Source organism: Acipenser ruthenus, chromosome 2 (genome assembly GCF_902713425.1).
Source record: "Acipenser ruthenus chromosome 2, fAciRut3.2 maternal haplotype, whole genome shotgun sequence".
Lineage (NCBI taxonomy): Eukaryota > Metazoa > Chordata > Actinopteri > Acipenseriformes > Acipenseridae > Acipenser > Acipenser ruthenus.
Window position 1 is genome coordinate 65,666,836 of NC_081190.1, and position 72,089 is coordinate 65,738,924.

Sequence of the window (72,089 nt, forward strand, 5' to 3'; positions counted from 1 at the left end):
GGAGTAAGTTAGTTACAAAGGGAGGAAGGAGGATTGAATAATATGACAACGCATTAACCAACAAACATAAACATCGAATTAAACTGATTATATTTATTCTTATTTTTTAAAATAAATGTGAAAATTGTTGGCACAATGTACAACCGTTTAAGAATGACTAGAATTTTTTTTTTTTATTTTAAACCCGGAGATTTACCTTTCACTCCCGAGTCCTTGTGCACTTTCGCACTTCAATGAAAACAACACACTCTGCTGGTCCCTGACGTCAGCCACGCACTGAGTCCGTGTTACAGTGATGCAGTATGGAAGGGCCAAAGCCAATCAAATTAGCGTTTTTTTTTTGTTTTGTTTTTTTTGGAGGAGGGAGGACTAACGAGGGGGAGGGGCGGGGGGCTTGAGAGAGTTAACCCTTTGTGGAGCAAGATAAAATGACTTGACAAAAGACGTTTAAGATTTATCAAAATTATTGGTAGGGACAATTCAACGGTCCCTTGACATTGGTAGGGACATGTCCCCTACCGTCCCTAGCTAAATCTACGCCGGTGCGTGAAATAGTAGACTTTGTAATGTCTCCTGTTGTGAAAAAGTCGTCACTTTCACATTTGCAGATTTTAATTTGAGAATTTCTCAGCGAATTTAATAGACTGTATCCTGGTAATTTTATACCAAAATTGCATTACTTGGTACACTACCCCAGATTGCTAGCTGAATTTGGACCACTTTGATCACTTTGGTGCTTACGTTTTGAAGGAAAGCACCAGTACTTTTAAGCGGCTTGCCAAGAAATGTGTGGAACTTCCGGAACATCTGCTTTACTTTAGCAAAAAGACATCAACAAAGACAGTGTTGGGATTTTTGTTGTGCAGATGCTTTGCATCAGTCATATGAGCAAGAAGGGTCTTGTGTTGTTCAGCTATCATCTACATCTTTGAAAGACATTATTCTTGAAAAAATGCAATATTCAAGCCAGTGAACTTGAAGCTGATGAAACCATACTGAAAGTAAGAAACTAACTGTGGATCACATGAAATACGAAGTCAAGGATTACTTCATTGTCGATGTAGGTCCATGAGGATTTACCCATTTTTTTCAAAATCTTGCATATCATTCAGTTTAGGTGTACATGGATTTTGTGTGGGAAACTGTATTTTGCTCTGGAATTTAATTCTCACCTTCATGCCTTCAAAATAGAGGCTTTGCATGAGTGGTGTACATTAACACCTGGCAATGAAGTTGACTACCATGCACTAGATGCTTATGAAGACAGTGATGGATGTTTTATATATTGCACCTCATCATACTGTGTATAAGGTACTGCTTGCATTTAAAACTGTGATATTAATTACAATGGCAGGTTAACATTGGTGCTTATTTTTCTGATTAATTTTATGTTTTTTTGTTCATTAGGTGAAGAAATAGATGGTGAGACTCTTTTAGGTCTGACAGAACATATGATTGGAAAGATCTTCCGAACTATGAAGGACCAAGTCAAATTTTTTAAAGGCTCTCGAGAACCTTAAAAGGTATGTAATGACAAATATATTATACATTATGTTAGTCTATTGTTGTGTTTTAGTATTTACATTTAAATACCACATACTATACAGGAATCACTTTGAAAAGTATAAATTACTACTACCAGTACGCTTTTTGTATTGTAATGTTGTATTGTAAGAAAGATGTATATTATGGGAGTACATTTCTTTATGGAAACACACAGAGAGAGAGAGAGAGAGAGAGAGAGAGAGAGAGAGAGAGTGAGAGAGAGAGAGAGAGAGAGAGAGAGAGAGAGAGAGGTATTTTCACTAGTTTAATTCCTGAAAATGAGGACTGGGAATGTATGGTTTTAAACTTCTGTGTAGAAAATTAATATGGCTGTTATATTATAAGGCTCTGTTTAAATATCAAGTCTTTAGATATTTTCAGGTGATTAAAAATTATGAAATATTGTTTTTTTTTGTTGTTTTTTGTATTTTCATAGAACAAAAGCAAATGAGCATATTGTTTCAGAGAAGGTGCTACCAGTAGAATGCAGAGAAGTGCCACAAACCTCAACAAGTGTTCATGTTTGGACCCGCATGTTATACATTGCCTATTTTCCCCCAGTTGTACAAGATGGCCCTTGATAGAAAGGACATTGGTTTCAAATCAAAAGACAAATCTGCCCTTCGTGCAGCTCTAATACAGACTCTGTTTGATGACCTCAGCAAATATACGCTGTAAGAACTGAGATTTCGGTGTTTGTTTTAGATACATAGGCAACCAATTTTAGAATAATTACATAACATAAAATAGCATATTCATTTTTAAATGATTACTATTTTTTTTTTTAAATCTATCATAACAGCAATATTTTATTCAAGAGAAAAAGTTTTATTAAATTCATTTTGATAATGCTTTTCAGCATGTTTTTTTTTGTAAATTAAAGCAATTGTAAAATGCAACTGTATTTCATGACATTATTTCTCAAATATATATTTTTCTTACAATTCACTTACAATTCATATGCCTATATTATTTTCTAATCTGTATATTTAGGTATCCAGACCACATAATGTACAGTACTGTGCTAAGTACCTTTGTGCTGTAAGTACAGATTTCTAAGGGATGACAGCCAAACTGGATATGTGAGTATACATTTGGTAGTTATATTCATAAAAGAAATAGTCGAATAAACATTAATTTTTCAAAATTATGCAGCGTTAAATATATTTTTACTAGTTGATATGTATTTTTTATAGCCAGATAATGACATAGGTTTAACTTCTATCATTGTTTCAGGCTACTCTACTTGAAATACTGAGAAATAAATTCAAAAAAGAGAGAAAGACACTTATTTCAGTGGAGACTGTATAAGACATGAAAAAAAGTTTGGTGCTGTGGGGTCGAGGAAGGAAGCGTGCACCAGAGCAACAGCAACCGCTCATGAAAAAGAGAAGAGAATCTGTAAGCCTAACTCTTGGATCTGCATTGACAGAAATAGATTGAAATAGAATTACATACTTTATATATGTACATACATGCGATTGTGTAGTTTATTAGCTAATTGGCTTTCATGGAGAGTACTTGATCTTTAGCATTTTTCCAGAGTAAAGAAAAGCACAGAGAATACATGCAGTAAATGCCTGATCATAAGTATTGAATTACTTAACGTTATGATACATATTGCAGATGCAAAGTGAGGAGTTCCCAGGAGAAGACGAGCATAGTATTGCCAAACACTTGGACTCCATAAGAAAAGAAATAACGAAATTGAGGCCGAACATTGAAGCCATATGTGACAGCATGAATAGAACTGTACACACTCGGGAAAGAATGATGGAGAAGAAGTCCACTGAAGAAGTCCTTGGTCTGTTTCCATTCCTAAAGCATCCTAAACTGGTAGGTACTAGTTTTTATTCTACTATGGTGATTGATGAGAAATTAATATTTTTAGTTATAAGCATGTATAATCACTTTAATTAGTCCTCCTAGGTGACCTTTCTGCATCAGCAATCCACCTGCTCCAGCTTTTACAAAACTCCACTGCTCCTGGTTTTTCCCATGCAACTTCTTTCTGCTCGCATTCAGTTTAGTTTGATTTTGTTTTATTTATTGATTTTTTTAACTACTACATTATTTGTAAGTATTCAACTCTTTTTTACAGCTGTGTATATCGCCTTGGATAAAGGCATATGATAAATAAATAAATATAATAATAACTTTAGCATCTGTATTTTAGCTGTTGCACGAAGTAGAACTACGTTTTGAAGTAAACTTGGAACGGAACCTAATGAGTGGCCTATCCAGAATGGTAGATGCTATTTTCAGACTTTCTAGTGGGCATCTTCTAACTACTGTGATGTCCTACATTGAAGATGCTTCAGATAAGACACAGGGAAATGGTAATGTATAAGAAATATTTATTGTACATCAAATTGTTTTGACCTATCTCAGAATAGGATCTATAAATAACTATTAAACAGAAAATGATGCAACTTCATTTCATACACTTGGAGCATAATATTTCATGGGGAAGATAGCTGGTATTTAACTCTCACAGGGGCATAAAAACCAATGCGAAAAACCTGCATGAACAGATTTTTAGAAACTTTGTTGATACTGTTCTTAACATTTTTTTGCTCCAATCCACAATAACGTTTGTATCAGTGGTGGTCAGTCCTGGTCCTGGAGAGCTACAGTCGTGTGTGTGTTTTTTTTAGGTACCTTTAAATCATTTAAACTATTCTTTATCTGTGCAGTTTAGCAAATAATGAATTCATGAATGTAACTGAGAGCACTGGTGGAATGCAAAGCCAAAGATCCTGTACCTCTCAGACCAGGGTTGCTCAACATTCTTCCGTTTGCTTTGTACTTTGTATATGATCTGATACCCTATTTGTAGGACTGAGAATGAATGCTGCATTGTTGCTGTTGCCAGCTTTGTTTCGAGAGAGGGAAAATCTGTTTGTTGTTGACCAAGTAAGTTAATTGAGCTCTACTTTTTAAATGTAGCTTAACTGAATTGATGTTTTCAATGTTAAATACAAAGTCAAATTATCATTTAGAGATATCTCAAAATGAGTTTGAGATATCTCCAAATTAATTCCTGATATCTGTAAACCATTTTGAGATATCTTAAAATATGTTAAGATATCTCTAATTATTTCAAAATATTTTAAGATATATTCAACTGATTTAAGGATATTTTGAAATATTTAAAGATATCTGTTAAATATTTAAAGGTATCTCTTAATTTGGCTTGCCATAAATGTGTACTTAATGAATTATGAGGGAGACTTGTAGGCAATTAACAGGAGTTTAAGCAGTTCCTCGCTGTTTTAAGTGAGATCCGACAGTTAAAATGTTTTTAAAGGGAGGAATATTACGAAATCCCTTTAAAGTAGCCGCAGCCCCACCACACGAGCCGCCACTGCTTGTAGGTATGGTGAGATGCTGCTGAAGTACAATTTCACATAATTTATTGTTGAATAAAGTTATTAATTATTATTTTAAAATCTATACAGGTACCACCATCACCTACGCCAACTATCGTTTTCAAGGGAACAACAAGCCCATTGGCAGCAGATGACATCTCTGTTTGTGTTGATGGAATTGAGATACTCAGTGATTATCCAGGAATGGATATCACCCTTGCTGTTGAATGTATTTTTTCTCTTTATTTTTCCTTGGGCATTGAGTATCCTAAAGCTCTAAAAAATTGTCTGACTTTCATGGAAAGGTACTTCATGAAGCTGAGTATCTCTGACAAAGTACCTTTGCCAGTGTTAAAGATGTACAGTCAAATAACTGCACTTTTACTTGGGGAATAATTATATTGATCTGATGGAATGCCATTTTAACATTTAATCTGAAATTAAATGAATTTATTGTGAAAACTATTTAATTTGATTACAAAAACAAAATATTTGATATAAAAATGTAATTGTACATATAAAAAAAGTATTTATTTTAAATGTAAATGGCTGATTAGAAAATTAATTGTTTATAACAAATGTAAATTGTTTTTAATAGAAGTTTTGATCTAAAAAAACTAATAAACATTCAGTCTTAATTTATAGATATCATAAACTCATAATAAGCTCTGATCTAAATACTGTACTGTAACTCTTCTAATTTGTGCCACCAAAAAATGAATAAGAAAAAAGAAACCCACGTTCATCAGTTTCAATATACATTTTATCTCAGCTTTTTCAAGGTCTATTACATGTTCTTGAAAATGTATTTTGTGTAAGTTTCAGGAAAATCTGTGGGATGCATAGATTTATTTTCCAGTTTGCTGCGAGACCCTTTTTTTCACTGTGTAAATAATATGGTTTAATTATTAAAAACACACAGGTTGAATAAAACGGTGTAAAACTGTATATAACTAAACCTGAAACTACTCTAATGGTTTAACCTGTAAAAACAATAAATTGTTATATAAATGTTTAATAAATAAATTGTTGGCATCCTGAATTGAGTGATTTATCAAAGCACTTACACTTCTGATGTTGGGGGATTCTAAAGGATGTGAAGAGCTCTTAACGGTATACATTTGTTTTTTCTCAGATGAACCAAACAACCCTCCATAGAATGTTAATTGTAAGGTTCATTAGTGTAACTCTTATGGTTCTCTATTAAACCTCAATAGAAGGTTCTTCAGAGGAACCAATATGGTTCTGTATTATACCATTAATATAAGAACCATGGTGGTTCTTTATTAAACCTCTAATGCAGGGTTCTTCCAAAGAACCATTTTAAAAGGTTCCATATAGCACTTCAAAATGGTTCCAAATCTATACCAGCAGATAGAACCTTTTAGGGTTCTATATTGTACCATTTTTTCTAAGAGTGTACTGCATAAAAAAACGAGTGTGTTGTCGTGGCAGTTGGTGATCAAAGAAATAAAACAAAATAAAATCAATAAATAATAATGTCATAGACTTAAAGTCATACCTTTGAAGTCATAATGCATTGCAAGTGTTATTAGGGAATGTTGTGCTGTGTTTTCAAGCGCTTCAATGTGACAGCGGGTGCGTTCACGGAGATCAAGAGCAGCCGGAGATCAAGAGCAGCCGCCGCAGGGGAGGGATACCATGGTAAATAGGTTACCTATTTGAGTAAATAGGTTACCTATTTACCATGGTATCTCTCCCCTGGGTGCGTTGTGTTTTGGTGAGCAGGAAAGCAGCGGGCGGGATGGCGAGCTTGTCCTGCTGCTCCAACACAAGCTACCTTAAGAGCCGGTATGATGCGGTCAATGGGTGAAGTTCGTCAGGAGTACTGCATAAAAAAAAAAAACGAGTGTGTTGTCGTGGCAGTTGGTGATCAAAGAAATAAAACAAAATAAAATCAATAAATAATAATGTCATAGACTTAAAGTCATACCTTTGAAGTCATAATGCATTGCAAGTGTTATTAGGGAATGTTGTGCTGTGTTTTCAAGCGCTTCAATGTGACAGCGGGTGCGTTCACGGAGATCAAGAGCAGCCGCCGCAGGGGAGGGATACCATGGTAAATAGGTTACCTATTTACCATGGTATCTCTCCCCTGGGTGCGTTGTGTTTTGGTGAGCAGGAAAGCAGCGGGCGGGATGGCGAGCTTGTCCTGCTGCTCCAACACAAGCTACCTTAATTCACGTTTTAAATAATACAGTGTCCCCTTCAGACTTGTTAAAGGAGAGTTTCAGAAATAACATTCAAAACTATGCGCGAGTAAATACCATCCTAACTCCTAACATCCAAAAAAAAAAAAAGGAAAAAAAATAACATTTTATGCCCCGGTAGCAGCGATATGGAGTCTTGCATGCCCCTGTAGTTGTGATATGGAGTCTTTCCATCCACCTCCGTTTGCTTCAACCGGAGGCGCATGCAATTTATATATATATATATATATATATATATATATATATATATATATATATATATATATATATATATATATTTGCATGCCCCGGTAGCTAAATGCTTAGTTACGGCTCTGGGCAAAACCAAAGCCCATGGCTTGTATACAATATTTTTTCTGTATGCATTCTTTTCTGTTGAGGACTACTGACACCGTTGAAACGGTGAGTCTTAGGTCGCCTGCGGATACATTAGTCCAATCAATGCGTCTGAACCTGGGGTGTAATCCCAAGGTAACTGCTCACTGTTAACAGGTTTGAAGACGTTAATTCACGTTTTAAATAATACAGTGTCCCCTTCAGACTTGTTAAAGGAGAGTTTCAGAAATAACATTCAAAACTATGCGCGAGAAAAATACCATCCTAACTCCTAACATCCAAAAAAAAAAAGGAAAAAAAATAACATTTTATGCCCCGGTAGCTGCGATATGGAGTCTTGCATGCCCCTGTAGTTGTGATATGGAGTCTTTCCATCCACCTCCGTTTGCTTCAACCGGAGGCGCATGCAATTTATATATATATATATATATATATATATATATATATATATATATATATATATATTTGCATGCCCCGGTAGCTAAATGCTTAGTTACGGCTCTGGGCAAATCAAAGCCCATGGCCAGTATACAATATTTTTCTGTATGCATTCTTTTCTGTTGAGCACTTCTGACACCGTTGAAAATACCATCCTAACTACTAACATCCAAAAATAAAAAAGAAAAAAAGAAAAAAAATAACATTTTATGCCCCTGTAGCTGCGATGTGTAGTCTTGCATGCCCCTGTAGCTGTGATATGGAGTCTTTCCATCCACCTCCGTTTGCTTCAACCGGAGGCGCATGCAATTTATATATATATATATATATATATATATATATATATATATATATATATATATATATATATATATATTTGCATGCCCCGGTAGCTAAATGCTTAGTTACGGCTCTGGGCAAAACCAAAGCCCATGGCCAGTATACAATATTTTTCTGTATGCATTCTTTTCTGTTGAGGACTTCTGACACCGTTGAAACGGTGAGTCTTAGGTCGCCTGCGGATACATTAGTCCAATCAATGCGTCTGAACCTGGGGTGTAATCCCAAGGTAACTGCTCACTGTTAACAGGTTTGAAGACGTTAATTCACGTTTTAAATAATACAGTGTCCCCTTCAGACTTGTTAAAGGAGAGTTTCAGAAATAACATTCAAAACTATGCGCGAGTAAATACCATCCTAACTCCTAACATCCAAAAAAAAAAAAGAAAAAAAAGAAAAGAAATAACATTTTATGCCCCGGTAGCTGCGATATGGAGTCTTGCATGCCCCTGTAGTTGTGATATGGAGTCTTTCCATCCACCTCCGTTTGCTTCAACCGGAGGCGCATGCAATTTATATATATATATATATATATATATATATATATATATTTGCATGCCCCGGTAGCTAAATGCTTAGTTACGGCTCTGGGCAAATCAAAGCCCATGGCCAGTATACAATATATTTCTGTATGCATTCTTTTCTGTTGAGCACTACTGACACCGTTGAAACGGTGAGTCTTAGGTCGCCTGCGGATACATTAGTCCAATCAATGCGTCTGAACCTGGGGTGTAATCCCAAGGTAACTGCTCACTGTTAACAGGTTTGAAGACGTTAATTCACGTTTTAAATAATACAGTGTCCCCTTCAGACTTGTTAAAGGAGAGTTTCAGAAATAACATTCAAAACTATGCGCGAGTAAATACCATCCTAACTCCTAACATCCAAAAAAAAAAAAGAAAAAAAAGAAAAGAAATAACATTTTATGCCCCGGTAGCTGCGATATGGAGTCTTGCATGCCCCTGTAGTTGTGATATGGAGTCTTTCCATCCACCTCCGTTTGCTTCAACCGGAGGCGCATGCAATTTATATATATATATATATATATATTTGCATGCCCCGGTAGCTAAATGCTTAGTTACGGCTCTGGGCAAATCAAAGCCCATGGCCAGTATACAATATTTTTCTGTATGCATTCTTTTCTGTTGAGCACTACTGACACCGTTGAAACGGTGAGTCTTAGGTCGCCTGCGGATACATTAGTCCAATCAATGCGTCTGAACCTGGGGTGTAATCCCAAGGTAACTGCTCACTGTTAACAGGTTTGAAGACGTTAATTCACGTTTTAAATAATACAGTGTCCCCTTCAGACTTGTTAAAGGAGAGTTTCAGAAATAACATTCAAAACTATGCGCGAGTAAATACCATCCTAACTCCTAACATCCAAAAAAAAAAAGGAAAAAAAATAACATTTTATGCCCCGGTAGCTGCGATATGGAGTCTTGCATGCCCCTGTAGTTGTGATATGGAGTCTTTCCATCCACCTCCGTTTGCTTCAACCGGAGGCGCATGCAATTTATATATATATATATATATATATATATATATATATATATATATATATATATATATATATATATATATTTGCATGCCCCGGTAGCTAAATGCTTAGTTACGGCTCTGGGCAAATCAAAGCCCATGGCCAGTATACAATATTTTTCTGTATGCATTCTTTTCTGTTGAGCACTAGTGACACCGTTGAAAATACCATCCTAACTACTAACATCCAAAAATAAAAAAGAAAAAAAGAAAAAAATAACATTTTATGCCCCTGTAGCTGCGATGTGGAGTCTTGCATGCCCCTGTAGCTGCGATATGGAGTCTTTCCATCCACCTCCGTTTGCTTCAGCCGGAGGCGCATGCAATTTATATATAAGGGCGTCTGCTAAGAAATAAATAAATAATATATATTTGCATGCCCCGGTAGCTAAATGCTTAGTTACGGCTCTGGGCAAAACCAAAGCCCATGGCCAGTATACAATATTTTTCTGTATGCATTCTTTTCTGTTGAGGACTACTGACACCGTTGAAACGGTGAGTCTTAGGTCGCCTGCGGATACATTAGTCCAATCAATGCGTCTGAACCTGGGGTGTAATCCCAAGGTAACTGCTCACTGTTAACAGGTTTGAAGACGTTAATTCACGTTTTAAATAATACAGTGTCCCCTTCAGACTTGTTAAAGGAGAGTTTCAGAAATAACATTCAAAACTATGCGCGAGTAAATACCATCCTAACTCCTAACATCCAAAAAAAAAAAGAAAAAAAAGAAAATAAATAACATTTTATGCCCCGGTAGCTGCGATATGGAGTCTTGCATGCCCCTGTAGTTGTGATATGGAGTCTTTCCATCCACCTCCGTTTGCTTCAACCGGAGGCGCATGCAATTATATATATATATATATATATATATATATATATATATATATATATATATATATATATATATATATATATATATATTTGCATGCCCCGGTAGCTAAATGCTTAGTTACGGCTCTGGGCAAATCAAAGCCCATGACCAGTATACAATATTTTTCTGTATGCATTCTTTTCTGTTGAGCACTTCTGACACCGTTGAAAATACCATCCTAACTACTAACATCCAAAAATAAAAAAGAAAAAAAGAAAAAAAATAACATTTTATGCCCCTGTAGCTGCGATGTGTAGTCTTGCATGCCCCTGTAGCTGTGATATGGAGTCTTTCCATCCACCTCCGTTTGCTTCAACCGGAGGCGCATGCAATTTATATATATATATATATATATATATATATATATATATATATATATATATATATATATATATATATATATTTGCATGCCCCGGTAGCTAAATGCTTAGTTACGGCTCTGGGCAAAACGAAAGCCCATGGCCAGTATACAATATATTTCTGTATGCATTCTTTTCTGTTGAGCACTACTGACACCGTTGAAACGGTGAGTCTTAGGTCGCCTGCGGATACATTAGTCCAATCAATGCGTCTGAACCTGGGGTGTAATCCCAAGGTAACTGCTCACTGTTAACAGGTTTGAAGACGTTAATTCACGTTTTAAATAATACAGTGTCCCCTTCAGACTTGTTAAAGGAGAGTTTCAGAAATAACATTCAAAACTATGCGCGAGTAAATACCATCCTAACTCCTAACATCCAAAAAAAAAAAAGAAAAAAAAAAAAAGAAATAACATTTTATGCCCCGGTAGCTGCGATATGGAGTCTTGCATGCCCCTGTAGTTGTGATATGGAGTCTTTCCATCCACCTCCGTTTGCTTCAACCGGAGGCGCATGCAATTTATATATATATATATATATTTGCATGCCCCGGTAGCTAAATGCTTAGATACGGCTCTGGGCAAATCAAAGCCCATGGCCAGTATACAATATATTTCTGTATGCATTCTTTTCTGTTGAGCACTACTGACACCGTTGAAACGGTGAGTCTTAGGTCGCCTGCGGATACATTAGTCCAATCAATGCGTCTGAACCTGGGGTGTAATCCCAAGGTAACTGCTCACTGTTAACAGGTTTGAAGACGTTAATTCACGTTTTAAATAATACAGTGTCCCCTTCAGACTTGTTAAAGGAGAGTTTCAGAAATAACATTCAAAACTATGCGCGAGTAAATACCATCCTAACTCCTAACATCCAAAAAAAAAAAAAGAAAAAAAAGAAAACAAATAACATTTTATGCCCCGGTAGCTGCGATATGGAGTCTTGCATGCCCCTGTAGTTGTGATATGGAGTCTTTCCATTCACCTCCGTTTGCTTCAACCGGAGGCGCATGCAATTTATATATATATATATATATATATATATATATATATATATATATATATATATATATATATTTGCATGCCCCGGTAGCTAAATGCTTAGTTACGGCTCTGGGCAAAACCAAAGCCCATGGCCAGTATACAATATTTTTTCTGTATGCATTCTTTTCTGTTGAGGACTACTGACACCGTTGAAACGGTGAGTCTTAGGTCGCCTGCGGATACATTAGTCCAATCAATGCGTCTGAACCTGTGGTGTAATCCCAAGGTAACTGCTCACTGTTAACAGGTTTGAAGACGTTAATTCACATTTTAAATAATACAGTGTCCCCTTCAGACTTGTTAAAGGAGAGTTTCAGAAATAACATTCAAAATTATGCGCGAGTAAATACCATCCTAACTCCTAACATCCAAAAAAAAAAAAGGAAAAAAAATAACATTTTATGCCCCGGTAGCTGCGATATGGAGTCTTGCATGCCCCTGTAGTTGTGATATGGAGTCTTTCCATCCACCTCCGTTTGCTTCAACCGGAGGCGCATGCAATTTATATATATATATATATATATATATATATATATATATATATATATATATATATATATATTTGCATGCCCCGGTAGCTAAATGCTTAGTTACGGCTCTGGGCAAAACCAAAGCCCATGGCCAGTATACAATATTTTTCTGTATGCATTCTTTTCTGTTGAGGACTACTGACACCGTTGAAACGGTGAGTCTTAGGTCGCCTGCGGATACATTAGTCCAATCAATGCGTCTGAACCTGTGGTGTAATCCCAAGGTAACTGCTCACTGTTAACAGGTTTGAAGACGTTAATTCACGTTTTAAATAATACAGTGACCCCTTCAGACTTGTTAAAGGAGAGTTTCAGAAATAACATTCAAAATTATGCGCGAGTAAATACCATCCTAACTCCTAACATCCAAAAAAAAAAAAAGGAAAAAAAATAACATTTTATGCCCCGGTAGCTGCGATATGGAGTCTTGCATGCCCCTGTAGTTGTGATATGGAGTCTTTCCATCCACCTCCGTTTGCTTCAACCGGAGGCGCATGCAATTTATATATATATATATATATATATATATATATATATATATATATATATATATATATATATATTTGCATGCCCCGGTAGCTAAATGCTTAGTTACGGCTCTGGGCAAAACCAAAGCCCATGGCCAGTATACAATATATTTTTCTGTATGCATTCTTTTCTGTTGAGCACTACTGACACCGTTGAAAATACCATCCTAACTACTAACATCCAAAAATAAAAAATAAAAAAAGAAAAAAAATAACATTTTATGCCCCTGTAGCTGCGATGTGGAGTCTTGCATGCCCCTGTAGCTGCGATATGGAGTCTTTCCATCCACCTCCGTTTGCTTCAACCGGAGGCGCATGCAATTTATATATATATATATATATATATATATATATATATATATATATATATATATATATATATATATATATATATTTGCATGCCCCGGTAGCTAAATGCTTAGTTACGGCTCTGGGCAAATCAAAGCCCATGGCCAGTATACAATATTTTTCTGTATGCATTCTTTTCTGTTGAGCACTACTGACACCGTTGAAAATACCATCCTAACTACTAACATCCAAAAATAAAAAAGAAAAAAAGAAAAAAATAACATTTTATGCCCCTGTAGCTGCGATGTGGAGTCTTGCATGCCCCTGTAGCTGCGATATGGAGTCTTTCCATCCACCTCCGTTTGCTTCAGCCGGAGGCGCATGCAATTTATATATAAGGGCGTCTGCTAAGAAATAAATAAATAATATATATTTGCATGCCCCGGTAGCTAAATGCTTAGTTACGGCTCTGGGCAAAACCAAAGCCCATGGCCAGTATACAATATTTTTCTGTATGCATTCTTTTCTGTTGAGGACTACTGACACCGTTGAAACGGTGAGTCTTAGGTCGCCTGCGGATACATTAGTCCAATCAATGCGTCTGAACCTGGGGTGTAATCCCAAGGTAACTGCTCACTGTTAACAGGTTTGAAGACGTTAATTCACGTTTTAAATAATACAGGGTCCCCTTCAGACTTGTTAAAGGAGAGTTTCAGAAATAACATTCAAAACTATGCGCGAGTAAATACCATCCTAACTCCTAACATCCAAAAAAAAAAGAAAAAAAAGAAAATAAATAACAATTTATGCCCCGGTAGCTGCGATATGGAGTCTTGCATGCCCCTGTATTTGTGATATGGAGTCTTTCCATCCACCTCCGTTTGCTTCAACCGGAGGCGCATGCAATTTATATATATATATATATATATATATATATATATATATATATATATATATATATATATATATATATATTTGCATGCCCCGGTAGCTAAATGCTTAGTTACGGCTCTGGGCAAATCAAAGCCCATGGCCAGTATACAATATTTTTCTGTATGCATTCTTTTCTGTTGAGCACTTCTGACACCGTTGAAAATACCATCCTAACTACTAACATCCAAAAATAAAAAAGAAAAAAAGAAAAAAAATAACATTTTATGCCCCTGTAGCTGCGATGTGTAGTCTTGCATGCCCCTGTAGCTGTGATATGGAGTCTTTCCATCCACCTCCGTTTGCTTCAACCGGAGGCGCATGCAATTTATATATATATATATATATATATATATATATATATATATATATATATATATATATATATATATATATATATATATATATATATTGCATGCCCCGGTAGCTAAATGCTTAGTTACGGCTCTGGGCAAAACGAAAGCCCATGGCCAGTATACAATATATTTCTGTATGTATTCTTTTCTGTTGAGCACTACTGACACCGTTGAAACGGTGAGTCTTAGGTCGCCTGCGGATACATTAGTCCAATCAATGCGTCTGAACCTGGGGTGTAATCCCAAGGTAACTGCTCACTGTTAACAGGTTTGAAGACGATAATTCACGTTTTAAATAATACAGTGTCCCCTTCAGACTTGTTAAAGGAGAGTTTCAGAAATAACATTCAAAACTATGCGCGAGTAAATACCATCCTAACTCCTAACATCCAAAAAAAAAAAAAAGAAAAAAAAGAAAAGAAATAACATTTTATGCCCCGGTAGCTGCGATATGGAGTCTTGCATGCCCCTGTAGTTGTGATATGGAGTCTTTCCATCCACCTCCGTTTGCTTCAACCGGAGGCGCATGCAATTTATATATATATATATATATATTTGCATGCCCCGGTAGCTAAATGCTTAGTTACGGCTCTGGGCAAATCAAAGCCCATGGCCAGTATACAATATTTTTCTGTATGCATTCTTTTCTGTTGAGCACTACTGACACCGTTGAAAATACCATCCTAACTACTAACATCCAAAAATAAAAAAGAAAAAAAGAAAAAAATAACATTTTATGCCCCTGTAGCTGCGATGTGGAGTCTTGCATGCCCCTGTAGCTGCGATATGGAGTCTTTCCATCCACCTCCGTTTGCTTCAGCCGGAGGCGCATGCAATTTATATATAAGGGCGTCTGCTAAGAAATAAATAAATAATATATATTTGCATGCCCCGGTAGCTAAATGCTTAGTTACGGCTCTGGGCAAAACCAAAGCCCATGGCCAGTATACAATATTTTTCTGTATGCATTCTTTTCTGTTGAGGACTACTGACACCGTTGAAACGGTGAGTCTTAGGTCGCCTGCGGATACATTAGTCCAATCAATGCGTCTGAACCTGGGGTGTAATCTCAAGGTAACTGCTCACTGTTAACAGGTTTGAAGACGTTAATTCACGTTTTAAATAATACAGTGTCCCCTTCAGACTTGTTAAAGGAGAGTTTCAGAAATAACATTCAAAACTATGCGCGAGTAAATACCATCCTAACTCCTAACATCCAAAAAAAAAAGAAAAAAAAGAAAATAAATAACAATTTATGCCCCGGTAGCTGCGATATGGAGTCTTGCATGCCCCTGTAGTTGTGATATGGAGTCTTTCCATCCACCTCCGTTTGCTTCAACCGGAGGCGCATGCAATTTATATATATATATATATATATATATATATATATATATATATATATATATATATATATATATATATATATATATTTGCATGCCCCGGTAGCTAAATGCTTAGTTACGGCTCTGGGCAAATCAAAGCCCATGGCCAGTATACAATATTTTTCTGTATGCATTCTTTTCTGTTGAGCACTTCTGACACCGTTGAAAATACCATCCTAACTACTAACATCCAAAAATAAAAAAGAAAAAAAGAAAAAAAATAACATTTTATGCCCCTGTAGCTGCGATGTGTAGTCTTGCATGCCCCTGTAGCTGTGATATGGAGTCTTTCCATCCACCTCCGTTTGCTTCAACCGGAGGCGCATGCAATTTATATATATATATATATATATATATATATATATATATATATATATATATATATATATATATATATATATATTTGCATGCCCCGGTAGCTAAATGCTTAGTTACGGCTCTGGGCAAAACGAAAGCCCATGGCCAGTATACAATATATTTCTGTATGTATTCTTTTCTGTTGAGCACTACTGACACCGTTGAAACGGTGAGTCTTAGGTCGCCTGCGGATACATTAGTCCAATCAATGCGTCTGAACCTGGGGTGTAATCCCAAGGTAACTGCTCACTGTTAACAGGTTTGAAGACGATAATTCACGTTTTAAATAATACAGTGTCCCCTTCAGACTTGTTAAAGGAGAGTTTCAGAAATAACATTCAAAACTATGCGCGAGTAAATACCATCCTAACTCCTAACATCCAAAAAAAAAAAAAAGAAAAAAAAGAAAAGAAATAACATTTTATGCCCCGGTAGCTGCGATATGGAGTCTTGCATGCCCCTGTAGTTGTGATATGGAGTCTTTCCATCCACCTCCGTTTGCTTCAACCGGAGGCGCATGCAATTTATATATATATATATATATATTTGCATGCCCCGGTAGCTAAATGCTTAGTTACGGCTCTGGGCAAATCAAAGCCCATGGCCAGTATACAATATTTTTCTGAATGCATTCTTTTCTGTTGAGCACTACTGACACCGTTGAAACGGTGAGTCTTAGGTCGCCTGCGGATACATTAGTCCAATCAATGCGTCTGAACCTGGGGTGTAATCCCAAGGTAACTGCTCACTGTTAACAGGTTTGAAGACGTTAATTCACGTTTTAAATAATACAGTGTCCCCTTCAGACTTGTTAAAGGAGAGTTTCAGAAATAACATTCAAAACTATGCGCGAGTAAATACCATCCTAACTCCTAACATCCAAAAAAAAAAAAAGAAAAAAAAGAAAACAAATAACATTTTATGCCCCGGTAGCTGCGATATGGAGTCTTGCATGCCCCTGTAGTTGTGATATGGAGTCTTTCCATTCACCTCCGTTTGCTTCAACCGGAGGCGCATGCAATTTATATATATATATATATATATATATATATATATATATATATATATATATATATATATATATATATATATATATTTGCATGCCCCGGTAGCTAAATGCTTAGTTACGGCTCTGGGCAAAACCAAAGCCCATGGCCAGTATACAATATTTTTTCTGTATGCATTCTTTTCTTTTGAGGACTACTGACACCGTTGAAACGGTGAGTCTTAGGTCGCCTGCGGATACATTAGTCCAATCAATGCGTCTGAAAATGTGGTGTAATCCCAAGGTAACTGCTCACTGTTAACAGGTTTGAAGACGTTAATTCACATTTTAAATAATACAGTGTCCCCTTCAGACTTGTTAAAGGAGAGTTTCAGAAATAACATTCAAAATTATGCGCGAGTAAATACCATCCTAACTCCTAACATCCAAAAAAAAAAAAGGAAAAAAAATAACATTTTATGCCCCGGTAGCTGCGATATGGAGTCTTGCATGCCCCTGTAGTTGTGATATGGAGTCTTTCCATCCACCTCCGTTTGCTTCAACCGGAGGCGCATGCAATTTATATATATATATATATATATATATATATATATATATATATATATATATATATATATATATATATATATATATATATTTGCATGCCCCGGTAGCTAAATGCTTAGTTACGGCTCTGGGCAAAACCAAAGCCCATGGCCAGTATACAATATTTTTTCTGTATGCATTCTTTTCTGTTGAGGACTACAGACACCGTTGAAACGGTGAGTCTTAGGTCGCCTGCGGATACATTAGTCCAATCAATGCGTCTGAACCTGTGGTGTAATCCCAAGGTAACTGCTCACTGTTAACAGGTTTGAAGACGTTAATTCACGTTTTAAATAATACAGTGACCCCTTCAGACTTGTTAAAGGAGAGTTTCAGAAATAACATTCAAAATTATGCGCGAGTAAATACCATCCTAACTCCTAACATCCAAAAAAAAAAAAAAGGAAAAAAAATAACATTTTATGCCCCGGTAGCTGCGATATGGAGTCTTGCATGCCCCTGTAGTTGTGATATGGAGTCTTTCCATCCACCTCCGTTTGCTTCAACCGGAGGCGCATGCAATTTATATATATATATATATATATATATATATATATATATATATATATATATATATATATATATATATATATTTGCATGCCCCGGTAGCTAAATGCTTAGTTACGGCTCTGGGCAAAACCAAAGCCCATGGCCAGTATACAATATATTTTTCTGTATGCATTCTTTTCTGTTGAGCACTACTGACACCGTTGAAAATACCATCCTAACTACTAACATCCAAAAATAAAAAAGAAAAAAAGAAAAAAAATAACATTTTATGCCCCTGTAGCTGCGATGTGGAGTCTTGCATGCCCCTGTAGCTGCGATATGGAGTCTTTCCATCCACCTCCGTTTGCTTCAACCGGAGGCGCATGCAATTTATATATATATATATATATATATATATATATATATATATATATATATATATATATATATATATATATATTTGCATGCCCCGGTAGCTAAATGCTTAGTTACGGCTCTGGGCAAAACCAAAGCCCATGGCCAGTATACAATATTTTTCTGTATGCATTCTTTTCTGTTGAGCACTACTGACACCGTTGAAACGGTGAGTCTTAGGTCGCCTGCGGATACATTAGTCCAATCAATGCGTCTGAACCTGGGGTGTAATCCCAAGGTAACTGCTCACTGTTAACAGGTTTGAAGACGTTAATTCACGTTTTAAATAATACAGTGTCCCCTTCAGACTTGTTAAAGGAGAGTTTCAGAAATAACATTCAAAACTATGCGCGAGTAAATACCATCCTAACTCCTAACATCCAAAAAAAAAAAAAAAAAAAAGGAAAAAAAATAACATTTTATGCCCCGGTAGCTGCGATATGGAGTCTTGCATGCCCCTGTAGTTGTGATATGGAGTCTTTCCATCCACCTCCGTTTGCTTCAACCGGAGGCGCATGCAATTTATATATATATATATATATATATATATATATATATATATATATATATATATATATATATATATATATATATATATATATATATTTGCATGCCCCGGTAGCTAAATGCTTAGTTACGGCTCTGGGCAAATCAAAGCCCATGGCCAGTATACAATATTTTTCTGTATGCATTCTTTTCTGTTGAGCACTTCTGACACCGTTGAAAATACCATCCTAACTACTAACATCCAAAAATAAAAAAGAAAAAAAGAAAAAAAATAACATTTTATGCCCGTGTAGCTTCGATGTGTAGTCTTGCATGCCCCTGTAGCTGTGATATGGAGTCTTTCCATCCACCTCCGTTTGCTTCAACCGGAGGCGCATGCAATCTATATATATATATATATATATATATATATATATATATATATATATATATATATATATATATATATATATATATTTGCATGCCCCGTTAGCTAAATCCTTATTTACGGCTCTGGGCAAAACCAAAGTCCATGGCCAGTATACAATATTTTTTCTGTATGCATTCTTTTCTGTTGAGGACTACTGACACCGTTGAAACGGTGAGTCTTAGGTCGCCTGCGGATACATTAGTCCAATCAATGCGTCTGAACCTGGGGTGTAATCCCAAGGTATCTGCTCACTGTTAACAGGCTTGAAGACGTTAATTCGCGTTTTAAATAATACAGTGTCCCCTTCAGACTTGTTAAAGGAGAGTTTCAGCAATAACATTCAAAACTATGCGCGAGTAAATACCATCCTAACTCCTAACATCCAGAAAAAAAAGAAAATAAATAACATTTTATGCCCCGGTAGCTGCGATATGGAGTCTTGCATGCCCCTGTATTTGTGATATGGAGTCTTTCCATCCACCTCCGTTTGCTTCAACCGGAGGCGCATGCAATTTATATATATATATATATATATATATATATATATATATATATATATATATATATATATATATATATATATATACAGGGCCGTGTTAAGCCAATGGGCTACATGGGCTGAAGCCCGGGGCCCCGCCTCTAGGGGGGCCCCCGTCGTCCCTGTAAAGCAGTGGTCCTCAAAGTGGTGCCCGCTGGCAAATTCTGTGCTGCTCGCTTATGCTGTACTTGTACGTACTCGACATATTTTTTTCTTTCCTGAAGTACCTCTGCGATACGATCATCCAACTGAATATCTGCATTTTCTCTGCGGTAGCCCAACCATAAATTAGCTGGGTGGGACATTAACTCTGTCTGTTTCAGTTGCAGGTACTGACAGTAAGTTTAACCAATAGGAGAATCAAATATCTGCCAAGTTTACGCAGTTGTCTAATCATAATTAAGCAGAGGCCGTTCACGGTATTCTGCATGAAAATTGAAGGCGAGTGAGTAGCCAATGGGAAAGTGAAAGATCCGACAGCAGTCCAATCATTCGTGAGCAGAGGCGGACTGTTAATATGCCGGGTAAAAACTGAATTTCGCCGACTGTTATTGAGAAAAATAATACATTTCAGTATTTAGAATTGAATTTTCTCTATATATATATTTTTAATTTTACCAGACAAGGGAAACATCGTAGTAGATTAAGTTACAAATCCACTTTCTCTGAATAATTGTACTGGGAGATGACCGATCTTTAAAAAAGAGTAGTGTTGACAGATTTGACAAATTGACACAAAGCGAGACGCTATCCTCTTATTTTAGTTTATTCATGGTTATCTATGTAAACATGTTATTTAAAAATATTTGCATTGCGTATTTTATATGAATTATTTGAAAAATAAGCGCAGCACACACAATTACTGCCTGAGACTTGGCCTTATCAGCGTAAACAAAGAATAACTCCCACTAAAACTCTATATATAACGTTATACTATAAGAACCTATGCAATAGTCAGCGTGCCCGCAAACAGCCAAGTAAGATCAATTTATGCCCGTGCCCAAATTACTTTGAGGACCACTGCTGTAAAGTCAAACTGATAACGGTTGGCAAATAAAAAAGCACGTACTAAACTAAACAATTTGCCTATTTTTTAAAACATTTTGTGTCCTTTTGGCATGCCGTAGTTATTTGACGAAATAAAAAAAATCTTATGCTAACTCAAATAAGAAAAGCTGAGTAGCGGTGCGAAAAAAAGAAAAATCACTAAACTCAAACTAGCTAAATCCGAGGAGGTTATAAATAGTACCCCAAAACTCACTAAACTCTTTAAAAGTCAGTGTCAGAAGAATGAAAAGTTAGGAAGAGCCACATGTCAGAGGAGCAAGCAGAGAGCAGCGTGTCGGTTAGCGCTGAGTGCACAGCCACTACAGCAGAGGAGAAAAACGAGAGCCAGCCATTGAACTGCCAATTTAAGGCGAGAGAAACTGACAAAACAGATAATGCTATTGCTAGCTCTGATACGGCATGTTGGGGTCCGATAACTGAGGAGGTGAGGTCGCACTAGGTGAGCAAGTGTCCCCTTATTTGCCAGTAAGACAGTACTTTTTCCGCCTCAGAGAGAATTTAATGAATTACTGAATTTAATGACTCAATCATTTAACTCTCATGTTCACTGAACATGACCTGCTTCGCCAACTGGACTTCACGGACATTAGTAAGGAATTATTTTTTAAGTTTTAAGGCAAGAAAGCATAAGATCTAGCAATGGTAAGTCAAATGTGTCTTTATACTTTGCAATGTTAAGGAGGCTTGAGAGCAGCGCCGACTACACTAAGTTTTTGTCTAATGTCATATCATGCTGTGCTGCCTGAAACATGGTCCCACCGACTACAACTAGCGTTGATTTAATTCGAAACGATGCAGTCGGTAATGAGAGCTAGTGGTAGTACCGACTACCACACTATTTTGCATGCCATAGCTACTGTGATGTGAGTGGTAACGCTGTCCACTGTCTATTCGAATGAAATTATTGTGTTGGTATTGTATGAGTTTGTGCTTGGGGGGGGGGGGGTTCTCCAAGGGGGCCCCTGAAATGTCAGTAGCCCTGGGCCCCCAAACACCTTAATACGGGCCTGTATATATATATATATATATTTGCATGCCCCGGTAGCTAAATGCTTAGTTACGGCTCTGGGCAAAACCAAAGCCCATGGCCAGTATACAATATTTTTTCTGTATGCATTCTTTTCTGTTGAGGAATACTGACACCGTTGAAACGGTGAGTAATAGGTCGCCTGCGGATACATTAGTCCAATCAATGCGTCTGAACCTGGGGTGTAATCCCAAGGTAACTGCTCACTGTTAACAGGTTTGAAGACGTTAATTCACGTTTTAAATAATACCGTGTCCCCTTCAGACTTGTTAAAGGAGAGTTTCAGAAATAACATTCAAAACTATGCGCGAGTAAATACCATCCTAACTCCTAACATCCAAAAAAAAAAAAAAAAAAAAAGGAAAAAAAATAACATTTTATGCCCCGGTAGCTGCGATATGGAGTCTTGCATGCCCCTGTAGTTGTGATATGGAGTCTTTCCATCCACCTCCGTTTGCTTCAACCGGAGGCGCATGCAATTTATATATATATATATATATATATATATATATATATATATATATATATATATATATATATATATATATATATATATATATATATTTGCATGCCCCGGTAGCTAAATGCTTAGTTACGGCTCTGGGCAAAACCAAAGCCCATGGCCAGTATACAATATTTTTCTGTATGCATTCTTTTCTGTTGAGCACTACTGACACCGTTGAAACGGTGAGTCTTAGGTCGCCTGCGGATACATTAGTCCAATCAATGCGTCTGAACCTGGGGTGTAATCCCAAGGTAACTGCTCACTGTTAACAGGTTTGAAGACGTTAATTCACGTTTTAAATAATACAGTGTCCCCTTCAGACTTGTTAAAGGAGAGTTTCATAAATAACATTCAAAACTATGCGCGAGTAAATACCATCCTAACTCCTAAAATCAAGAAAAAAAAGAAAATAAATAACATTTTATGCCCCGGTAGCTGCGATATGGAGTCTTGCATGCCCCTGTATTTGTGATATGGAGTCTTTCCATCCACCTCCGTTTGCTTCAACCGGAGGCGCATGCAATTTATATATATATATATATATATATATATATATATATATATATATATATATATATATATATATATATATATATATATATATATATATATTTGCATGCCCCGGTAGCTAAATGCTTAGTTACGGCTCTGGGCAAAACCAAAGCCCATGGCCAGTATACAATATTTTTCTGTATGCATTCTTTTCTGTTGAGCACTACTGACACCGTTGAAACGGTGAGTCTTAGGTCGCCTGCGGATACATTAGTCCAATCAATGCGTCTGAACCTGGGGTGTAATCCCAAGGTATCTGCTCACTGTTAACAGGTTTGAAGACGTTAATTCACGTTTTAAATAATACAGTGTCCCCTTCAGACTTGTTAAAGGAGAGTTTCAGAAATAACATTCAAAACTATGCGCGAGTAAATACCATCCTAACTCCTAAAATCAAGAAAAAAAAAGAAAATAAATAACATTTTATGCCCCGGTAGCTGCGATATGGAGTCTTGCATGCCCCTGTATTTGTGATATGGAGTCTTTCCATCCACCTCCGTTTGCTTCAACCGGAGGCGCATGCAATTTATATATATATATATATATATATATATATATATATATATATATATATATATATATATATATATATATATATATATATATATATATTTGCATGCCCCGGTAGCTAAATGCTTAGTTACGGCTCTGGGCAAAACCAAAGCCCATGGCCAGTATACAATATGTTTCTGTATGCATTCTTTTCTGTTGAGCACTACTGACACCGTTGAAACGGTGAGTCTTAGGTCGCCTGCGGATACATTAGTCCAATCAATGCGTCTGAACCTGGGGTGTAATCCCAAGGTATCTGCTCACTGTTAACAGGTTTGATGACGTTAATTCACGTTTTAAATAATACAGTGTCCCCTTCAGACTTGTTAAAGGAGAGTTTCAGAAATAACATTCAAAACTATGTGCGAGTAAATACCATCCTAACTCCTAACATCCAAAAAAAAAAAAAAAAAAAGGAGAAAAAATAACATATTATGCCCCGGTAGCTGCGATATGGAGTCTTGCATGCCAAAGGTAGTTGTGATATGGAGTCTTTCCATCCACCTCCGTTTGCTTCAACCGGAGGCGCATGCAATTTATATATATATATATATATATATATATATATATATATATATATATATATATATATATATATATATATATATATATATTTGCATGCCCCGGTAGCTAAATGCTTAGTTACGGCTCTGGGCAAAACCAAAGCCCATGGCCAGTATACAATATTTTTCTGTATGCATTCTTTTCTGTTGAGCACTACTGACACCGTTGAAACGGTGAGTCTTAGGTCGCCTGCGGATACATTAGTCCAATCAATGCGTCTAAACCTGGGGTGTAATCCCAAGGTATCTGCTCACTGTTAACAGGTTTGAAGACGTTAATTCACGTTTTAAATAATACAGTGTCCCCTTCAGACTTGTTAAAGGAGAGTTTCAGAAATAACATTCAAAACTATGCGCGAGTAAATACCATCCTAACTCCTAAAATCAAGAAAAAAAAAGAAAATAAATAACATTTTATGCCCCGGTAGCTGCGATATGGAGTCTTGCATGCCCCTGTATTTGTGATATGGAGTCTTTCCATCCACCTCCGTTTGCTTCAACCGGAGGCGCATGCAATTTATATATATATATATATATATATATATATATATATATATATATATATATATATATATATATATATATATATATATTTGCATGCCCCGGTAGCTAAATGCTTAGTTACGGCTCTGGGCAAAACCAAAGCCCATGGCCAGTATACAATATTTTTCTGTATGCATTCTTTTCTGTTGAGCACTACTGACACCGTTGAAACGGTGAGTCTTAGGTCGCCTGCGGATACATTAGTCCAATCAATGCGTCTGAACCTGGGGTGTAATCCCAAGGTATCTGCTCACTGTTAACAGGTTTGAAGACGTTAATTCACGTTTTAAATAATACAGTGTCCCCTTCAGACTTGTTAAAGGAGAGTTTCAGAAATAACATTCAAAACTATGCGCGAGTAAATACCATCCTAACTCCTAAAATCAAGAAAAAAAAAGAAAATAAATAACATTTTATGCCCCGGTAGCTGCGATATGGAGTCTTGCATGCCCCTGTATTTGTGATATGGAGTCTTTCCATCCACCTCCGTTTGCTTCAACCGGAGGCGCATGCAATTTATATATATATATATATATATATATATATATATATATATATATATATATATATATATATATATATATATATATATATATATATTTGCATGCCCCGGTAGCTAAATGCTTAGTTACGGCTCTGGGCAAAACCAAAGCCCATGGCCAGTATACAATATGTTTCTGTATGCATTCTTTTCTGTTGAGCACTACTGACACCGTTGAAACGGTGAGTCTTAGGTCGCCTGCGGATACATTAGTCCAATCAATGCATCTGAACCTGGGGTGTAATCCCAAGGTATCTGCTCACTGTTAACAGGTTTGATGACGTTAATTCACGTTTTAAATAATACAGTGTCCCCTTCAGACTTGTTAAAGGAGAGTTTCAGAAATAACATTCAAAACTATGTGCGAGTAAATACCATCCTAACTCCTAACATCCAAAAAAAAAAAAAAAAAAAGGAGAAAAAATAACATATTATGCCCCGGTAGCTGCGATATGGAGTCTTGCATGCCAAAGGTAGTTGTGATATGGAGTCTTTCCATCCACCTCCGTTTGCTTCAACCGGAGGCGCATGCAATTTATATATATATATATATATATATATATATATATATATATATATATATATATATATATATTTGCATGCCCCGGTAGCTAAATGCTTAGTTACGGCTCTGGGCAAAACCAAAGCCCATGGCCAGTATACAATATTTTTCTGTATGCATTCTTTTCTGTTGAGCACTACTGACACCGTTGAAACGGTGAGTCTTAGGTCGCCTGCGGATACATTAGTCCAATCAATGCGTCTGAACCTGGGGTGTAATCCCAAGGTATCTGCTCACTGTTAACAGGTTTGAAGACGTTAATTCACGTTTTAAATAATACAGTGTCCCCTTCAGACTTGTTAAAGGAGAGTTTCAGAAATAACATTCAAAACTATGCGCGAGTAAATACCATCCTAACTCCTAAAATCAAGAAAAAAAAAGAAAATAAATAACATTTTATGCCCCGGTAGCTGCGATATGGAGTCTTGCATGCCCCTGTATTTGTGATATGGAGTCTTTCCATCCACCTCCGTTTGCTTCAACCGGAGGCGCATGCAATTTATATATATATATATATATATATATATATATATATATATATATATATATATTTGCATGCCCCGGTAGCTAAATGCTTAGTTACGGCTCTAGCCAAAACCAAAGCCCATGACCAGTATACAATATTTTTCTGTATGCATTCTTTTCTGTTGAGCACTACTGACACCGTTGAAACGTTGAGTCTTAGGTCGCCTGCGGATACATTAGTCCAATCAATGCGTCTGAACCTGGGGTGTAATCCCAAGGTAACTGCTCACTGTTAACAGGTTTGAAGACGGTAATTCACGTTTTAAGTAATACAGTGTCCCCTTCAGACATGTTAAAGGAGAGATTCGGAAATAACATTCAAAACTATGCGCGAGTAAATACCATCCTAACTCCTAAAATCCAAAAATAAAAAAGAAAAAAGAAAAAAAAATAACATTTTATGCCCCTGTAGCTGCGACATGGAGTCTTGCATGCAACTGTAGCTGCGATATGGAGTCTTTCCATCCACCTCCGTTTGCTTCAACCGGAGGCGCATGCAATTTATATATATATATATATATATATATATATATATATATATTTGCATGCCCCGGTAGCTAAATGCTTAGTTACGGCTCTGGGCAAAACCAAAGCCCATGGCCAGTATACAATATTTTTCTGTATGTATTCTTTTCTGTTGAGCACTACTGACACCGTTGAAACGGTGAGTCTTAGGTCGCCTGCGGATACATTAGTCCAATCAATGCGTCTGAACCTGGGGTGTAATCCCAAGGTAACTGCTCACTGTTAACAGGTTTGAAGACGTTAATTCACTTTTTAAGTAATACAGTGTCCCCTTCAGACTTGTTAAAGGAGAGATTCAGAAATAACATTCAAATATATATAATTGCATGCCCCGGTAGCTACGATATGGAGTCTTTCCATCCACCTCCGGTTGCTTCAACCGGAGGTGCATGCAATTTATATATATATATATATATATATATATATATATATATATATATATATATATATATATATATATATATATATATATATATGCTTGCCCCGGTATGTGAACCTTGTTTTAACTGCTTGAAATATTGCTACCTGTTAATATGTGAATGGAATTGTTTTATTATATCAGTGCCGTTTGAAACTAGGTATTGGTATTGGAAGTTTACAATAAAGAAACGCTTGCTAAAATGTATCTGATTTTCTTGGTGACCTTGTTCCTACATTTTTAGATCTGTTATCTGAATAAAAAGAACCTAAAGGATATTCTGTAATTTGTTCGGTGCCTTATCGCACTGAACTGGCGTAGTCAAGCTACATTAGTACTTTCACATTCAACACTTGCTATATCCTGTGATACTTTGGAATTAAAGACAGGTTTGTGGTGCGTTTGTACACTTCCGTGACCTTGCAGGTGTTACATGCCTTTTCCTCCTTACTTCGAGTCTCGGATATCGATTTTGCCACTGTGAATGCAATAGTTGAACATTTGTCTGCTTGACTTAGTTTCTTAGTTTTCTCTGATAATATATGATGGCGCGTTTGAAATTGTGGGTACATTAATCAGTAGAAACTTGATTATAGTGCATCGCTGTATAGCGTTTATAAGCTTAGGGTGTGTACTGCCTCGACCAGCAGCCCAGGTGATAGGCTCTCAAGCCAAGCATGTTTGAAGCAATTATTCAGACTCATTTTCATTAAGTGTACAAGAATACTTTTTTTCTGAATGAATGAACAGTGAGACTGGAGGTCAAGTAAAAACTGCAGTTCCAACCACATAACAATTACATAAAAATTGTTTAAAACAAAGGGTAAACTTGTACTTTTTGTCATAAGAAAACAGCAGTACTATAAAAAAAAATCATAGTAACACAATTTGACAACCATTCATTTTTCACAGGGAAGTCTTTGTCAATGTTTTCTGTCTTTCCCGTAGGTACTTGTTAGATCCATAGGAACATTCTAAACTGAAGATCAAATGCTTCTTAGACTGAAAGTTGTAAGTTTCATAAATTACTGAAACTTTCTAGTAGGATAATGGCAACACATAGGATATTTTATCTAAATATTATTATTATTATTATTATTATTATTATTATTATTATTATTATTATTATTATTATTATTATTACCATTTACCATTGTTACCATTTAACTTTATATTACACAGGCTGTGTAATATACACAGGCTGGCATTTTATGGTGAAAAAATGTCTAATCCAGCAGGTTTATAATTATTAGGGTGGCTCTGCCACTGTTCACATAGTTTTATGTAAATAAAATGGTGGGACTGTCTCCAATTTATAATGTTTTAAATATTAAATGGGATGTAATAAATACATGTTTTTGGAGAACTGAAGGAATTAACCTTGCATTCTGTTTATTGTTTATTACCATAGTCTTGGTTGGACAAATATTGGGGATGAAGAACTCATTGAATTACTTGAGCCCCTAAGGAAGAACCAAACACGTAAGCAGATGTGTTAAGTTAAAATTTTAAAAAGACCATCTTGAGTAATATTTATAGCAGATACAATGGTATTCTCAACATATTTTAAGCAAAATGTACTGACTGAGAAGTGGCTTGGTGACAGAAAGTGGTAAATTAAAACAAACTGCTCAAAGCCTACAACTTAACTCCAATATCAACCTGATAAAGACATATTACTATGACTATAGCCTTGCAAATACTATACCTAGCAGCAAAAAGTGTAATCTCCCACATTACCAGGGACTGTTTTCTGGAAATGGAAGCAGACCAATTAAGGATTTTAACCAGCACACAATTCCATAGAATAGACATATCTGGAAGGGATAGACCAAGTGGTAGCCTAGATATATATGTGTGTTTTGAGAAGGAAGAGTGTGTTTTTTTTTCTATATTTTATTGAACCTCAAACTAAAACTGTAAATTTGAATTGTAACTGTAGATACATGTTCCCTGTTGGTTGGAGAGTGTGTTTTACTGCTATTTAAAAAACGATATAATAGAGACTTTTTTAATGATCTTAGGAATATATTAGGCATGTCATTTGAACTATAGTAAATTAAATCAATCTAAAATATGTACATTTCTAATTTTCTCTTTTTAGGGAGCCCAGGAGTGGATACGAGATAGATATAGATAGATAGAGTGCATGTTTTACTATCTTGTGGCCACAAGATAGTAAGTCATGCATCTTGTTTGTCCTTCTATTTGGGAATAGACTATTAATTCCTTCCTTGCTTGTAAACAGTGTATCAGCCAATTGTGTTAGTTTCGCAAATGTGCCTTTTTATATGTCAATTTAGAACTATTTTAACAGTAGAATACTTTAATATTTTTTTCTATCTTTTAACAGGATTGAAGGAAATAGCATCAGTTATAAAAGCCTTTTTAAATGTATTGAACTTTGTTCAAATAATACCTCTTTGAAAAAAAGTGTAAGTACTGTGTAAATATTTTATTTGTACAGTTTTGAAACACAGTAGATTTTTATTCTGCTGGCTGTTATTTCTGGATTAAATGGGAAACTTAATATTAATTATAGTATTTAATTCTTAAAACAGAGTCCCAATACCATCTCAACAAAGAGTGAGCCTGCAGTTAAAGTTAAAATAAAATCTGTACAAGTAAATGCTATAGAGAAAAGGGTTGTTAGGCTGTTTTATGTTAAGAGGACAAATAAATATTTTTAGAGTCTTGTTTATTTAACACCTTTTAATTTACAGTATATCATTTTAGGTTTTGTAAACAGCCTATGTGTGAGATTCAAGGATGCCACACAATGTATTGTGCGATGTGTTTTTTTTTTTTTTTTTAATTTGTGGCAAAAACATGTTTTGCCCTTGTTAGCGATCGCAAGTCATAACAGCAATGCACTGCTATATTTAGCAAATTAAACCTTTATTTTGACCTCACTGGAATAAGGTTGTCTGTACTGAAGTCTACATTTGACCCTGAGGTTAAGGGCCACACACATGCAAGTAGTTTCAGAGTTGAATCCTCTCTGAGGCCAAAGCTCATTTCATGGGCATCCCAGAACACCTAATCTTTGGCAACAGGCCTGGCCCTTTTAAGTATAGATGATTTGTAATTATTGCATTAACCATGCTATGATGTATAATCCGCTTGTGGTCCGTTTTGCCCTCCCAAAAATGTTCATGTAAGATCACATATCATGGGGCTATAAGTAGATAAAAGAATGAATATTGAGGGTATATTGTATTGTTTTTAATATATATTGGGATTGTATAGTGCTATTTGGAATATTGTAAATGAAGAAGCAGAAAAGCTGAAGAGGGACTCCCCTGAGAATTTCTTCATCATCAGCTTCAGTGATGACAGTCTGTGGCAGGGATGGGGCAAGAGGATCCTGCAGAGGTGTGAAGAGAGCAATGATGAGAAGCTTGTCAATATTCTAGTCAAACTATACAACCCTGGTTATAACTTCAGCATTGGTTGGGTGCAGCAGTGACACACAACACTAGGGCAGCTGATAAGAACCAGGAGAAAGCATTGGAATTATGAGGATATAAAAAAGAAACTGGAAAAGCTTGAAAAAAAATTGAATTTCTGATCTTTACTTTGTTATCAACTCCCCCAACACACACACTTCTAGTTAAGTGCTGCTACTATAATGATCATGCTTATATTGATTAATAGTTAAACTTTCTGTTAAAATATAATTCTTTAGGAATCAGTTTACTCTATTTTACCATTTTATGTACTTTATCAGAAAATGGCCCTTACTATAACTGCAGTTCGTTTCATTGGCCTTTTACTTTATTTGATTCTGAAGCTCTTTGGAGATGGCTTTGCCATAAAAAGCACAACATAAACGTAATTTAATTGATTGATATTTCTCAAACACAGTTCTAGCTGTAGGATGTTTCTCCTTTATAATGTGCTTGCTATTATGTCACTGTGACTGAAATTGGGTGCTTGTATTCACTTTACATCAGGTTATATTACATATTCCAACTCAGTTATATTGTAGGATGCAAAACAGAAATTAAGATACACAGATGTTTTGAATTGGGTACAACTTTGTGAAACAATGTACCCTAATCTCTTTCCATGTTACCAAAACATTTAGATACAGTATCTCAAAATAAACTGTAAGTAATTTCAAGGTATCTCTAAATGACTTCCTGTGAAAATGCTCTGTTTTGAATGGACTTCCTGTCCCCTTAGAGATATCCCTAAATGAACAGGATGTTTGATTTAATGATTTTGAGATATCTTAAAATGATTTAAAGATACTGTATATCTGAAAATGCTAAATGAAAAAGCTCAATTTAAAAGATAAGTGAAAATAATTTTGCGATGCGCTACCTTTAAATATTTGAAGATACCTTAAAATATTTAGACATGTTTGGAAACGATTTAGAGATATCTTAAAATATATCGAGATATCTCTAAATGATAACTTGGCTTGCCATAGGCTTCCAATAGCTATCAATCCGTGACCGCAGAAACGCAGTTTAAAACTGTAAAACGCAGTTTGTAACTGTAAAATGGGGGAAAAAATACTACGGTTCTAATTTACACTTACAAATCTGCTTTCCGCTCGCTCGACACTTTTGACAGTGAAATTGATATCAAAAATACGAGCGCGCAGAAATGCAGTTTGTAACTGTAAAATGAAAAAAATACAACCTCTCAATTTTTTTTTTTTTCAATTACGGTTCTATTCTGCGCGCGCTCGAGTCCCTTTTCACATTTACAGTTTTTTCTGCGCACGCTCGAAACTCAGTCTACGCTTACAAATCTTTTTGAGAGTGATTTCACGCTCCAAAAAAAAAACAAACAAACTGCAAATGTGTAGCTCAGGCAGCCTAGTTAGTTGATTGTCTGCACTGTCGATCGGTCATTTATTGGTCATATTTAGTGATTTAATAACTATACGTTTAGCATCTATGTACATGTGTTAAAACTAGACAAAGCGCCACTATGCACACGTAAAGAAAACATTACATATAAAACCTTATGTAAAAAAAGATCGAAATAGGATTGTTTGTACCAGAGGCTGTGAAGCGTCCGTCGCTGATTCCTCCGCCAAGGGCTGTGTACGGTAGCTGTGATGAACAGTGACCGGTCGACAGTGCAAGTGTTTGCTGGGTGGGTGATACTTCAGGAGCAAGTTGGTTGCTATCATATTCAACGGCTTAAAATAAAACAACTTGCTAAGACACTAAAGTGATACTGTACTAAAACAGTAGCTTAATATCTGTATTCACTTGTTTGTTTCCACATTCTGCTGAATGGTTAATCTATGCAGCTGATGACTGCAATGAATTCAGTATGTTTATATTTTACAAATGTTGTGTCTCGAATTGGTGACTGTACCTGTGATTGTGTGCAGTTGTAACATGTGAAATAGCATGCTGCTGTAGCAGGACTACTTGATAAGGGGATTGTAATCTGTTTTCTCCTAGGTAACCAGGCTTCTTTCAAATGTTTTGTTGTACGTTGCTTTATTGCACATGTCGTTTTTTTTTAATTGATTTAGTGGTGTCTTAATTAGATAATTGCCCTGGTTATTTAAATTGTTCCTTTGTTTGCGATGGGGAGAGGAAGTAGCATTAATAAGGCCTTACAGGGCATGCGACATTAAAGGAACACCGATATAGAACTGGAGTGCATGAGAATGGGTTATGTATGGAATGTAGTGGAAAGGAAACAGTGGAGCATCTGAGGGATTGCAATATTTCCAATATTTTTTTTGAAATGGTACAGGTGATAGAAAAATAGAAAAAGGTATTATTGGGTGTATTGCAAAATATATTAGGAAGACTCAAGAATATTTAACATACAGAGATTTTAAAAGGTTAAGTGTTCACAGCAGTTTTAATAGCCAAATCTGAACAGTAGGTGGTGACAATAAGTTTTGCTAGAAACTTGGTGACCATTAACAGAACAGAAGAAGAAACAGGAGAGAAGAAGGGACGGTAGGTGTGGGACTTGGTATTCGGTGTGCCGCTATAGAGGGGAGGGCTCGGAAGACGCATTTTGTCGGTGTCCTGCGGTGTTAAAGCCAGGTGAGTATAATTCTAAAAGTAAAGTGTTTGGCATTTGGAAATCTTGCATATTGAATAAAGCTGCAAGACATGTGGTTACTTCCCGGTCTCAGGTTGTGTTTTTGTTGGATCAAAGCATTAAAGCGGCAGGTTAAGAGCCCCATACCTTCTGTTTGCTTATTATTACTAAACGCTGTGTCCTTCTCCTCTCATCTGGTTTAAAACGGGGAAAGCCTTTTTATTTGATTTCGCTGGCCAGCAATTACGGTTGGGGAGGCATTTCTTCTTTGTCAAAGTAGGTCAGTCAGTTTGGGGCTTGCCTTCAGTGCACTGTAAAGGCCTGGTCTCGCAGGCGACAACAAGGTGGCCACACACTGGCGACATTTCTCCCACTTAGGACGGTGTTCTATTTTTCAGGCAACACGAGGGCAACATTTTCAATAACAGCCAATTAAATTTGATAGTAGTGTCACATGATAAGGCTCGACCATAACGTCAGACCGTGTATATGATGCATTCTGATTCCTGCATTTCATCCAATTAATTGTATGTAGTCTATAGATATGCATTACAGTGTGTATGTGGATAAGCGAATGTTAATGTCCACAATTACAATACATATTTAAACTATGAATACTATTCTACAATAATAAAATACACGTGTAGCATATTTTTTAAAATAGTTTTTTTTATTAATTTGCTGTGTATGCAGTTATTTAATTAAATAATAATAATTATTAAATTTGGCATGGTTTTGTTTGTAGAAGGTGGGTGTTACTAACTGGTGCGGGTGAGGACAACAGCCACCTAACTGACCTGCTAGTTAGTTAAGAACATAAAGTTTACAAACGAGATGAGGCCAATCTTGCTTGTTTGATTGTTAGTAGCTTATTGATCCCAGAATCTCATCAAGCAGCTTCTTGAAGGATCCCAGGGTGTCAGCTTCAACAACATTACTGGGGAGTCGGTTCCAGACCCTCAAAATTCTTTGTGTAAAAAAGTGCCTTCTATTTTCTGTTCTGAATGCCCCTTTATCTAATCTCTATTTGTGACCCCCGGTCCTTGTTTCTTTTTTCAGGTCAAAAAAGTCCCCTGGGTCGACATTGTCTGTACCGTTTAGAACTTGGAATTCAGATCACTGCGAAGTCTTCTTTGTTCAAGACTGAACAGATTCAATTCTTTTAGCCTGTCTGCATACGACATGCCTTTTAAACCCGGGATAATTCTGGTCGCACTTCTTTGCACTCTTTCTAGAGTAGCAATATCCTTTTTGTAACGAGGTGACCAGAACTGAACACAATATTCTAGATGAGGTCTTGCTAATGTATTGTAAAGTTTTAACATTACTTCCCTTGATTTAAATTCAACACTTTTCACAATATATCCGAGCATCTTGTTGGCCTTTTTTATAGCTTCCCCACATTGTCTAGATCAAGACATTTCTGAGTCAACATAAACTCCTAGGTCTTTTTCATAGATTCCTTCTTCAATTTCAGTATCTCCCATATGATATTTATAATGCACATTATTATTGCCTGCGTGCAGTACCTTACACTTTTCTCTATTAAATGTTATTTGCCATGTGTCTGCCCAGTTCTGAATGCTGTCTAGATCATTTTGAATGACCTTTGCTGCTGGAACAGTGTTTGCCACTCCTCCTATTTATGTGTTGTCTGCAAATTTAACAAGTTTGCTTACTATACCAGAATCTCTCTCTCTCTCTCTCTCTCTCTCTCTCTCTCTCTCTCTCTCTCTCTCTCTCTCTCTCTCTCTCTCTCTCTCTCTCTCTCTCTCTCTCTCTCTCTCGATTTGTATGTACAAATAATGTGATATCTTTTAACAATTATAAGTCGTCCTGGATAAGGGTGTCTGCTAAGAAATAAATAATAAATACAAATATAACTGGGTTTATATAATGTGTGTCAGTCTGCCAGTCTATTAAATTAACCAATAAATTAATCCTTAATCCTTGGGGACCCCTGTATACTACTGCTGACTTTTCAAATACAGTTGCTCTCCTGTGTGTGTTTATTAACTATTTGGTTTTGTTGAAGAATCCTTGCTGGGGAGATCTGTTTCTATCTATCCACCATCGGTCAATGAGAAATGCAATTGTTGCTAGGCCCTTGTCTAAGGACCCTTCCTGTTGAATACAGTGTATTTTTTAGCTGCCTTTATTTAAATGTTAAACCTTTAGGTAGAGTTCGGGGGGCGAGAGCTAGGGCTTTTCTAATTTCAGCCTGTCAATCATCATTAATCTCTATGTCAATCATCATCGAAATCCTATTTAAAGCTTAGTCACATCTATCTCCCTTTTCAAATGTTTTACTTTTCCCTCCTCCTCCTTTTGTACCATGTGTCTCTGTCATCAGTCCCCGCTGGGGGGCAAGTGATCTCACTGCCCAACCTTGGGTCAGGCTATGTCACTATGTCACCCCCGGCCACACCTATCCTCTCGCAGCTCATGCGCTATTACTTAACTAAAATCAGAGGCTCATTCTTTCTTCATACTATTTGCTCAGGTTTTAGCCTGCTGTGTGCTTAGCGCTCAATGTCCCAACTAACCTTTCTACTTTCTACCTATTTCCAGATTCCCTGAGGGAGCTCTCTGCTCCCATCGCAAGCAGCTCTCCAATAAACAGGGTAACTACTTTTCTGTCCGTTCAATTTTCAGGTTTGCATCCACTACCTATTCCACCCTCAAGGGATTCAGGTTTGCATCCTCTACCTATCCTCAAGGGGTGCTGGGTACAGTCTTGGAGGCCACACCTCTCCTCATATAGCAAGACAACCTCTTTTATATTTTCTGTAGAGGTCTCTCTACCAACTCAAACTACAAACTAACAAACTATTCTTATAGCCTGGGCTCCTACCCGTGAACTGACTTTCTCTTATTAAAACTGTGATAGATTGTATTGTTTATTTGAACTGATTTTTATGTAACTGTGTGATTATTGTAATAAAACATTTTGGACTCTGCCTCTGCCACTCTGTTACTATCTCTGGTCACTTTACCTCTATTCAGCGAACCTGTTGTGTTTCCTGAAAAACGGACAAGGGTTGGAACTGGCCAAATGAAGTCAAAATGTTATAAGTTCAGGAGGCTCCCGAGTGGCACATCCAGTAAAGGTGCTCCATGTGGAGTGCAGGATGTGGCCTATAGTCTGGACGTTGCGAGTTCGAGTCCAGGCTTTTCCTTTGCCGACCGAGGACGGGAGGGAGGGTTAGGTCAGCCAGGGTGTCCTCGGCTCACCCCGCACCAGCGACCCCTGTAGTCTGGCCTGGCGCCCGCGGGCTTGCCTGTAAGCTTCCTGAGAGCTGTGTTGCTGCCACCTGGTCTGAATGCCAACTCCACTTTGTTGCATTCACATTTTCATTCATTTAAGGGCTGCGCAAACTGATCTAATCAATACTATACAGCGCATTCTCAGCCACTGTCCAGACGGGAAGAAAAAAAACAACTAAGAAGCTTAAATACTACTAATACTGTATGAGCGAAATGCTATTGTTGTTTGTGTGTGTGTGTGTGTATATGTCTGGAAGTTCTTGGGAGAGGTATAACTTTATTTTTTTTGCGATCGTGCCTTTCAAAAGCTGTATATTTAGTAAAAGTCAAGAACTGACAACGGTGTATCTTTTCACACATGTAGAGTAATATAAAAGTGAAAATCATCCAATTGACTGCTTTGGCACCTGTGTGTGTATATATACAGTGCCTTGCATAAGTATTCACCCCCCTTGGACTTTTCCACATTTTGTAGTGTTACAACCTGGAATTAAAATGGATTTAATTGGGATTTTTACCATTTGATTTACACAACATACTTAACACTTTGAAGGTGCAAAATATTTTTTATTGTGACACAAAGGTTAATTAAACAAAAAAAAGACATTTGTTGGTTGCATAAGTATTCACCCCCCTGAGTCAATACTTGGTAGAAGCACCTTTGACAGCAATTACAGCTGTGAGTCTTTTTGGGTAAGTCTCTATCAGCTTTGCACATCTGGGTCCTGCAATTTTTGCCCATTCTTCTTGGCAAAATTGCTCAAGCTCTGTCAAGTTGGATGGGGACCGTTGGTGAACAGCAATTTTCAAGTCTTGCCACAGATTCTCAATCGGATTGATGTCTGGGCTTTGACTGGGCCATTCTAAGACATTCAGGTTCTTGTTTTTAAACCACTCCAGTGTAGCTTTTGCTGTGTGTTTAAGGTCATTGTGCTGCTGGAAGGTGAACCTCCGCCCCAGTCCCAGGTCTCTTGCAGACTGAAACAGGTTTTCCTCTAGAATTTCCCTGTATTTGGCTCCATCCATCTTGCCCTCAATCCTGACCAGTTTCCCAGTCCCTGCCAATGAAAAGCATCCCCATAACATGATGCTGCCACCACCATGCTTCACCGTGGGGATGGTGTTCTCAGGGTGATGAGCAGTGTGGCTTTGCGCCACAGATAGCGTTTTGCGCTAAGGCTAAAAAGTTAAATTTTGGTCTCATCAGACCAGAGAACCTTTTTCCACATGTTTGCTGTGTCTCCCACATGCCTTTTGGCAAAATCCAAACAGGATTTGATATGGGTTTTGTTAATGGCTTTCTTCTTGCCACTCTTCCATAAAGCCCAGCTTTGTGGAGCGTCCGGGTTATAGTTGTCCCATGGACGGTTTCTCCCATCTCAGCTGTGGATCTCTCCAGCTCCTTCAGAGTTACCATTGGCCTCTTGGTTGCTTCTCTGACTAATGCCCTCCTTACCTGGTCACTGAGTTTTGGTGGACGGCCTTCTCTAGGCAATGATGACGATGATGATGATGATGATGACCTCAGAATAGAATGTTCATTCCAAATGGCTCCAAAGTGCCTAGTTAAGGGAGCAAAATCCTAATTTACTATCCATGATACTTTTACTTGCATTAGTAAAGGAATAGTATATTGCATTGGCTGCATCAAATGTAACAAGCTATATATTGGTAAAACAAAACGACGCTTGGCTGATCGCTTCGTGGAACATCTGAGAAGTATACGAATTAACACCTCTACCTTTCCCGTCGCCAGACATTTTAACAGAAATGACCACACTATAGAAGACATCACAATTTGTGGGATGGTTCAATGCTATGGAACTAATGCTGTCAGGAAACAAAAGGAATGTGAACTTATTTTCAAACTAGGTACTTTGGAGCCATTTGGAATGAACATTCTATTCTGAGGTCATCATCATCATCATCATCATCAACATTCTGGATTTTTTTTTAAAAGACTACTTGTTTGTTTTTTTATCAACTTCTTAAAGCAGTGTGCGCGTTAAGTAAGTGAGCCGCTCAGAGTGAGAACGCTCAGAAAGCACACTGAGCAGATTTAAATGATTTAACGCTCTGCTCCACGAGAGCGCTGAGCGACTTTTAAAAATGGTGAATAATAATTATTAATTAGGTGATGGTAGATGAAATGACCCCGTGTGGTTACTGTCCCCTGCTGAACATCGCTGAGTTCGGCGCTCTGTTTGGACTGAACCTCATATCTGGCTGTGTTTAATACCGACAATACCGACGTTAATAATGAGAATTATGAATAATATTAATACTACAAGCCTAATAATAATACACTAATAACTATAAAACAGCTCTACATTTAAAAAAAAAGAAATTAAATGATACAAATTCGAAAACAACAATTTTTACCATCTTATTTAGCCAATTAATACATAACTTCATAAGTCGAAACCAGTTCATCGTTCTTGACAAACGTATTTGTCAATCCTGCCTGTCATCTCCACTTGTTTCCTGCAGGTGTCCATTCCGTCCGCTCACTCTGATCACTGATGAAAAATGCTCAGGAGCGCTCTGAGCGGCTCAGCGGGAGTGGAACTGAGCGAGTCGTTAAGTTGATTTTTTTACTGAGCCGCTCACTTACTTAACGCACCCACTGTTTTTTTGTATTCGGCCGATGAAGGACTTGTAGTCCGAAACGTCCTGATAATTGATTTGTAATCAATTATTCTACCTTTTTAAGTACCTGAAATATCCTTTTCTCTTTTTTCTTTTTTCTTTTTTCTTATATATATATATATATACAGTGCCTTGCGAAAGTATTCGGCCCCCTTGAACTTTGCAACCTTTTGCCACATTTCAGGCTTCAAACATAAAGATATGAAACTGTAAGTTTTTGTGAAGAATCAACAACAAGTGGGACACAATCATGAAGTGGAACGAAATTTATTGGATATTTCAAACTTTTTTAACAAATAAAAAACTGAAAAATTGGGCGTGCAAAATTATTCAGCCCCTTTACTTTCAGTGCAGCAAACTCTCTCCAGAAGTTCAGTGAGGATCTCTGAATGATCCAATGTTGACCTAAATGACTAATGATGATAAATAGAATCCACCTGTGTGTAATCAAGTCTCCGTATAAATGCACCTGCACTGTGATAGTCTCAGAGGTCCGTTTAAAGCGCAGAGAGCATCATGAAGAACAAGGAACACACCAGGCAGGTCCGAGATACTGTTGTGGAGAAGTTTAAAGCCGGATTTGGATACAAAAAGATTTCCCAAGCTTTAAACATCCCAAGGAGCACTGTGCAAGCGATAATATTGAAATGGAAGGAGTATCAGACCACTGCAAATCTACCAAGACCTGGCCGTCCCTCTAAACTTTCAGCTCATACAAGGAGAAGACTGATCAGAGATGCAGCCAAGAGGCCCATGATCACTCTGGATGAACTGCAGAGATCTACAGCTGAGGTGGGAGACTCTGTCCATAGGACAACAATCAGTCGTATACTGCACAAATCTGGCCTTTATGGAAGAGTGGCAATAAGAAAGCCATTACTTAAAGATATCCATAAAAAGTGTCGTTTACAGTTTGCCACAAGCCACCTGGGAGACACACCAAACATGTGGAAGAAGGTGCTCTGGTCAGATGAAACCAAAATCGAACTTTTTGGCAACAATGCAAAACGTTATGTTTGGCGTAAAAGCAACACAGCTCATCACCCTGAACACACCATCCCCACTGTCAAACATGGTGGTGGCAGCATCATGGTTTGGGCCTGCTTTTCTTCAGCAGGGACAGGGAAGATGGTTAAAATTGATGGGAAGATGGATGGAGCCAAATACAGGACCATTCTGGAAGAAAACCTGATGGAGTCTGCAAAAGACCTGAGACTGGGACGGAGATTTGTCTTCCAACAAGACAATGATCCAAAACATAAAGCAAAATCTACAATGGAATGGTTCACAAATAAACATATCCAGGTGTTAGAATGGCCAAGTCAAAGTCCAGACCTGAATCCAATCGAGAATCTGTGGAAAGAACTGAAAACTGCTGTTCACAAATGCTCTCCATCCAACCTCACTGAGCTCGAGCTGTTTTGCAAGGAGGAATGGGCAAAAATTTCAGTCTCTCGATGTGCAAAACTGATAGAGACATACCCCAAGCGACTTACAGCTGTAATCGCAGCAAAAGGTGGCACTACAAAGTATTAACTTAAGGGGGCTGAATAATTTTGCACGCCCAATTTTTCAGTTTTTTATTTGTTAAAAAAGTTTGAAATATCCAATAAATTTCGTTCCACTTCATGATTGTGTCCCACTTGTTGTTGATTCTTCACAAAAAATTACAGTTTCATATCTTTATGTTTGAAGCCTGAAATGTGGCAAAAGGTCGCAAAGTTCAAGGGGGCCGAATACTTTCGCAAGGCACTGTATATATATATATATATATATACACATCTCTGGAAAAAATTAAGAGACCACTGCAAAATTATCAGTTTCTCTGGTTTTACTATTTATAGGTATGTGTTTGGGTAAAATGAACATTTTTGTTTTATTCTATAAACTACTGACAACATTTCTCCCAAATTCCAAATAAAAATATTGTCATTTAGAGCATTTATTTGCAGAAAATGACAACTGGTCAAAATAACAAAAAAGATGCAGTGTTGTCAGACTTCGAATAATGCAAAGAAAATAAGTTCATACTCATTTTTAAACAACACAATACTAATGTTTTAACTTAGGAAGAGTTCAGAAATCAATATTTGGTGGAATAACCCTGATTTTCAAGCACAGCTTTCATGCGTCTTGGCATGCTCTCCACAAGTCTTTCACATTGATGTTGGGTGACTTTATGCCACTCCTGGTGCAAAAAATTCAAGCAGCTCGGCTTTGTTTGATGGCTTGTGACCATCCATCTTCCTCTTGATCACATTCCAGAGGTTTTCAATGGGGTTCAGGTCTGGAGATTGGGCTGGCCATGACAGGGTCTTGATCTGGTGGTCCTCCATCCACACCTTGATTGACCTGGCTGTGTGGCATGGAGCATTGTCCTGCTGGAAAAACCAATCCTCAGAGTTGGGGAATATTGTCAGAGCAGAAGGAAGCAAGTTTTCTTCCAGGACAACCTTGTACTTGGCTTGGCTTGGCTTGAGGGGGGAGGAGAAAATATGTGCTGCAGGACTACATTTCCCAGAATTCCACAGGGTTACCATTTTAAAGTGAAGCACCTGAGGCTGATTAAGGCAGGGGAAACCCTATAGAGTAGGCGGATGGAGAAAGGCCATGTGCAGAGCAGACCTGTGTAAACAAGAAAAGGTTCTGCGTGAACATAGGGTGAACCTATTTGTGTGTGAAACAACTGGGGTTTGACTGGTAAACAGCTTAGCTGTCTGGTGTTAGTTAAAAGCTTGCAAAGTACAGTTTAGTACTCCACGTATTTTGTGTTTTGCTAGTTTATTTTCTGTAATTAATAAAAGTGCATGAAAGTGCCTAAAAAGTACTGTTCTGTGTCTTGGTCTGCTTTTAAAAGGGTGCAATGAATTTGAGCCGTCAGGCTTTGTTACTATATATACAGTGTATATATATAGTTGTAGGCAAAAGTTTACATACCCCAATGGGAATTTATCATTTCTAGAAATTTCTCAAAAACAAATAATTGCAGGAAAAATCTTTTGTAGCAAAAGTTTTTGCTTTTGTGGATGAGGAACAAGTTACAAGATTTCTACAATTATTTATTTTAGCAATTATTTTTTGCAAAATTCAAAGAATGCTAATTCAAAAGTATTCATACCCTGACAAGGGAAATGAAATTAATAGCTAGTTGAGGTACCTTTAGCAATAATAACCTATTTTAAACAATTAGGATATTTGTCAATGAGCTTTTGGCATTATTCATTAGTGATTTTTGACCATTCTTCAACAAAGCATTGTTCCAGTTCATTCAAATTTCGAGGACTTCTCTTGTGCACAGCCTTCAACTCATACCAAAGATTCACAATCGGATTTAGATTGGGACTTTGACTAGACCATTCCAGAACCTTGATTTTATTCTTCTTTAACAATTCTAAAGTAGATTTTGATGTGTGCTTTGGACTTTCTCCAAACGTAACGACTATCAGCATGACCAAATAGCTCGATTTTTGTTTCATCACTCCACAAAACATTTGACCAGAACTCATATCCATCATTTAAATGCCGTTTTGCAAACTTTAAGTGATTGTCCTTGTGACGTTTTCCTAAGAGTGGCTTTTTCTTTGGCCTGCGACTACTGAGACATTCACCATGCAATACTTGACCTATGGTTGAAATGGAAATCCCAGTCCCACCTGCAGCCAATTCACTTTGAATATCTTTGGCAGTCAATCTCGGATTGTTATTAACCTTCCTCACAATTCTTCTTCTTGTTCTTGGTGAAAGAACCTTCTTTCTTCCAGACCGAGGGAGCATTGTGACAGTACCATGAGTCTTGTACTTCTTGATAATAGAAACAATATTTGAAATTGTGATACTGAAATGCTTGGAACTATCCTTCTCCAGCTTTATGACAATAACTCATTTTCTGCCTAAGGTCTTCAGATAGATCTTTACTTTGTCCCATATTGACTTACTGGTAATGACAGCAATCATCCTATGCCTAACCCTTTTATACTTTCTAAGAATGTTCACCTACAATCCAGCATTTTCTAGACTTTTCTAGAATTAGGTTCTTCATTATCATATTGAAATTTCTAGCACCTTGTAGACAATACTATCATAGCATCAAAGGGTTTGAATTAGCATTTTTGGAGTTTTGCAAAAAAAAAACAAATCTATTTCTTGTAACTTTTTTTGCTCGTCTACAAAAATACATTTTTCCTAAAATTCTTTGTTTGAGATTCTCTAAAAGGAATAAAAACACCATAATGGTACAACACTGGCAAGAAGCAGCTTGTTTAGAGGAGTTAGATTGTGGTTCTAAGCAGTTCTGTGTTAGTTTTATACTTAATTCTTCTAATGCTTTCAGAAAGTATGCTTTCAGTCATTGCCCTTTAGTCAATCTTAGTGTCTGATACATCAGCTTAGTGTCCGATACGAATAAATCATACGATAAATATAGAAAATGCATCTGCACCTTGGACTTTGGTATGTACTACATCAGTACGTTGTTATAAAGTGGAAAGGTGTGTCATTTTTTTCACAGTCTCTTGCGTTGGCTGACCTAGAAAGACAACCCAGTGCCCTCGGCAGGTTCTTATTTTTTGAGTATATAGATTCACTGGCTTCTAAGCAACTACAGAAGAGCAAACACGATTGGAAGTCTTCACTCCATAGCAAATATCATAGGTATCACAATGAGGATTTTGTTCTGTTTAGCTATCCTTCTGCACGCTGCTATCTGTTCAATATATGACATTGGTAAGATCGTCTATCTGTCTCTGTCTGTCTGTCTACTATATAGTGAGATTGTATTTATACCTTCAAGGGACAGAATATCGGTCTTTTTTTTAAAACCTATTATACAGTAATGTGCCAATTTATTAGAACACCTCGATTTGTCATTTATATCCTTAAATACCTACCTGCATGAAAACCTCTTTGTGTGAGACTTAGTAATTAGTGATGTAGAAACAATAGGCACTCTTGTGAAAATGCTAGATCACTTTGTGCTTTAATAGGCATCTTGAACAACTTTAAAAAAGTAACATGCATTTTACCATTTGTGTATGTGTGTTCCTTTTCTCTTATTATTTTTTAATGAATTCCACACATGGCCTATTAAAATCATCAATTAAATCAGACAATTGCTAATTTGCTTATTTGACAATTTTCCAAGATTATCAGATACAGTGGTTTGGATTTCATATGCACAACAAATCAAAACAACAGAAGCAATGGGGTGTTCTAATACATTTTCACACTACTGTAGCAATCTATTTTGATTAACTGGTATCAAACATTTACACAAGAGACACAGGATTTAAAGGGTTATCTGCTGTTCAGTTTAGTTTATTCACTTTTGGGCCTGCAGGGCCAGCACAGGTACAGCTCAATAGTGAAAGCATCGCGAATACAAAGAGACATCTAAATAAATATATTAGAAAAATAAAAACACATGATCACAGTTTCATTATAGCTTAAACAATTTCAAGCACAGATGCCACTGAACTGCAAATTTAAAGCCAGAGAGGCATGGCAATATATTTTAGTCTCGTCAAGGGTTGGTTTCGAAAACCCAAGTGTAAAGCAATACAGAGCTTCTCCACCTCCCTTTAATCCACATTGCTCCAGGATTATTTAGTACTGTACATGTTGGCTTGTTCTTTATTTCCATTAAGACATCTTTCCTTTTTTTTCACCAGTTATTTCAGGGGTTTTTGAGTCCAGTATCACTACATTTAATTACACTCAATCCAGAGAGTACTGTCTGTCGCAGAATGCAGCTTTAGCAACCTTAGAGCAGGTGACCAGTGCTCGGAACATCAGCTTCCAGACCTGCAGGTAACGTATGCACTGAGAGTGTGGTTAGAATTGAACACATTCAGTACCATATACATTTTCAGAATGTTTAATTTAATTTCTTACTTTTTAATTTGTCATTTTGTGTCATTCTCTGCTGTTTATGTTTGCACTGCTTATTAAATATTCTGCTTCGAAAAGCTGAACTTCTGAAATGAGGCAAGTTTTCTAAATGGCCGCTGGGGGTGGGTGTCAGCCACACCTCTGCAACTGATCTGTAAAGTCAATGGAAAAACATCTTTCACAAGGAACTGGAAATTAGAGATGCACACCACCCTAGTGGGTCAGAGTTCTCACTTCAGAAATTCAGCTTTTAGACAATGCTTGAAAAAAGATGTGATAGTAATCCTGAAAAATAGTAATCTAAGCAGAAAAAAACTATAGAGAGTGATAGAGGTGTGATAGAGGAGTGATCCTGGGACACTATCACCCCTCATGTAAATGTGCTTTATTTTGCTCTTATCTGCCCCTATTTTACTGCATTTAATCCTGTACTTCAGAATACTGTAATCTGCCAAGTGCTTAACCTGTAGTACTTTATATTTAATCATATCCTGATGTAACTATCACTATTTAATCATACCCTGATGTAACTATCACTATTATCTGCTGTATTATTGAATTGTGGTTGTCACACTTATACTTTGCTTGAACAAAAGTTATTGTATTTCTTGCTCTTATTGTATTACTTGTATTGCAACACTTGAAATGTATTTGCTTACGATTGTAAGTCGCCCTGGATAAGGGTGTCTGCTAAGAAATAAATAATAATAATAATAATAATAGAGGTCATAGTAGGATATTAAAACGGAAATAATTGAAGTACTTACAAATGATTCAACCTCTTACATTGGGGTCTGTTTCACCTTGATTACCATTATCAAATACATTATCTTGGTTGAGTCAATTGAAAATAACCCATAATCTGCACAACCCACATACCAATACATTGAATTCCATTTACATTGCAATCGAATATCAATAAAAAAAAACAACAACATGTGTTTTGAAGGATCCTTCCACATTACAATTTGAATACATTGCTCTGTACTTGTAATATTCTCATATCATGTAAACCTAATTTTTAAAGCATCAGAGATTTTATACTACAATCTATTTCTGAACCACATTCAGTTTGACTTTTTTTATGGAAGTAAATGCTTTGGCTCGCCCTTCATTTTCATGATGTAACTTTTCGATGGCAGGTATGGATGGGTGGAAGAGCAGTGAATTCTTCTTGCCCGTACCACAACGATCAAGACTTGTGGCAACAGTAATATAGGCATCATTAAAAAAGGGCCCTGTGGATACTACACTGCACCCAGTGCCTACTGCTACAAAACCAATGGTAACCATCTCGGGTCTCTTGAGTTCGAGAGCTAGTGTGTTCTAGTGGAAATGCCTGGTTATTTGATTTATAAGCTGGTTAATTTAGTTTGTGTGCTTTACTGTACTGCTACACATGTACATCGTTTGTAAAACACTTTCTTAAAAACAATTCTTTGTTATGTACAATACAGTAAATACCACAAAACACTAAAACAAATATTGCAAAGCTGATTGAGATTGGCGTGGTAAGATGTACAATAATACAATGTTGCTTGGTCTCTGCTCAGTTACTTTACAAGTCTTTCATTTCCCAAAAAGATTTCTGTGCATCTTCCTGATCTAGTTAACTGTACAACCAGTTCCATGTATAACGCCTATTCAGAATTAAAACATAACAGCAAAGGATATGACAATACTGAAGAGGTTTTGGAATACAGTGGTAAAAATCAGTTCGGCTCTGTTTCTTCACACAGTGTCTTTTACAGATGTATACGTGGTCTATCCTCCATTTGGGAACAGTACCATGACATACAGTGAAGCTATGCAACGGTGTTTATCCCTTGGTGATAGCTTGGCATCAAAGAAACAACTGAGTAGTACATCCACACCCATCCCTGATGGCATGTAAGTAATAAAACTGCTTTTCATTGCGGGCGGGGCAGGGTGGGGTGGGGTGGGGTGGGGGTAGGGGGGCAGAGAAACTCCCTAAGGGCCTTATTATCTCAATGGCACTCTGCAGTGCTGACAAACCTTTTCTTTGGAACTAGACTGACACTTAAAAAATCTACAAAAACAATATACCACTATTTGTTTTATTTTTTGTCTTGATCTAAATCAGGGTTGGCCAAAGCTGGCCCTTCCACTCCTGGTCTTTGTTCCAGCTCTGTTCTAAATTGTTTAAACCCTTAAGGTACACTGGGATTTGAGCGGCTGTTGAAACAGTTTCTTCTTAAAATACATTTGAGAGTGACTCAAGTGACACAGGGAGGAAACTGACAATTTGGATGACCAGATCCAACCTGTCAGTACATTTTAAACCATGTTTCATGCGCCTCATTGCAAAAAAAAAAAAAAAGTTAGCATAATTTTATTCGTGGGACACATACTTCCTTTGTACCTTAAAGGGTTAATTGAACCAATTAAACCTAGATCCAGACCCTGAAGTAGTTTACTATATAATTTTACCTGTTAAACCTGGAGTGGAATGGTCCTCGAGGACAGTGATTTGACACCCCTGATTTAAACAGTGGAGGATCTCATCCTTGAAGCTGGTCTATTACAGTCCAGCATACTTGTATTATATGATGTTAATCAGGAGGGAGGGAATCTGTGTGACATCAGTGGGATTAATATAGAGTTGAAGGTCGATCCCTCAGTATACTGCATTGTCTTTCTCCTTACAGACCTGCGTGGAGCAAAGACAAGGACGTGGTTCAGTTCTCCAGTGGAAAGCTGACAGTTACTCCATGTGTCAACAAACCCAGCCAGCTTGCTTCAGCCTACTGCTTCAACCCAAATAGTAAGATTTATTTGTAATACTTTCAAGAACTATAACAAATCCTACAGGATATGATATGAACTGTTTAATAGTTGCATAAAACAATTGGATTTTGAATCTTTTTTTCTTTTCTTTTTGGCAGTCACAGACTTTATTCCAGTAATCAAGGATGACAAATGTAAGCAGTCACTCCCCACTCAAATATAATACATTATACTCTCAATGTGATTTGCCTATCTGAAATGAACTTTTTTTTATATTGTTTATATTTTAGTGTGGCTCAAGATTGCCATAGTTTGCATTATCTCCTCTATATTTATCATCTTACTCATGGCTGTCACCTTCATGAAAGGGTAAGAAAATTAAGCACTTTTTTGTGTCTCTGTGTTATTTTTCAATTTTAAACACACTGATAAATGCACCAGTTACTTTTCTTGTAAGGTATGAATTTGATTGTAGAATCTACTGCATTAAGTTACATAAGATATAGAAATTGATATAAGATAATACTCTTATACTGTATGTATAACAGTCAGTAACTAATTGTATTTTTTTTTGTTTTGTTTTGTTTCCAGGAATAAGTGCATCTGCTGTGTCAAACGTAAAAAGCCAGCGGAAGACTCTACCCTAGAGAGAGGCCAAGGCTTTGACACAGTCAGAGGACTGCATCGTGATAGGATTCCATCATACCAGATCAGTGGCGCAAGAACCAAGCCACCTGTATTGAGTAAGGCCTTAAACACTGGCTACAGCTCTCATTACTCTAACCATGGCTTTGAATCCACACCCGAGGCCAGTAAGCAGAACTTTGCCAAAACTTATGTGGACCATGACCGTTATGAGTACAGCAATGCTGCCTTTGATAATACTTATTAAGACATCAAATCTGACTTGACTCCGCGGTTAAGCAGTGATGACTGACACAAATCAGCGACCTCTGGAATTGAATGGACTTCCCCCCACTGTAATTTTTTTTTTAATGTGTTCTACATAAAAAAATAGTCAAAATGATTTTTTTTTAGTTTGTTTTAGTATTTCAAAAAATTATTTTAGTATTTTAAACCCTCTTGATTAAATCTGAAAAATGGTGCTGCTGTTCTTATAGCAGCCAAGTAATAAATAACAACAAAAATATGATTACTACAGACTTTGTGCATTAAATAAATAAATAAATAAATAAATAAATAAATAAAAAGTTGTTGTTTGGTATTTTTTAAAAGCAACTAAAATGGAACGGGGTTCCAGGTTTTGCTATGAGTTTAGTCAAGCATATTGTATGGAAATAACGAGCTAAGGTGTGTCTGGGCAAGCTCATAAAAAACTGCAATGGCTCAGAATTCCATGTAATTGTAACCTTAATTCCACCCAACGTTTATGTTTGCCGTGACTGTACAGGAAATATGTGGAGTTTTATTACTAGGGTGTTAAAAACAAAATGTACTTAACAGACTATTAAGCTTTTTGGTTTTAGTTATTATTAATAATAATAATAATAATAATAATAATAATAATAATAATAATAATAATAATAATAATAATAATAAAAGTAGGTGTTTAAATATTGTAGGTGAAATTGGTATGTATATTTGGTAAGTTTTACTCGAGGAGCTGAACCTGAGGGTGGTGTGCGTGTGTGTGACACCATAAAGATAGCAAAGCTATGTTCAAAACTGGAATCATTTATAACTTGTTTAAAAGGCTAGTATATGGTAATAGAAATAGTTTAGAGTTTACATGCTGCTATTTGTTATATAATTTATTGTTTTTTTGTCTTTTGTAAATGTTAGGCAATAAGGACTAAAATCTGTAAATGGTTTCATACCTTATTTCCTGTGGTTTAATTTCTGTTCCTGGGTGTGTCAGAGAACCTTTACCCAAGTCCTTCAAAACACAGCTACTGAAGAAAGGAATGATGTACAGTACTTGTGTCATTCAATCCTTGTTAAACTACTGGTCATAGCAGTAAATACCACAAAACACCAGCAAATGCTGTTATGCACAGTTTTATAGGCAAATGCTATGCAATGTCACTTCTATACATGCAGCATCTGCCGTTAGACACAGAAGTGACAGATAATTCCTTTAGGTCAGGCGAGGTCAAAGTTGTCTCTTCCATTCCTGGTCTTTGTTCCAACCCAAATTGTTTAATTGAACCTGCATCCAGACCAGGGCCGGATTAAAGGACATGGGGGCCCTACGTCAACCCATATTTTGGGGGCCCTATGCACATGGCGAATGGTGTTATTGGCATATTGGTTAATCCGGCCCTGCGTTGGGGACAGAGAGAGTGAGCGGAGCAGAGCGAGCCAATTATATATGGCGCGGGGGGAGCGGAGCGGGGGGAGCGGAGCGGCGTAGTTGCTGGAGTGGAGCGTGGTGCAGACATTACAGTCTGCTCTTTCACAGCACTGAGAAGAACTGAGCACGGTTTTGCTCCAAAACGAGTTTGCACCAAAAATGTAAAGAAGAAGGTGACAAATACAGATGCAGTCACTGTAAAGTATTTTCCATCATGCCTTTGCATGGTAACCATTAATTTTCCAGTTTCAAACCAAAATTAGGCACTTTTATGTTTTGCAGACTTGAGAATTGCATTTAAAAAAAAAAAGCTTTTATATTCAATGATTCGTGTTGCACTTTATAATTCATTATGGAGGGAAAAATATCTATTCTCCCGATTGTGGAGCTGCCATATAAAAATGTAAGTCAGTGTGTCCATCTGTCTGCGGTTATTACAAAGCCTATACTGTTTTTTACCGTTCTATATACTGTATGAACTATATAACTTATCTGAACACTTTATGTAGGCTTTTTTCTTTGCTGATCATAGCTGGGCATGAGGCTTGTTAAGCTGTGTATGCTTTTATTGCCTTGTACCATATGACAGAAATCACATGCGAAAGATAATAATTTAATCTCACTGTTGTTAATGATCATTTTAATTAACATTCAAACATCTGTTGGAACATACAACAAAAAAATGATGCAATATGGATCACAGACATAAAAAAGCTTCTGTCCCAGACAGTAAAGTACAAATGCATTAGCAAGTTCATAATATAACTTAATGTTATATGGGTATGCCAAAGTGGCTAACAGTGTGCAGGTGCAAGTGATCAATGAACAGACAGACAATTATAATCCAGGTGCAAAGTAGTTTAATGCGTTTGTATGTCCAGTGCCTGACGGCAGAACAAACAGTAAACAATAATGATGGTAAGTAATACAGTGGTGTGTATTACGGACTGTAATCCCCGGGTTTGTCCCGAAATAATAGTCCTGTTTATTGTACACCCACACGAAACACAAAACACATACACAAGTCGATAGTGCGTGAATTAGTGCTCGTGGTGACAATACAGTTATTTGTGATACAAGTATTGTGCTGTTCGGGGTTTGCGCTGGACTCTGGCAACAGCTCCAGAATGTGTTAGCTGTCTAATAATAACAAGTAATACTTAGACAAAACAAACAAACACTCATGATACGGATATTATATATATTGTGTGACCCTGAGCAAGTCACTTAACCTCCTTGTGCTCCGTCTTTCGGGCGAGACGTAGTTGTAAGTGACTCTGCAGCTGATGCATAGTTCACACACCCTAGTCTCTGTAAGTCGCCTTAGATAAAGGCGCCTGCTAAATAAACAAACAAATTATATATATATATATATATATATATATATATATATATATATATATATAATTTGCATGCCCCGGTAGCTAAATGCTTAGTTACGGCTCTGGGCAAAACCAAAGCCCATGACCAGTATACAATATTTTTCTGTATGCATTCTTTTCTGTTGAGCACTACTGACACCGTTGAAACGGTGAGTCTTAGGTCGCCTGCGGATACATTAGTCCAATCAATGCGTCTGAACCTGGGGTGTAATCCCAAGGTAACGGCTCACTGTTAACACGTTTGAAGACGTTAATTCACGTTTTAAGTAATACAGTGTCCCCTTCAGACATGTTAAAGGAGAGATTCGGGAATAACATTCAAAACTATGCGCGAGTAAATACCTAACTCCTAACATCCCAAAAAAAAAGAAAAAAAGAAAAAAAAATAAGATTTTATGCCCCGGTAGCTGCGATATGGAGTCTTTCCATCCACCTCCGTTTGCTTCAACCGGAGGCGCATGCAATTTATATATATTTGCATGCCCCGGTGTCATGGCAAATTTTGCCCCCCTGCCAAATTTGTCCCCCCCTGAGTCATGTGACATGTCAGCGTTCTGTTGCTATGCGCGTCACTGCTTTTGCTCCACAGATCTTGACACTGACAGTTGGAGTTCGTTGGCGCCGTCATACAATTGTAATCAAATAATTTCTCTTTTTACAATACAAATTTGTAATACTGTGTTTTTTTTCCCTCAGAAAACTACATTTATCAATCGATATGGATCACTTGAGAGCGGTATATCGCTACCTCAGCACAGGTGAGTATCCTGAAAAAGCCACCAAAGAAGAGAGAGGGGCATCAGAAAGAAAGCCAGTACATTCGTTTTGAAAGGTAAAAAAAAAAAAAAAAAAATATCGAAAATTAATATTAATACATTATAAGTTATTGAAGCCGTCCTGTATTTTTGAAGATGTACATAGACATTTAAATAAATGATAAACGTGTGTGTGTGTGTGTAATATATATATATATATATATATATATATATATATATATATATATATATATATATATATATAATATGAAAGAAAAGGTTTAAAAGATTAAAACATCTCTCTAACTAATAGCAGAAATGTGAGTACCAGAAAACAGAATTTGTATTAAAGAAGAATATATAAATATATATATAAATTATGTAACTTAAGAGTCTAAGAAATGACCATTATAAAGGGCAGAGACAGTTTTCCACATGTCAGTATTGTCAGTGGTTCTGATTCTTTTGAATAGGTTTTAGCTCATTCTTTTTAAAAACATTCATTTAAAAACCTCCACTCATTGAAGTATTTACTGTAGTATTATCTTTACTTTTGTTTTATCTGTCAGGTAGGTACCTGTATGTCCCTGAGAAGAATGGAGAGTGTCTCCGTAGGATTGTGACTGATGAAGAGGAGAAGACTGCCATTCTCAATGAAGTTCACGCAGGACACTTTGGGATCAAGAGAATGATGGGGAAAATCAATCAACGATTTTACTGGAAAGGGATTGTAAAGGACGTGGAGCAATGGGTACTTTTTTATTTTTTAAAAACCTAATTTTTTTGCTTCTTGTCGCTTTTCCATTCATGATTTAAGTATTACTTGTTTCATCATTACTGTATCCCTTAAGATCCTGAATTGTGAAGCATGCCAAAGATTTGAGAGGGTGAAGACTGTTGCCCCAGAACTGAAGCCAATCAAAGTTGTTTCTCCATGGTACATGATCGGTGAGTATTACATCATTAAACTTTCATAGTGAGGTCAGACAAAGAATGGAAGAACATACGTAATTTAAATGTAGTCTGTAATATGTAGAAAACTAAGAGCTTAGTCTGGTAACAAACTTTCTTGATAGCCAGTTAAACAGATTGTAAGCACGTGCTCACAAAACATCATTTGAACCTTGGAAGCATCCAGAACATTGTGCTGGGACAAAACACGTGGCTGGATGATGAGGTGATGGACCACAGCCAGGCTCTGCTATGTAGACAGTACCCACAGGTGGGAGGTTTGTATGCTGTCACCAGCCTGACACAGCTGACTTCCTTCAGCTCACCGGCTCAGGGATTTGTACAGATTCTTAATGTGTCTGGCAGTCACTGGGTCACGGTAAGTAACATAGGCTGTGAGGAAGGTACTTTAAATGTGTTTGACTCTTTGGGAATTAATAATAACCATGATTTCCGTTCCCAGGTCGTATCACTGCTGCAGTACAGTGGAAAGACAGTTCGGATCGTGTGGCCACATGTACAGCAGCAGCAGGGATGTAATGACTGTGGACTGTTTACCATCGCAAACAGCCTCACACTCTGCATGGGTGGAGATCCAGGTAAGTTATGTTATGATCAAAAGCAAGTGCGTGATCATCTTTTTTCTTGTTTTGTAGCTGGATCTCTTACTCCTTTCCCGAGCTGTGAGAGAACTCCCCTCCCAGAGGTATATTTCTGTGATGTGGAGGTCTACTGCACATGCAGGAGACCATACAGGATTGGACTCGAGCTGATGGTGGAATGCGGGAGGTGTGGCGAATGGTTCCATGGCCAGTGTGAAGATCTACAGCCAGATGACCTCATAAGTATGGAGGAGTATATGTGCTCCATTTGCAGAGTTACACACATGGGTAAGTATGGTAAGTAAAGGTGAAACAGATTTATTATTTTGTTTTATACTATATGTTTTTCTGAACATTTTATACTAAGCATTCCAGCTTAGTATATTATACTAACACTAAAATTTGGTAATGCTTGTCAAACAACTTTACCATAATTTATAGCTATTTACATATGTACAGTAGGGCATTGTTAATAAGGCTCATTGTCTTCAGTGTTTATTTTTCATTAGCACACAAACTACTTATTTTGAAGACTTTTTTTTTCAGGAGACCTTGATTCTGTATTGAGACGTTTTTATTTGGAGAAATATTGCAGATGCTTTTGCACTTTCATTTTTAATTGGTATGGTAGTCTTAGTTTCTGAGCTACTGAATTATTGCCTGACTTGAGTATTTCCGGGGCAGAGATTTCCAAAGTAAACTCGATGTCAGTTCTAACACCCACCTTGTTTAATGTAGTTATTGTGAACCAGCTGGGGGAGGGGTTGATTCACTGTATTTAAGTGAGATTGTGCCAAATAAGGTGGGTGTAACATGATATAAAAGTACAGTAAATGTAATTCTGAAGTAATAAACAACTTCATATTTTACATGTACATGTAATGCTTCAATTTCAACGTGGTGAGTGGGCTTTTTACCAAAGCTGACCTACAGTATAGATTTTTTTTTTTTTTCACCACTGCTTACGCATTAAGTCCTGGATAGCACTTTTACAATGGAAATATGCAACCTGATCATGTACTGATCATGTTTTATTGTGAAGAATACAGAAAATAAAGTTTGTTACATTTTTCAACATGTTGTGCCTTTTTTGTGAATGTCTTTCTGGTTCTGACTACTACAACTGATACACAACTCACTAAATGATTGAGTTCAGATTTCTGCTCGCCATGCAGTGCTCTGTTAAGGGTTCACCAGCACTAAGACTGGACAACTCGGATCTAGATTGACTTCTACTCTAGCATTTACACAAATCTGACATCCTCTATGCTTCATTAGTTAAGAGCCTGAATTATACACACTAAAGTCAGGGACAATATGTAGTGGTTAACAATCACATTGCTTCTAGTTCCAAATTTGTACTTTTGAGTGTTGGAAGTTATGGAAGAAACATTCTTATTTTATAGCATATGATATAATTTGGCTTCATACATATTTAACAAATGCATATACAGTATTACTGATAACAAAGGAACAACAACCAATCTGCAGACCTGCTTTGAGAAATGACAGGCTCCATTCCAGGATGATGCCAATGATCTGACAAACACTGTAGGAAGTGGCAACACATACCATGAGGGTGTATTACTTCATTTTAAGAGAAATGTGTTTGCAGATTTAGTGCAAGACCATGCATGAATAATGCTAAAGATTAAACATTTTGACCTGTTAATTCCTTTAATTTTTGACATTCCCTAAATATTTCTCACAATATACACTGAAGCTACTGTATAACCTATATTAATCATACTGCCTTATTGGAGTAAATAACAATATTTGTTGATCACAAACTTATTGGCACATTTTCAATTAAAGTCTGTAAGTTAAGGTTAGTCTTAATTGAGTTAGTCACTATTGATCAATTAGAAACCACTACATATCAATTTAGCAATATTATAAAAAAAAAAACATTAGCTGTAAAACACGCACAGAAACTGAAGCAAAATAGTTTGTGCACTTAGCACAGCATGGTCAAAACAAAGGAGTTGGATCTAGATGTGAGAAAAGCACTTGTTACAGAAACTACTACAACAGGGGAATCGATAAAGAGCGTTGTGGATAAAAAAAAAATCGTAATACAAAAATCCACAATAATCAAGAAGTATTTGAAGACTAATTCAACTGAAACGATGGAAAGAAGTGGACGTCCCAGGAAAATTACGACTATAGCATAAAGAATTGTTCGAGCAGCTCGCAAAAATCCAAGGATTTAAAGAAACATCTGGTATAGCAGTGTATGAAATTACTATACAGTCATCTAAACACAAAAGGCTTATACGCGACCTTAATGGTAACCACATTTGACAACAATTCAAATAAAAAAATAAAAAGCGTCTTGAATGATCTTTAGTTAAGGGTGTCAATAATTTTGTCTGCAACTGTATGTAATCATGACAACTCCCTGATTGTGATCCATAAGTATAGCAAGACTAAACATCAACATGACTACCCACAAATATGTGTAGAAATTATTACCAGACTATACTATTTAGTTCTCTTGCTTAAAATAAAAACACAAAATAAATCTATTATGCCTTAAGATAAAATGTATGGATTACATATCTGTATGTAGTCCAAACAAATGAAATAGGAAATCAAGAATGCGTCCCACTCATAGAAAAGTGTATGAATCTCCAGTGCCTGTAACCTTCTTCCTGCGGAGGTTTACTGGCACTAAATGCTTAAGAGAGAGAAAAGTGCGCACACATCTGGAGCACAGCTATGCGCTTCAGGGCAGGCAGGATTAAAAGTAGGTGAGGTTTAGCTAAAAATAGGCGCTCCCACAGATACGTGGAAGATACTCGCATTCTGAGACTCGTAAACTGCTCAGCCTGAGAGCAGCAGTAAGGGGCACATTGGAGCTTCAGCCTAGCAGCCATGAGTAGTAAACACAGAAGAAGACATCCACAATTATGATTAAAACACAAACGCTGTGTGAGACAGTTGTTAGTAATAATAATAATAATAATAATAATAATAATAATAATAATAATAATAATAATAATAATAAATTATTAACTTCTGTGTTGGCTGTTGATTTATTTTATAGCAATGTACATGTTTACTTCTGTTTTAAATGTTTCAAACTCTATTGACTTTGGCATTTGTTTTTCGGAACTAGCAAAAAAAAAAAAAAAAAAAAAAAATCACGTTAATTCATTCCTCCAGTGAAGCTGCTGCAGTCACCTACTGAATGTGATCAAGCCCTATACTTCACAGGGATCCTTGTGTTTTTCTCCAGGTAAAGTCAGCCATCATCATATTACAATCCAACATGCTATGTTTGTCACTAAGCCAAGGGCTAATTACAAAACTAAGGTAGGTGCGTTATTATTATGATCGTGAAACTAAAGCTGGTAAGTGTGTGGTGTCTCAAGTTTATCCATTTTTCTACAAGCACTAATATGCCTGCTTAACTGTGAAACATATTGTTTTTTTTTCACTGGAGAGTTGCATTTATCTTCACATAATTGTGCAAAAGTGCTATGATACAAAACTACAAGATTTCTTAGCCAGAAGAAGCCATTTGTTCTCTATTCAAAAGTCGCCATTGTGTGAAATCAACAGAATATTTTGGGAGTGTTATGTTAACCCTTCTTTGAGTGATGGTGTTCGCTTTGCGTACCTGCAATTACTATTGTTGGTGTGCTCATCTGTATAACTATAGAATTAAATATATCACATTTAATTTAAGATGTTACCAAATAGTGCTGGCTTTGTTTTTTGAGGGGGTTTCTAGCATTGCTGATACAATACTGTACAATCCCCCAAAACCTACTTTCACTTATTCAGCATACTTACAGCAAAGTATTATTTTTTTGGCCAGACTTATGTTTGTTGTTGAAAGGAAATTTTCTTTCGACCTTTAAATCAAATGTTATAGCTCAAACTGTAGTTGACATGTTAAATACTGTTAGCTGTGTGAGAAATGCTAGTCAAACACAAACTTTTACTTGACAAATCAGAGGTGTGTCTTTGTTCAAGCCATATTTGCATTACAGAGTCCGTGGAACAACAATCCCCACCCACAGACAGCTACGTGGCAGAGATTTCTGTATGAGAATACATGTATTGTGGGGGTGCGTATCTCGCACTTAGCAACAAGCACGTAGATCCAGGCTACGCAGGGTTTACGCTCTTTTTTGAGAATAGACCCCCTAAGATTTGTTTTTCTGTTGCATTCCCTTTCGTCGCTGTGTATATCACTTGCAATTATCAGATTGACAATTAATTAAACTACATTTGCACGTGAAATCATTTAGCCTAAGCATATAAAACTGGTGTGTGGCATAGTGGCGTGCAGGCAAGACTGGTCAAGGCTGGTCAAGGGCAGCAATAGCAAAACACAGACCCGGAAAGCTGCAGTTTAGGCTTTGTGCACTTTTATTCTTTCACAAACAAAACAAAAAGTTTAAACAAACAAATAATTTAAGAAAAAACAGCACCCAAGCACGGCTATCTCGGCACCTGAACTAATCTCTCTTACTGTTTAGGGTTGACAACACCTTCATTGAACCATCTCAGCCCCCAAACACACATCCCTTTGTTCTTAAATACTGTGGTGTCTTCTCCAGGAGGCTAATTGATCAATCAGTGAATTAACCTCCCCAGAAAGACGCCACACCAAACCAATTTAACTTAATTAACGTGTGGCTGTGAAAAGGGTGGTCATCTTGGCTCCAGGCTGTTCCTCTACTGAGCCAATATGGCTGCCAGCCACAAAAACACATATTTAACTGTGCTGGGCCTCTGCCCTGTCATAAGGTGTTATCTAGCTAGCCAGAGGAAACGGAGCGAGGCACACACAGAACCAGACAGACAACAACAGGAGCGACGCACACAGCTCCAAGGCAGGCGACAATGGAGTAAGACACACGGTCCCAGACGAAATGGGAGTGGGGCAAGCAAGATTGGTAAAAAAAGGTTTCAGCCCCAGGGAGACGATATGGTGACCTGACTAATTACAGAAGCAACCCACGAGAGAGATACTGACCAGAGACCTGTGGTGATCGGCACAGGGTTGCCTTGGCAAGGAGAGGGCTCAGAGATGGTGTACAACTGAGAGCTGGGCTGCTTCATAGAAGCTGGGTGTTGTGTTAACAGTGTTACTGACTGTGCATGCATGTGAATATTGTAACAGAGTGGCGGCAGGACCGTTCAGTGCTGTGCAGTCAGAGGCAGCAGCTGCAGCAGGAACGGGGGCGTTGTCCCTGGACTGTGGACTGAGTGTGTTAGTTCTCATTCGTTGCGTTATGTCTGGATCTGTTAGGTGTGTTTTCTGAGCTCATTTACACAAATGTATTACTTTGTTTATTATTTAATGCCTGGTTGTCTCCAGCCAGGTCCGGCTGAGCTGTATATAAGAGAGCTTGGCCAGGTTGAGGTTGTAGTGTGTTGTCGGTTCCTGACCTGTGTGCATTCCGAATAAAAGCACCTGTTCATCTTTATACACATACTCAATCTTTGCTCCACCGCTGGAATCTGTTACAATATTATTATTAGCAATCTAACTTGTTTGCCTGCTGCTTAGTGATTTCTGTAAAAACAAGCTGCGTCTGGGTGTGGAAGGGTGGGGTTATTCACTGACACGGGAGACAGAAGATTTCATATGCAAACACTGCATAGGTGCCCAGATTTATTTATTTTATTTATTTATTTTTATTTAGTTTAGCCCGCAGAGGGCGCTGTTGTCCGTGGTCTGGATACTGCCGACAGTAAACCAGGACCACGGAGTTACCAACACAGGTATCCCAATCCGTGCACCTTCAAGTGCTCAAAAATAATAATGAAAACAGAAGGCGAAAGAAAAAGGGAAAATAGAAGGCGAAAGAAAAAGGGAAAATAAAACACAGTAATAAAACTACAAACAAAAGTGCTGCTTATGCAGTGCCCCCACTGCCTCTAAGCCGGTCAGCACGGGTCTCCGTCCTACACTCAGTTGTGCCTATACACTGGGGTTGGCCAGGGTTCCCCGTACATCTTTCACTCTGGTCTCTTCTGCCAGCGACACTGTATTTCCACCAACACGGCCACCCGAGTGCACAACCAAGCCAGTTCTTATGGGCCGAGCAGTCTCCCAAGGCCCGCCCCCCAGCCACTCAGAGAGAGGGAAAGCACACACACCCTCTTCCCACCTCTCTGTGTCATCGCCATGACCGACAGGTGGATCCCACGAGACTGCTGCCCTCTACCTGCAGTAATACGGATGCGAGAGACAGTCAGTCCAGATCTCCCCTGTTACACTGGGTAGTTACATTTCTCTTTTGTTTGTCTTTATTTTATCAGCACCATAATCTTAATGAGCCTGAGAGCCCCTCGTCCAGCTGACTGCAGCAGACCGCTACTGATTTAAAGAAGAAGCACGGAACTGCGACTGGAGCTGCTGCAACAGACTACTCAGCACTGGACTTTGGGGGAAAACATCATTGGGAGGGCTGGGTGCTAGTTGTTAAAGTCTACACCCCCTTTCAAAATGTTCACCTTTTGTTGCGTTATAGCCTGGAATTAAAATCCATGAATTTTTTTTTTTCATTTATCTACACATCCTACCCCACAACTTCCAAGTGAAAAAAATATTCTAGAAATCTGTAGAAAATTAATTAAAAATAAAAACTGAAATAGCTTGGTTGGATAAGTGTCCACCCCCCTTGTAATAGCAATCCTAAATTAGCTCAGGTGTAACCAATCACCTTCAAAATCACACACCAAGTTAAGTGGCCTCCACCTGTGTTAAATTGAAGTGATTCACATGATTTCAGGATAAATTCAGTAGTTCCTGTAGGTTCCCTCTGCTAGTCAACCATGACCACCAAGGCGCTTTCAAAAGAACTCCGGGACAAAGTTGTTGAAAGGCACAGATCAGGGGATGGGTATAAAAAAATATCAAAGGCCTTGAATATCCCTTGGAGCACGGTCAAGACGATTATTAAGAAGTGGAAGATGTATGGCACCACCAAGACCCTGCCTAGATCGTCCGTCCCTCCAAACTTGATGACCGAGCAAGAAGGAGACTGATAAGAGAGGCTACCAAGAGGCCAATGGCAACTTTGCAAGAGATATAGGCTTTTATGGCCAAGACTGGTCAAAGTGTGCATGTGACAATAATATCCCAAGCACTCCACAAATCTGGCCTGTATGGTAGGGTGGCAAGAAGGAAGTCATTACTCATTTAAGCCCACCTTGAATCCCGTTTGAAATATGCAAAAAAACACTCAGCAGATTCTGTAGCCATGTGGCAAAAAGTTTTGTGGTCTGACGAAACTAAAATGGAACTTTTTGGCCTAAATGCAAAGCGTTATGTTTGGAGGAAGCCCAACACAGCACATCACCCAAAGAACACCATCCCTACTGTGAAGCATGGTGGTGGCAGCATCATGTTATGGGGATGTTTTTCATCGGCAGGGACTGGGGCACTTGTCAGGATAGAAGGGAAAATAAATAGAGCAAAGTATAGAGAAGTCCTTGAGGAAAACCTGCTACCCTCTGCAAGAAAGCTTAAACTGAGACGGAAGTTCACCTTTCAGCATGACAACGACCCAAAGCACACAGCCAAAGCTACACTGGAGTGGCTAATGAACAAAAAGGTAAATGTCCTTGAGTGGCCAAAGTCAGAGCCCAGACCTAAATCCAATCGAAAATTTGTGGCATGACTTGAAGACTGCTGTCCATCAGCGCTCCCCAAGGAACTTGACAGAGCTTGAACAGTGTTTTGTAAAGAAGAATGGTCAAATATTGCCAAATCTAGGTGTGCAAAGTTGGTAGAGACCTATCCCAACAGACTCACAGCTGTAATTGCTGCCAAAGGTGCTTCCACCAAGTATTAGCTCAGGGGGGTGGAGACTTATCCAATTATGATCTTTCAGTTTTCAGTTATAATTTTTTCTCAATAAAAACTTTTTTCCCCTTAACAGTGTGGAGTATGGTGTGTAGATAAGTGGGAAAAAATGTTAAAAAAGTTCAAGGGGATGTAGACTTTCTATAGGCACCGTATATGTATATAGGGGGCGGCGTATTTCTCTTCGTCCATTCCAATGTGCTGCATAGGCTTTAAAGGGGAATTTTAGTTTAAAGATTTTAATCTGAGTGTTTGAATACTTTGAAATATTTACTACCCCCCCCCCCCCACACACACACACATACATTTTTTTAAAAAAAATAAACTGCTGTAAACTTTCTGTTTTGTCATCCTTGAATTATTTTTTCATTCTGTCTTGCTGTACCCTCAAAATATAAAGAACCTGATATATATTATGAAATTAATATTTAGTTCTGTCCCTTATCGCACTGAACTGGCTTAGTCTGGTTACATATTAAAAATAATTCCTTTATGTCTTCAATCTTTTAACCCATTTGTGTATGCTGCTGTTTGAGGAGGTGTTGCACCTCTGTCACATTCGATTTTACAGTTTTGGAATCTCTCTGGCATTTTGAATTCACTGGGATTCCAAATGCTGTTATCTTGCCATAACAATAGAATGTACAGTTTGGATAAACAAACAGCACAAAGCCTCAATCAGAAAAGCTGTTATAAAAAAACATGGATTTTATCCACTCAAAAACCCTTTTGATATCAAGTTTAACTTTAAAATGTGCAATATCTTTGGGTGTTAAACTTTAGAAGTCTATGTTTAATCTGAAAGCCAGAACATAAATGGTTCGATATTAGCCCATTTGTGAGCATTTGTTTAGGTAACAAACAGTTTTTCTATTTCTAATTACAGGGCAGGGTTGTCATGGTGCAATCTTGTGCAACTTGTAAGATGTGAAAAAATGAGGCCAGCCAATTTTTGCTAATCATAGTCTTATCCATTATGAATATCTCAGGGCATTGTGGCAATAATTTCTCAAGGATTTTTCAGTGAGTGTACAAAAGGAAGATTAGCAGTAGATATTAATTAATTACCACTATAATCTTAAAGCTGCAGTATCCCACAATCATGTTAAGTCCTATACTTAATTTTGCAATATGATAAAGACTTTAACAGCAATTGGGAAAGAGTATAAAGTATCACAGCTAAGGTATCCTGCTTGTTATTTATATTCACTTTGTATATCCTTTTCTGTTTTAGTCACCACATGCCGGTGACTTTTTAAAACTCAGAAGTTTAATATCAATATGGCCTCAATACAGGTCTCAAAGTAACCAGCAACAGTCTTGCCCTAATAGATGTAAGAAATACCGTATTAAGCTCTATGTGATGTTTCTTACTGATGTATTTGTTACATTCCCAAAGGGCAGAGTGTTGCAGAGGGACAGTTTAATGGTTACACCCTGGTGTACCAGCTGGTAGGAGCTTCTTTCTGTCATCACTGGCACCTGGATAAACGTCTGTCGACTTCTGAACTCACCATCTGTTGATCTCTCTGCCTCACTTCCAACACGAAAGCTCTTTGTACAATCAGTTCTATTCAATCAAACCAATTTTTTTAAACAAATATATCTCCATCCAGGTTCTAAAATATCTTTTTGTACCTCTGATCTATCAGTAAAGATATGATAAATCAATCAATCAATCAATCAATCAATCAATATTTATTTTATATAGCGCCTTTCATAGTAGACCTCCATCGCAAAGCGCTTTACAAGATAGTGAGGAACAATGCATAATACATTAAATACAGTGAAATACAGGGCATAGTACATTAAATACAACATCAAAAAGCAATGCAAATACATTAAATACAGGCATAATAAATTAAATAAAAGGCTAGGATGTGAATTCTAAACATTGTGGATGCGTGTGTCAAGCAGAATCATATGAATAAGATGGAGTAAAAAACCTGAAATAGCAATTTAGACAACAGCTAATAACAGATACCAGGCTTAGAGAACATTAAAAACAAGAGAGAACAAGTGGGTCTTGAGAGTTGATTTGAAGCAAGCGATAGTGGGAGTTGCACGTGCTAAAGCTGGGAGAGAGTTCCAGAGAGTCAGGGCCATGAAGCTAAACGAGCACTCTGAGTCAGGCAGCAGGCCTGAGTCAGTGGACCTCAGCTTGCAGGCCGGGACATAGTGGAAATAACTGGGAAGATCCTTTTTTAGTGATTTAAAAGACAACACTGGCCTCTCATACCTCTCAAGCAACTCTTATTTTGCTAAAGACTTAATTTGGGTCAAATAAATGTTGTTGAACATGGTTCACTTTTAACCAATTAACCAATAACATTGAATGGGCACGAATGCAATTCAAGCCCACTAAATCAAGGGGCATCTCTATAATTAAAGGTAAAGTAGTAGATAAAATGTTCTTCATTAATGGTGAGGCAATACCAACAGTGTCTGAGAAGCCAGTGAAAAGTCTTGGGAGATGGTATGACGGGGATCTAAAGGGCACAGTTCATGTGGGAGAAGTTAGACAACAAGCAGTGGAAGGGTTGAAGAGCATAGACAGCAGCGCTTTACCAGACAAACTAAAACTCTGGGGCTTTCAGTTTGGTCTACTGCCGAGGTTGCTGTGGCCACTGACTGTGTATGAGGTGTCTTTGACAACAGTAGAGAAGCTTGAAGCTTTAATCAGTTCATACAGCAGGAAATGGTTGGGAGTTCCATGCTGCCTCAGCAGAGTGGGACTTTATGGTAAAGAAATACTGCAGCTACCAGTCTCCGCTCTAACCGAGGAGTTAGACTGGAAATGACATTAGTAGAGTCACGCAACAAATGCGTAAGGGAGGCAGCACCTGTGTTGAAAACTGGAAGAAAGTGGGCGGCAAAGAAAGCTGTGGAGGATGCAAAGGCTGCCCTTCGAATTGGTGATATCATAGGGCAAGTTCACCATGGAAGAGGGGGTCTTGGTCTCAGTTCAGCTCCTCCTACATGGCACAAGGTAGCCCCAGCTCAACGGAGGAAGCTGGTAGTCAATGAGGTGCAAAAGCAGGAGGAGAGGATGAGGTGTGTAAAGGCCGTTTCCCAGGCCAAGCAGGGAGAATGGATGAGATGGGAGAGTGTGGAACAACACAAGATTGGCTGGCAAGACCTATGGTCAATGGAACAGAGCAGGATCAGTTTCCTCATCAGGTCAACATATGATGTTCTCCCATCACCACAGAACCTAAACCTCTGGGTAGGAGAGGACTTTGTGTTCATCACCTGCACCATTAAGGCACATTTTGACAGGATGTAAGGTGGCTCTTAGCCAAGGACGGTTTACTTGGCGCCATGACGAGGTGCTGCAATGTTTGGCCTTAGCATTGGAAGACAAGCGTAACATGACCAATAAGTTGCCACAAGGTCCATCAAAACATTACACACAAAAGACAACATTCCTCCGCCCAGGAGAGCAACCACCAAGAAAAGGTGTTAAAACCAATCCTCGGCCAGGACAACTGGAAGCTGCAAGAGACTGGAAAATACTGGCAGATGTTGGTCGCTCAATCCAGATGGATATCATGCTGATGCGCTGGGGAGACCGCACTGTGGTTGATCCCCGGAGCCAGCATCGCAGCCGTTGTGTGTGCTGATGCACCAGGGAGGCAAATAATCTGATCCCTGGAGCCAGCATTACACTTTAGCCATCAACACCAGACAGTAGGAGATCTACATCATCATATGGAAGGAAACACAAATGGACAGACACAGATGGATCACATTAGTTTACTGTAAAGCTACGTCTTATTTGGTGCTTATCTTGGCGAGAGCCGAGTTCAAATCAGCATGAAGTTTTAACATCTACTCTCGTGTAATGGAAATCTTAACAACATACAGTACAGTATGTGGAGGGTTGACGAAAACATTTGACTTAGCTAAGTTTGCCATTAGTTGTTTTAGAAGTGCAGATGGGAAGTTTCATGTTTTGTAATAGATAATTACAATGAATGTACCTGTAGGTAATTGAGAAATATATAGATGCTATTGACTAATATAATAGATCAACGGATTTAAACTAATTGCTATTTAATGTTTAAGCAACACATTTTCAGAGTTCATGGTTTGTTATAATTGTAATGAATCTGTTTTATCCCACTAAATAATTATCATTCACAATATATGAATCATAAGACTATACAATAACTGTGATCTGATTGGTTCTTGATTTTTCTAAGTTAACTATAAATTGCAAAAAAACTTGAAGCAATCACAGATCGCAGGTAATAAGAGAATATTTTATTACATTCTACGTTGTTCAGGAAAAAAAGGTAAATCATTTTTGTATTAATCTGACTGTCTTGTATTTAGATTTCTAAGTTTTAATTGTCAGTTCTTGTTTAAAGTTATTTAAAGTTTATAATGGCAACTAAATACTAAAATTGAGAAAATATATAATACAAAGCAGTATACCATAACAATGAGGTTTACAGGTCTGAATGATACAATCATGCTAGGCAATACACACATGCAAATAATGGCAGAAATTGTTAAAGTTTCAAATACTCAACACAGTAATATTTTGTTCCCAGGACATTTTATTTATTATGATTATTAATTTTGTTTTATCCTACAGAATCGTTTTGCACAATGAGGACTGTGATTCTGCTGATCGGCCTGGTGGGTCTTTGTTCCTGTCTTCCGGTAGGTTCTACCAATTTCAAAAACATTCAAAACAGATATATACAGTACTATAAATGCCTCAATTGTGAATGAAATTAATGGAATTCACATGGTTTTGATCTGAGAGATTGTAATTTTTTTACAAATCCCCCAATTTCTAATAAGCCTTCATTATTCAATTAAATTTCCTGTAGCTATCATTTGTTATCTAGATTAGTCCAGCCACAGCAAATTGCAATGACATGGTGAAGTGACTTGTGAATTGCTGTTCATGAAGATCTTTTTCTGTTTAAAAGGTTTCTGAGGACCACCACATCGAAGAGCGGTCAGCAAGTCATGAAGTGAGTGCAATACAGTATTACTTCATGCCAATGTTTTACACTCAACACACCAGAGGCTTTTACAGTAAAACCTGTTTAATAATACTCTGTCAGAGACAGAATATAATAGGATTCAACATGGCAAATTCATGATAACCACTTTGGTTAATATAAAATTATTATTATTATTTATTTCTTAGCAGACACCCTTATCCAGGGCGACTTACAATCGTAAGCAAATACATTTCAAGTGCAATAACACAATTCAGGGTGTTCAAAGATGGTTAAAAATTTGCAGGACGTGTTATTTCGTTCTTCTCACACTCTGATTAATCTCAATCACATTTTTCAGTCATAGAGGTAAGAACTGTAGGTTGGTGTACAGTGTTGACATGTTTAGACACAAACACAATACAGTATACAGAACACTGCAATGAGCATAGTTATGGTTTTTAATTTTTATAATGAGTTGTACTCTAGTAGATTTTCTGGTATACGGTTATTATTATTATTAGACACAGTTGTAATTAAAGCTATGCTTAGTACTGTATTTCAGGTCCACAGGTCAGAACAGAATTATCAATAATGATAGTGCGTTTGAATGCTTATTTTGCCAGGTTAGTGTAACCGTCTTAAAGGGTTTGACTGAATATGATTAAAATAAAGTAATTCATGTATCATGTTATGTACTATATCAGTCAGTTACATAGCAACTTATCAGAATTCCAGCCTTTTCCCTCTTTTGAATGAAAGTGCAGATGGACTATATAAAATAAACACTTGTAGTTGGATTTTGAAACTCGAGTATGAACAATATAACAGTATATCCAAGCTACCCTCTGATTTAGTCCACTAGTGCTCCCTCCTCTCTTCCTTCTCAACAGCCCTCACCGCTGCCAAACACTCTTTCAATCAATCTATCTTCCTGTCCTCCTCTAACAACCCCCACTGACTTTTTCCACCTTTTCCTCTCTCCTCACCACCCCACCCTCCCCAATTCTCATCCTTTACACCTGATGACTTTGCCTCCTTCTTCTGCTACAAAGTATATGACATTCAGAAGCTATTCTCCAAACCATCTTCTGGATAATAATAATAATAATAATAATAATAATAATAATAATAATAATAATAATAATAATAATAATAATAATATATGAACTCATATTGTATGCTTGTATGCTAGTTATTTCTTATTTTTCTTCCACAGCGCTTCAGATTCAGACCATATCCACCTCCTTTCTATCCATCCATTCCATCCTACCCATCCATTCCATTCAATCCATCCAATCCATCACAAGGGAATGATCTGACTTCCTTACTTACTCTCCTTCGAATGCTTTCTTTTCTGACTCCTGTTCCCGCTCCAGCCCCTGCTCCAGCTCCAGCTCCAGCACCAGCTCCCGCCCCCGCCCCCGCTCCAGCTCCAGCTCCAGCTCCAGGAGGAGGTTAACGCGATCGAAACAGTCTGAATTATCTTAAATTATGTTTTGTCAAGACAGACTCTGTTCAGACTGTGAATTTATTAAAATAAATACATTTATCAACAGCAAAATCCTTGTGTTATGTCATTCTGTGTTACATTTCCTTTATGAAAAAAAGAATTGCTATATTTTTTTTGTAGGTTTTAAAGTTTTGTTTTTCAAAGAAAATGATGAATGAGGGTAATAGCATTGGAAAGGCCACTTACAATGTAATCTAGTGTAACAGGTTTTTCACAGAAAACACTAGTTTTAGGCAGCATTACATATGATACAGGATAACTATTTACCCAAGTCATTTTAAAACTGCAGTGTTCCATAATCATGTTTACTTTAACAACAAATATAATTCAGCTGCACCCTTTGAGAATTTGTGTAGAGAATAAGAAGAAATGATCATTATTTTATAAAGTAACAATATCAAAACCATGAGAAACATTCAGCCATTGAATTTACTAAAATCCACCATACAAAACCACCACCACAACCGCCGAGTTGGTATGGAGATGAAATACTGTAGGAGGATATATCATCCATATGAAAAGTCAACAACATGGCACAATACAGGGAGTATATTTAGTTCTCTTGCTTAAAATAAAAACACAAAATAACTCTATTATGCCTTAAGATAAAATGTATGGATTACATATCTGTATGTAGTCCAAACAAATGAAATAGGAAATCAAGAATGCGTCCCACTCTTAGAAAAGTGTATGAATCTCCAGTGCCTGTAACCTTTTTCCTGCGGAGGTTTACTGGCACTAAATGCTTAAGAGAGAGAAAAGCGTGCACACATCTGGAGCACAGCTATGCGCTTCAGGGCAGGCAGGATTAAAAGTAGGCGTGGTTTAGCTAAAAATAGGCGCTCCCACAGATACGTGGAAGATACTCGCATTCTGAGACTCGTAAACTGCTCAGCCTGAGAGCAGCAGTAAGGGGCACATTGGAGCTTCAGCCTAGCAGCCATGAGTAGTAAACACAGAAGAAGACATCCACAATTATGATTAAAACACAAACGCTGTGTGAGACAGTTGTTAGTAATAATAATAATAATAATAATAATAATAATAATAATAATAATAATAATAATAATAATAATAATAATAATAAAAACAAATTATTAACTTCTGTGTTGGCTGTTGATTTATTTTATAGCAATGTACATGTTTACTTCTGTTTTAAATGTTTCAAACTCTATTGACTTTGGCATTTGTTTTTCGGACCTAGCAAAAAAAAAAAAAAAAAAAATCACGTTAATTCATTCCTCCAGTGAAGCTGCTGCAGTCACCTACTGAATGTGATCAAGCCCTATACTTCACAGGGATCCTTGTGTTTTTCTCCAGGTAAAGTCAGCCATCATCATATTACAATCCAACATGCTATGTTTGTCACTAAGCCAAGGGCTAATTACAAAACTAAGGTAGGTGCGTTATTATTATGATCGTGAAACTAAAGCTGGTAAGTGTGTGGTGTCTCAAGTTTATCCATTTTTCTACAAGCACTAATATGCCTGCTTAACTGTGAAACATATTGTTTTTTTTTCACTGGAGAGTTGCATTTATCTTCACATAATTGTGCAAAAGTGCTATGATACAAAACTACAAGATTTCTTAGCCAGAAGAAGCCATTTGTTCTGTATTCAAAAGTCGACATTGTGTGAAATCAACAGAATATTTTGGGGGTGTTATATTAACCCTTCTTTGAGTGATGGTGTTCGCTTTGCGTACCTGCAATTACTATTGTTGGTGTGCTCATCTGTGTAACTATAGAATTAAATATATCACATTTAATTTAAGATGTTACCAAATAGTGCTGGCTTTGTTTTTTGAGGGGGTTTCTAGCATTGCTGATACAATACTGTACAATCCCCCAAAACCTACTTTCACTTATTCAGCATACTTACAGCAAAGTATTATTTTTTTGGCCAGACTTATGTTTGTTGTTGAAAGGAAATTTTCTTTCGACCTTTAAAACAAATGTTATAGCTCAAACTGTAGTTGACATGTTAAATACTGTTAGCTGTGTGAGAAATGCTAGTCAAACACAAACTTTTACTTGACAAATCAGAGGTGTGTCTTTGTTCAAGCCATATTTGCATTACAGAGTCCGTGGAACGACAATCCCCACCCACAGACAGCTACGTGGCAGAGATTTCTGTATGAGAATACATGTATTGTGGGGGTGGGTATCTCGCACTTAGCAACAAGCACGTAGATCCAGGCTACGCAGGGTTTACGCTCTTTTTTGAGAATAGACCCCCTAAGATTTGTTTTTCTGTTGCATTCCCCTTTCGTCGCTGTGTATATCACTTGCAATTATCAGATTGACAATTAATTAAACTACATTTGCACGTGGAATCATTTAGCCTAAGCATATAAAACTGGTGTGTGGCATAGTGGCGTGCAGGCAAGACTGGTCAAGGCTGCTCAAGGGCAGCAATAGCAAAACACAGACCCTTAAAGCTGCAGTTCAGGCTTTGTGCACTTTTATTCTTTCACAAACAAAACAAAAAGTTTAAACAAACAAATAATTTAAGAAAAAACAGCACCCAAGCACGGCTATCTCGGCACCTGAACTAACCTCTCTTACTGTTTAGGGTTGACAACACCTTCATTGAACCATCTCAGCCCCCAAACACACATCCCTTTGTTCTTAAATACTGTGGTGTCTTCTCCAGGAGGCTAATTGATCAATCAGTGAATTAACCTCCCCAGAAAGACGCCACACCAAACCAATTTAACTTAATTAACGTGTGGCTGTGAAAAGGGTGGTCATCTTGGCTCCAGGCTGTTCCTCTACTGAGCCAATATGGCTGCCAGCCACAAAAACACATATTTAACTGTGCTGGGCCTCTGCCCTGTCATAAGGTGTTATCTAGCTAGCCAGAGGAAACGGAGCGAGGTACACACAGAACCAGACAGACAACAACAGGAGCGACGCACACAGCTCCAAGGCAGACTACAATGGAGTAAGACACACGGTCCCAGACAAAATGGGAGTGGGGCAAGCAAGATTGGTAAAAAAAGGTTGAGGCCCCAGGGAGACGATATGGTGACCTGACTAATTACAGAAGCAACCCATGAGAGAGATACTGACCAGATGCCTGTGGTGATCGGCACAGGGTTGCCTTGGCAAGGAGAGGGCTCAGAGATGGTGTACAACTGAGAGCTGGGCTGCTTCATAGAAGCTGGGTGTTGTGTTAAGAGTGTTACTGACTGTGCATGCATATTGTAACAGAGTGGTGGCAGGACTTTGTTTAATATTTTATATCTGGTTGTCCCCAGCCAGGTCCGGCTGAGCTGTATATAAGAGAGCATGGCCTGGTTGAGGTTGTAGTGTGTTGTCAGTTCCTGACCTGTGTGCATTCTGAATAAAAGCACCTGTTCATTTTTATACACAGACTCCTCAATCTTTTCTCCACCGCTGGAATCTGTTACAATATTAT

At 37.4% G+C, this 72,089-nt stretch overlaps 1 protein-coding gene and 1 long non-coding RNA gene across 2 annotated transcripts; both read left to right on the top strand.

The window, feature by feature from the left end:
* Nucleotides 1-33,312: 33,312 nt before the first annotated feature.
* LOC131700830 (uncharacterized) lies at nucleotides 33,313-47,491 on the top strand. The gene is made up of 3 exons (XR_009308643.1): nucleotides 33,313-33,807; nucleotides 45,388-45,526; nucleotides 47,359-47,491. It is a non-coding gene; the product is annotated as an uncharacterized LOC131700830 (long non-coding RNA).
* Nucleotides 47,492-66,425: 18,934 nt separating this feature from the next.
* LOC131705228 (nematocyst expressed protein 4-like) lies at nucleotides 66,426-68,703 on the top strand. Its single transcript, XM_059007565.1, has 4 exons — nucleotides 66,426-66,491; nucleotides 66,797-66,864; nucleotides 67,140-67,184; nucleotides 68,374-68,703. Exons 2-4 carry the CDS (start codon nucleotides 66,811-66,813, stop codon nucleotides 68,614-68,616), a joined length of 342 nt encoding a protein of 113 aa, XP_058863548.1. The 5' UTR covers nucleotides 66,426-66,491; nucleotides 66,797-66,810; the 3' UTR covers nucleotides 68,617-68,703.
* The last annotated feature ends 3,386 nt before the right edge of the window (nucleotides 68,704-72,089 follow it).

Excerpts from the sequence above, each read along its gene's own strand:
- LOC131705228 (XM_059007565.1), top strand. The coding sequence starts at position 66,811 with ATGAGGACTGTGATTCTGCTGATCGGCCTGGTGGGTCTTTGTTCCTGT. Across the intron at positions 66,865-67,139 it reads GTCTTTGTTCCTGTCTTCCG|GTTTCTGAGGACCACCACAT; the intron begins GTAGGTTCTACC and ends TCTGTTTAAAAG. Across the intron at positions 67,185-68,373 it reads AGCGGTCAGCAAGTCATGAA|CGCTTCAGATTCAGACCATA; the intron begins GTGAGTGCAATA and ends TTTCTTCCACAG.